Raw genomic sequence first — 72,089 nt, forward strand, 5'->3', positions numbered from 1 at the left:
CAAACATTCCATGTTTAAACTAACATTTATAAACACGATTTATAAACACGCTAACAACTTGCGAAAACAAAGATAGCCAGCAATATGGTAAAGAATGCTAGCATTATTCTAAATAATCCTATCAATTGTTTAAACATGCTACTATTAAAAAGCTAGCAAATTGTGAACAAACAAACATGCTAACATCTTGGTAAAACATGTTACTTCCTAAAACATGCTAGAAACATGACAATCTTAGCGAAGCACTAAAAAAAAGCTTGAACATGCTAGAACATGCAACATGCTAAACATAGCAATTGTCTATTACAGTTAACATACTAGCATACGCCTAACGTTAGCTGTTTAAATATCGAGTTAAATGGAGCCATGGCATGGTATTTCAACCTATAAACTCTTGTGTAACAGTTGTGAGTTTTTCCACAAAGTGAATGAGATTCCCTCGTGATCTCTACAGCAGGAAGGCTTGATGCCAGGCAACAGTTTGTACACAGGTCGGGAATAATCCGAGCCCAAGAAATCAGACACATGCACACGTGTGGATGACGAGGGCACTGTGAAAAAAAAATAATCTGAAAGCAGTGCGGAGATTATCTCTAATCCACAGACTCATATATTTTCTCTCATATGCATTTTAAAACACACGAGTGTATATTGTATAAATCGTCTTTAGCGTGGCATGTGACATATAATGTCATTTAATCTCAGGGTAGTGCTCTATATTGGGTCTGTTGATGTGGTTTTTCTTCGGTTAGATGTGTTTTTGCTGTCGCACACACTCACTCACTGTCTGTCTGTCTGTCCGGGATGGATATCGCGTTTATTTTTAGATCCAGTGGGTTTGGCCTACAAGAGTTTAGTAGCTATCCATCATGTGCTGTGAGGAGGGTCGGTCTAAAGATGAAGACGTCCTTCCTGTCCCACATTAAACAGTTGCTCTGAACGAAACACACACACATACTGCTATAATTTATAGTAAAAGCTGTAATGTTTTTGAAGTAGAACGTCCAATTAATTTATTGTGGTAATAGTTGCTACAGTAAGCTATATTAATAAACAAATGACCCAATATTTTAGTTTTGTACAACTACAGGCTATCCCTACTGAAAAAAAACCCCAGCTTAAACCAGCCTAGGCTGGTTGGCTGGTTTTAGCTGGTCGACCAGGCTGGTTTTAGAGGGGTTTTGGCCATTTTCAGGCTGGATTCCAGCCATTTCCAGCCTGGTCAGGCTGGGAGATGACCAGCTAAAACCAGCTTGACCAGCCTAGCCAGACTGGGAGCCCAGCCAAAACCAGCTATGTCCAGCTTAAACCAGGCTGGTCAAGCTGGTTTTAGCTGGATTTAGCTGGTCATTTTCCACCCTGACCAGCTAAGACCAGGCTGGAAATGGCTGAAAACCAGCCTGGAAATGGCCAAAACCCCTCTAAAACCAGCCTGGTCAACCAGCTAAAACCAGCCAACCAGCCTAGGCTGGTTTAAGCTGGATTTTTCAACTGGTATATTATACGCTATGATACACTACAGTTTACATGTAGGCTACTACAGTTTTTATTAAAGTTTATCAGTTCACTATAGTTAATACAGTATATGCATTCATTAATAATGAGGTTTATAAATGTTAAAATATAGAGTTGAACACACATTACAGTATGTTTCAAAGGCAATGTATTTACGACCCACATAGCAAAATTTCTCTGGCTTACACAATCAGTTTTTGCTTGGTTCACATGCCGCAGTGAATTTCGGAATATGACTGGACCAAGTCTGGCTTCCAGACAAGTGCCAAACATGTAGCCTACCATATCTGGGCCCAGTCTCAGCCAAGTTAATAACCCAGCACTGGGCCAGACATGTGTGTGTTACGACTGCTATTAAACTGATAAAGCCATAAAGCATTTCGCTTTAGGCACACTATACTTTTTTTTCTCTAACCGATTTTTTTTCCCTCAAAAATAATTTAAATGTGGGTCAAGACAGGTCAAACTTACGTGGTCCACATATACATTTTTAACATCTGGGCCAACTACTACATTTGACGTCTGGCCCAAGTCTTGTGTGAATGTGAATAAATTTAGATGTGTAATATTTTGATAAAACTACATGGTCTACATAAAGTATATCATTGAATTATAATTACATCTGAATTACTCAGTTCTCATTTTTCTATTGCATTATATTCATTATAATTGATGCATTTTGTTAAAATGTAATATTTTAAAATAGAAAGTTTTTTTTAATTATTTATTTATTTTTCATTAATATTAAATATTTTCTGTAACAAATGCATTGAGCACAAATGCATTGAGCACATCTTAAAAGTTACCAACCCAAAACCTTTTTTATTAAATAATATGAAATAATAATTCATTTTCTTTATTCTCTATTTTCACCTATTGATACTCATTCCGAGGCTCCTAGGGATTGTGCAGCACCATTGATGCGATCCAAGACCTGTGAAAATATGATGCCAAGGTATCCATAATCCTGGACCAGGCCGTGTCCAGAGCAGATGCTGTTGTGGTCATTGAGGAGCGGAGAGCATGAGACTGATTCCTGAAAGACCACCGTGACAGACGAGTCTCCGCATTGATCTCGTGGGCCAGTCTGAACACCCGCCGGTGCCCTACTCACACCAGCAGCTCTCCTAGATGGATGTTCCGCGTTCTCCAGCCTCTGGTGCCTAGACTGCGGCTCTGCACAAGAAGTTTGGCCAGAAGAGAAATGGCCGTGCCCAAATGAGCCTAGTTACTCTTAAGGTCTTTTAATCCTTTACTTCTACTTTACGTCAAGTGGTGAAGTTTGTTCCCCCACTTTCGCCACTGGCTTGCTTGGTTTGGGACTTGTGGAGCTGCGCATCAATGGATTTGCTCGTCATCATTTGGACTTTCAGCAGTGAAAATGCAACCACACTGAACTAAATACACTGAACTTCAAATCTGAAAACTGAAGCAGTTTCAGTTTACTAGAACTTCTATGGTAAGCTGCTTTAACACAATCTACATTGTAAAAGTACTATAGAAATAAAGATTAATTGAATTGAATTAAATAACTATATTTTAAATATTTGTTCACTGTTAATTAATATTTTAATTAATAATAAATGCTGCACAAGAAATGGTTCACTACTTAAAATGTTACCAACCCAAAACCTTTTGATTAAATATCTTAATATCTTCCCAATGAAAATTAAAACATCAATCGTAAAATGAGAGCTTTATTGATATCAGATGAAATACTGATTCCAAATTCCTCACACAAACTTTTTTCTTTAAACCCCCCCCCAAAAAAAAACAAAACAAAAACCATTGGAATAGGAAAAGCGGTCCCACAGAATGATAAATACACAGATTGAGTGCTAAAACAACACATGATGACTGATCATAAATGTACACTCAATAAAATAAGACAATATACATTAACATCAACACCACCTAAACCAATGAAGTCACAATACAACTGAACCAAACGAAACACAACGACGTGACTAAATCAGAACCTCGAGCTCAGTTTGGTCAGCCTATAGTTGATGAAAGAGTCTTTGGTTGTTCAAGGCTTTTTATTTACGAGCCTCTCTTGGATGACCTCATTCAGCGGCCACATTTACTAGCTGTCGATCCCGAAAAAAAAGAGTCTGGTTTACCACTTGATTTGTGGTTTGATGGCGGGAACATCACAGGCTGTAAAACGCCTCAGTTCCCTTTTCTTGGGCTGAAGACTTTGCTCTGGCTAATGTACGCGACCTGTGCCCTATAAATGGCATATAAATGCCTCATTAACTCCATAATCACATTCAAAAGGAGGCAGATCACAATCTGGAGAGGAAATGTGCACACAAACCTCTATCAAACGCTACTACTTCCGCTATACGAGGTCACAAGTAAGACCACTGTGGTTGCTACGGTTTACCATAGGCGTAACATCCCTAAACAAACGTCGAAATGAACAGATCAATAAATAGACGTATAAATAAACAACATGCAAGTGACAGAGAAATAAAGAAAAGAGGGAAAACAAAATGGACGACGCTTACGTTTCAGGGCCAGATTTACTAACAGCTTGCGCCAGCACAAACATTGTCAAAACAACTATAGTGTGAAGACACGCAGTGATGGAAAGGCGCGAGTTATTTTTGCAGCTTATTGCGTTTCTCTTTCAGAGTTTGTTATATATTTATGTATAAGCAGCTTGTGTAATGAAATGTGTTGTTGCCTATTTACTAACGCAAACATATTCATATCATGATGATCAGGTCCTGGATACAAGACAAATTTAACAAACCAAGACATATTATTGGTTTGTAATTACCATGAATTGTGTCCTAAAGTGTCACCCATTATTTGGTTACTTTTGACAGTGGAAACGTAAATAAATGCGTACCGTACTGTACTGAACCGCTCAGTGTAAAAGAGCCAGAACAAGTTGCTGCTGCAGTTCATTTAACGGCCACCGGTGATGACACTAACGATATTAACAATATTTCTGAATTCTACGTATAGCCCTTTAAATTAATCATGCAACATGATTTACTAAGGTTTGTGGTACACAGTTTGCTAGTGTTTGCGCCATTATTTGAGGATGAAAACAAGCATGTCAACCTATTTTGCGCTTTTTGTGATCGCAGGATGAGGAATGCCGTAAACATAAGATGTGTGGTAACATGTTGACGTCAGGGTGTTTACACTTATCGGGTTTGGTTTGATGAAGAAAGCTGGTGGGATTGCTCTAATAGAGCAGTTCTTTTTTTTTGACTGATTTTTTAAGCATACTTTTTTTATCATAGTCACAATGTTGCCCATTACAGTTCAATATATGTGTCGTAAATGCCTCATCGCAAATCTTCATTTGTGTGTGACGGAGATATTTCTGGCACTGTTTTGGCTCACATTTCATCAACCATCACATGTATGAATATTAAATTAGCTCTGCTGAAAAATATATTTCATAAAAAGAAATATTTTTTGTGTTGCTACAGCTACAGATTTAGTCTTAATGGCTGAGATTGTGAGCGCTAACGGCTGATTTATACTACATTCATGCTTATGTTCCGGAGCAACCTTTGCACGGTCGCATAGCCCTTGCCATGCTTGACGCCAATGTGCATCTCTCAAACATGTAACTACACGTCACAATGATGCATAGTGCAAGCTCTGTGATTGGTCGGCTTGGTAGCTGTGATGAGTGTGGATGGTGCTGAGAGCCACAAACCCAATGGAGCGAGTGTTTACAAGTGTGGAGTCCCGTGAAGGAGCTGCAGATGGAAACTTTTGTTTTGTGTTTACCTCACGGTTAAAATTGTTGCACGCCCGCTGGCTCCCGCCTCTGAATGAGCTACTTCTACAGTAAGGTAGTATTCAGAATAAAACAAAACACCAGCGAAGAAACTCAACACAGAGGAACATACAAATCTACTGCCAGATAGCGTTTCGGAAGTGTTATTGCAGAGTAACGCAAACAGCATGCAGAAATATAAATGCACAGCTACATGGGTCATGGGTCACGCCGAAAACTCGATGCAAAAATATAAACCAGCCTTAATGCCGAGTTCAGACTGCAGGATTTTCAAAGTAGTCACATCACAAACGTTTTCATACTACATGACTATCTGGGGTAGCATTCCTCCGCTGCTGTGTTTATACTGCAAGATTGAGAATAGGACTTTACAATGACTTTACAATAGGAAGAATCGCAGGCAACTTTGTCTCTGTCCGCAAACTACGTCTCACAAACACACGTGAGAAGTCACTTTGGAAACAATGCAAGGTCACATGGTACACGGGTCCTCAACAACCGGGCAACGAACCAGTACCGGTCCGTGGATGAATTGGTACCGAGCGGAACAAGAAATCACTACCTATTTCTGGTATATTTATTATCTAAATCTAGACGATCTTTTATTTTGAAAAGTATTTTATTTAGAAAAATAACCGCATTCTCTCAGTTACATCTCAGTCACTTGAGCACCCAAATGTAACTCACAAGCAGCAAAATGAGTAAGAAACAGACATATTTGGCAAGTTTCTTTGCTAAGAGTAAAAGGCCCAGTAAAGAACCCACGAACTGCCAAGGAATGGATCCGCAACCCATTTGTCAACAAGAAGATCAACGTCATTGCAAATGACGGCAGCATTGTAGGATATGCTGTTCGCATATCCCGTCTTTTCTAGTTCACGCAAGTTCGTTTTTTCCAGTGGAGGTAACATGATCGCGCCTTCCAGTCGCACTCAGTTGAATGAATGCCACAAACACAGCGAGTCAGGTGACAAGAACTGACTGATCAGCTTCAGCTTGTATGGAATATACACATTTCGGCAGACCAATTACCCCATCTTCCCGCTGGCCTGGATGCTGCTCTCTCATTGGATGTTATTTTCAGTCAGAACACATTTCACACGGCATGATTTTGAATCGCCAACAGGTCCAGATATTTAGCATGCCAGATATCTCACGGGTGTCGGCGACTCTTCGGCGATTCTCTCAGATCACGTCTTTGATAGTTCACACTGTGCGACTGTTACTCACACGAACAAGCACTGATTTGCCTGTGAGTTCAGGCATTTGTCGGCGATTCCTCAAAACCTGTCAGTGAGTCAAAATCGGGCCTAAAATCATGTAGTCTGAACTCGGCATAAGTGAACCAAAATAAAATCTATTATTTTTGCATCTTTGGTCCAGACCAAACACACCAAGATAACCAAACTACAAGTGTGAACACTTCGAAATTGTTCTTGATAGATTGCATTTGTCATTTAAAAAAAAATAGCTCTTTAAATCTTGCACTTTTATGGGATTGCGCAGCACGCTATTTCGCCCTGTGTAGTAAATCTGGCCCTCATTTAAAACACAGATGAGTTCAAAGGTGCCGTGCTTAAACGGGTTCATCATTCACCCTTCTTTTACCATTGGATCCAGCCATTAGTTAAACCTGAGTGTGGGACAAAACTGTGACCTTGGCCAACCCAACAAAGGAAAGCAAACATCGATTTGTGTCAGTTTGCGCTCCCTTAAATCAATTAGGAAAAATCTTGCACCATACAAACACTTGGTGTCTAGCCGGCACACATTCGCTCAGTCACGCACGTGTATTCATACATATACACGGGAATAGAGGGGGTTTGCGATTCTGCTGCTGCTGCTGCTATGAACCTTGCATCCTCAAGGTTTCGAGGTGCGTGTCAGGTAGATCGATTTCCAGGGAGGAAGTTACAGCCAGATAATGAAACTAATTATTCATCTTCTTTCCAGCATTATGGGCCACGGGGAGCTCAGGCTCTTCAGTCCCAGCCGTTGTCCTTGATCATGTGGGCCAGCTCGATGATGAATTTGCCCTCCTTGTACTTCTGACTGCTTTCGAAGGCATGCTCCTAATGGAAAGAAGAAGAGGGAGGGAGACAAACGGTCAGGAGAATGTCAAGCCAAAAATAATGGACATCTGTCGGGCAGCTTTTCTGGGTGTGTCAATCAAATACAACACTGTTAAAGGTCCCGTGAGTTGCTTTGAAATGTAAATTTTTTATTCAATGTTTGACATAATTCATTCATTCATTTTCTTTTCAGCTTAGTCACTTTATTTATCAGGGGTCACCACGGCGGAATAACCTGCCAACTTATCCAGCATGTTTTACGTAGCGGATGCCCTTCCATCTGTTTCCAATTGGGAAACATCCATACACTCTCATTCACACTCAAACACTACGAACAATTTAGCTAACCCAATTCACCTATAGCGCATGTGTTTGGACTTGTGGGGGAAACCGGAGCACCCGCAGGAAACCAATGCCAACACAGAGAGACCATGCAAACTCCACACATAAATGCCAACTGACCCAGGTGAGGCTCGAACCAGAGACCTTCTTGCTGTTAGGCAACATCGCTACCCACTTGCCACCACGCTGCCCTGTTTGACATAATCTCAACTGAAAAATTAAGAGACGGCGGGACATAGAGTAGCTCCTCCCCTTTTAAAAACAGCCAATAGCGTTTGGTTTTTATCACAGCTTTGCCAGTGGGAGTGGTTGAGCTCAAACACATCAAATCAAAAGCAAATGAGAAGCATCTTGAAGGGGGCGGGGCATGTCAGATACTAGAGAGCATTTGATTGGTCAAGATTTGATGACAAACGGAAGTATTGGGTGACGTCAAAAAATTGTTGATCCATTTAGGTGGAAGTGACAAACTGTTTTCTAAGTAACAAAGCCTATTTTCTAAGCGCAAATTTTGTCACTGTTTTGACCTCACTATACATGGGACAATTAAATAGCAGTCCCTGCTGAAAAATCCAGCTTAAACCAGCCTAGGCTGGTTGGCTGGTTTTAGCTGGTTGACAAGCCTGGTTTTAGAGGGGTTTTGGCCATTTACAGGCTGGTTTCCAGCCATTTCCAGCCTGGTCTTAGCTGGTCAGGCTGGAAAATGACCTGCTAAAACCAGCTAAAACCAGCTTGACCACCCTGGTTTAAGCTGGATATAGCTGGTTTTGGCTGGGCTCCCAGCTTGGCTAGGCTGGTCAAGCTGGTTTTAGCTGGTCATCTCCCAGCCTGACCAGCTAAGACAAGGCTGGAAATAGCTGGAAACCAGCCTGGAAATGGCCAAAACTCCTCTAAAACCAGCCTGGTCGACCAGCTAAAACCAGCCAACCAGCCTAGGCTGGTTTAAGCTGGACTTTTCAGTAGGGGTATTAAAAGAAACATTTGTAACGTAATGTGTGTGTTTATATAGCACATTTATTGTGTATGGCCATACACCCAAAGCACTTCACAACCATGCAAGGGATCTTTCCACACCACCACCAGTGTGCAGCATCCACTTAGATGAGGCGATGGCAGCCACAGGACAATACGCTTATTTCAGGCAGCCACCATTTTAAAGAACCAAAGCGAGGCTGCGGTGGGAAGAAACCCGGAGGTATAGGAGCACTGTAAACATTGCACTAACATGCTGTGGACTACAAACCTCCAGCTGTTGCAGATATATCAAAATGCAGAAATGGTGTAAACATCACTTTAATATCATTTAGTAAGTTTAATTTAAACAATTAAAAGCAAATTAGCATAAAAAAACATCACAATCTCTTTAAGAGTAATATGCTCAAGTGCCCTGCTAGGCTTCAGTTCATAGCTTTCCTGCTTTAGCCTATGTAACCCGATGAGTGATAAAACACTGCAGTCCTCTGCAGCACACCCTCATGTTGTATGTAATAGTGCTGTCCCGGTACTGAAGTTTTAAAAACGTCCATTTCCCGCTAACATTTACCGTTCAAAAACAGCGCTGATTTATTATAGTGTTCACCAGTGCTCATCAGTTTACCGCTCTTCACCAAGTGCAAACACAGATACATGGAGACTGTAGTGCGAAGCAGCCGTGAAGATCAGTCGAGTCATCAAGCAGATCGCTAATCTGTGTTTGTTTTCTTTGTTTGTTCGTTACTACACCTGTACACGTAAAGTGCTACACCTGTAAAGTCCAGCATCTTCACATTGGCACACTGTCTTGACTAGTGTGGTTGAATGACATTTGTCCTGGGAGCACTGTACAAATATGGCGGCGCTATTGACGCATGCTCAGACTCCGTATGCAATATAGTGTATATATCTATGCATAGGTAACATGTTTTAGCTGTTGTTATTTGACAGTGTGCTAACATGAAGAAGCATACTAGTTTTACTATGCGTTTACATTTATTTCTATATATTTTCTCACTAAAAACTACTGCTTAATATTTCTGTGGAATCCAATAATTTGATCTAATTTCCTTTGGTGAACAGAACATTTAAATTAACAACTTTTACAATTTAGTTTTTGTAAGTTATATAAAATTGTACATTATTTACGGTCAAATGACACCACGACATGCTAAATAAAAATTAAATAAAAAATTGTAGCCAAATAAACTACCAGACATTAAACAGAGAGGGAACTTGTTTACATTTCCTGAAGTGTGTCCGGCTGATTAGCCATCTGCTAGACTGTGAAGACTACAAAATTCAAAGCCAAACGACTGTAATAATACTGTTGTGTCTTGCAAAGCACAAGGCACTCAGGAGGCTGTCAGCAGTAGATTAGTGACGTGGGAAGCAGGTCACGAGAGTGTAGAAAAGCCACTTAAAGTATCTCTCTTGATGAGCTGTGTCCGGGTCTTATCCCTCATATACGAGATATACAGTAGAGGAGTAATCTGGACTGGCGGGGAGAAAGCTGTAAAATGAGAGTGTCTGTCTGTTGTGAGTGAGTCTGCACTATAAAAAGTATTTTCAGTATTTTGTGATTCATGTTTTTAATTTTGTTATTTTTCCCCTTTTATTTATACTTTTGCATTGCATTATGGGATCTTGATCTTTGCAACACCTTTTAACCTTGAAAAGTAAAAAAAATACTTTTATTGACATTTTTAATAGTTTAAACTAATGACTGTAAAAAATATGGACGACGCGACAGCCCCTTTTCCCATTGAACGCCTTGAGGGCAAAACGCCTGCTTGACGGGCACAAACTGTCGCAAAAGACTGCTGAAATTGGAGCCTTGACATGCGCAGAAGGATTGTCTGATGGAGCCAGAGGAGGAGCCGCGAAAATCGAGTCGAGCTTCCAACCAAACGCTTTATGTAAAATCAACCACGCCCCCCGAAATTCTCAGCATGCGTTTGCTGTCATATCAACACAAATGGATGTAATAACGTTAACAAAGATGAGGGTTTTATATATTCAATCGCGCCAGCTCCGGGCCGCAGCGCATAACCTACTCGCAGCGACGCAGGCTGATTCCGGCTCGCATGCGGCAGCGCCGGCTCGCTCGGCCGCCGCATCTGGCTCGATTGACTCGGGCTGGAATCGGGCAGTGAGTCCAGGCATCCGGAGTAGGTCCAGCAGAGGTAGTCAGTCTGAGCTCTGAGGGGTAAGTCTCCGGCAGGTGAGAATCTAGCCAGAACTGGCCCGAGTGTATTTTGCTATCGGGGTGGTTAGGCGTGTATCAGCAAACTAATAAAGCCCGAAAAAAGCCCTGAACTTAGCGAATAAACAGTGTTCCACCAGGATCATGTATGTCAGAAACTATAGTTTACTGTTGAACTCATTTTGTCAAGGTGAAATAACACAGAAATCGAATAATAACACTTCAGTCTCCTGCCGAAGCTCAGACGCGTTGCTTTGAGAAACTGTCAATCACAGCTGTCAATCACGATGACACGCCCAGCATTAAATTACTGCTAAAAACAAACTTTTTACAAAAATGAAGATCTGCACCTATTTCAGAACAATAACCAGTGCCTTAATCGACCAGAGCTATCTTTCATCTTTCTTTTTATTGCAAGTGTAATAATTTTTTTTATTTGGGCTCAAGTCTCCTTCATTAACACGGGGAGGTGGGCTTTATGACTTGTACTGCAGCCAGCCCGCAGGGGGCGATCTAACAGCCGAGACCTTCACTCAAACACAGGCTTGCGGCACACTTGGTTTAAACTGATCTATTGTCTGTGAAAAGTCAGTAAAAGTCACTTTCTTAATCTGTAGAGTTGAATTTTCAACAACAAAAGTCGACAGAGCTCCCACAATTAACAACCATAAATAAACGGAAAACACAAAACACCTCCATATTTCTGGTGTGATTGAGAACTTACATATTTCCAGCCCAGAGTGGTTTTACAGTTCTCACAGTAGATGTCGGCCACAGCGTGCAGACCCGTCAGCAGGACCCGCTCCTCTGCTGGACCACAGCCCACATTCACCCTGATTGATGACGAGAGAAATCAATTACAAAAACAAAAAAAACAAAAACAGTAGCCATTTTTGTTGGTAGCATGGTTTGCACGTCGCTAGCAAATGACAAATGTTTTTTACAGGATTTAAGGCCATGCTAACATGAAATATCATGCTGCTAGCATGTTCTTATCGTGGTACTTTGCACACTGTGAGCATAAATTAGCATGTTAGTAACATGGTTTAATGTTTCTAACATGTTTAACATGTTGTTAGCATGTTTTAACACAGAGTTGCTAACATAAATCTGCATGTTACTAGCATTTTTTTATACAACTACCATAGTTTGCAGATTCAGATGTTTAAAAAACATGTTAGCATGTTGTTGACTTTAATAAACATAGCCTATATCTACCATGTTTAACATTTTGCTAACTCTTTTTATTGTATGTGTAGCATATTTGTTTATTTTATTTTTGTATGTATTTGACGGTATTAATTGACAGGTTGCTACATATGGTATAACATATGGTAACAATGCTTCAGCATGAGTAGCTAACAAATCAGCATGTTACTAGCATTGTTATACATGATCTAACATAGTTTGGAATCAGAATCAGATACAAAAACATGTTAGCAGGTTAGCAAATATCTACCCTGTTGCTATTAAAAATTTACTATTTTTGTATGTGTAGCATATTAGTTTATCATATTTAAGCATGTGTTTTCTGGTATTAATTAACATGTTGCTAATGTTTTTTGGCACATAGCTAACATGTTGCTAGAATAAATTTGAATGCTGCTAGCATGTTTAAAAAGTAGCTAGCATGTTTTTAATATGGTACTTTCAACACTGTGAGCATGGATTAGAATGTTAGTAATATGTTTTACTGTTTCTAAAAACGTTTAGCATGTTGTTAGCATGTTTTAACACATGGTAACAATGCTTCAGCATTAGTAGCTAACATAAATCAGGATGTTACTAGCATTGTTATACATGATCTAACATAATTTGGATTCAAAATCAGATTAAAAAACATGTTAGCAGGTTAGCATATATCTACCCTGTTGCTATCAAAAATGAACTCTTTTTATTGTATGTGTAGCATATTAGTTTACCATATTTATGCATGTGTGTTCTAGTATTAATTAACGTGTTGCGAATGTTTTTTGGCACATAGCTAGCATGTTGCTGGAATGAATTTGAATGTTGCTAGCATTTTTAAAATGTACCTAGCATGCTTTTAATAATGGTACTTTGCAGACTCCTAGGAAGGATTAGCATGTTAGTAACGTGTTTTACTGTTTCTAAAACGTTTAGCATGTTGTTAACATGTTTTAACACATGCTTCAGCTAGAATTGCTAACATCAACCAGCATGTTAATTACATTATTATACATGATTAGCATAGTTTGGATTCAGAGTCATATTTGTAAAAACATTTGATTGAATATTAAACATATAGCCTATCTACCTATTTATCGTTTAACATTTTGCTAACTCTTTTAATTGCATGTGTAGCATATTTGTTTATCATATTTGCCCATTGTTTTCTGGTATTAATTAACATGTTGCTAATGTTTTTTGGCATATAGCTAACATCTTGCTGGAATGAATTTGAATGTTGCTAGCATGTTTTAAATGTAGCAAGCATGTTTTTATCATGGTACTTTGCAGACTGTGAGCATGTTTTACCATTTTGAACACATTTAACATGTTGTTAGCGTTGTTATGTTGTTTTTAGCACATGGTAACATGCTTCAGCTTAAGTTGCTAACATAAATCAGTGTGCTATTAGCATTTTTATACATGACTAACATAGTTTGCAGATTCAGATAAAAAAAACATGTTAGCATGTTGCTGATTTGAATTAACACATTTACCATGTTTAACATGTGTAGCATATTTGTTTATCACATTTTGTATGAGTTTACTAGTATTATGTTACTGTTTTACGAGTATTATGAACAGGCTGCTAATGTTTTTGGGCACATGGTTTACATGTGGCTAGTTTGAATTTGAAAACTGCCAGCATGTTTAAAATGTAGCTTGTGTTATCTTAAACCTGTTATCAGCATGTTTTAACACTACACCAAGAAGAATTAGCATGTTGCTACCATTTTTAGCACATAGCTAAAATTTCTTTGCTGTTGCTATCACTTTATTGAGTGAAAGTCTATAGAATATGAAAACTGTACATCTGAAAAGTTTGGAAAGATGTAATGTGGCATATTTCTCAAGCCAACATAATTACTAACCATTCTGAAATGTTTAAGATTTATGGCTTGTTGTTTTGCTGCTTTGTATGCAACAAAAAGTGGTAAAGTGACAAGCCATAAATCTGAAACAATTCGCACAAGGACACACTACAGTACTTACACTGAGTTGAAGAGGTAGGCCCTGCCTTGACTCCCTTGAAAAGACTGCAAAGGAAATAAAGCAAAATGAAAGATTACGAATGAAATCTGTCAATCTGTCTTTGTCACTACATGCATGCGAAAACACTAAAAACTAACACACAGAAAATAAATGAATAAAAGCAATAAACTTCTTTATGTTTAGGTTTGTAGATATAAATGAAGACATGAAGTTTAGTGCAAATACCACTAAAGTGAACATTTCTGATTTGGTGCATGGGGAAAAAAATGTCTAGTTTAAAGAAAAACTTTAAAGATATATATACTATCATAAATAAACATTATTTTCCTTAAGTGTGTTCTTGTGCAGGTACCTTGGTCTGTAATGAATAAATAAATATGAAACTAAAACCACCAGTTATTGGTGACAAGTTGAATAATTCAAATGATTCGCCTGATTACATTTAAAAAAATAAATAACGTGTATCATTATGCAATTGGTTTGAGGCACCTGGGACAATGAATGTTACCTCCAGAACGTGCCCCCTAAACATGGATAAATCAGTTACCCATCAATACCATTTGAGTCCTTATTAATTGTGAAATTACCACTGCCAGTACATAATCATCCAATTATTTCACATCTCCAAACAATTTAGAAAAAGACATTCCAGATTTTTCAATCTGACCCTTTCTTAACTCCTTCATCTTCTATCTAGGCCAATCCAAAACTGTTAATAGGTAGAACACCAGTGTTATGGAAGCAATGGATAGATGATATTAACATTTTGGAAGATCTTTATGAAGATGACAAATTAATATCTTTTGAAAGACTTAAGCAAAAATCTAATCTGCATAATAATCAGTTCTGGAGGTATCTGCAGTTGGAGTAAATTTCAAAGCCATATTAAAATTTCATTTTACAAAGGCCTGTCTGAAAAAAAGATTTTAGATATTTTTTTAAAAACAATAAACACCGGAGGAGGTTTAAAATATTATTTATAAGGTATTTGCATATGATGATATTAATCAAATCACGCAAACAGAGCATTTTTTGGGTGAGTGAAAGCAGAAACGACCTTCTTTTCTGTCATCAAACAAGGACATTTATGTTTTTATATGACGTGATAAAATTTAAAAATGAAATGATAAATGTAGAGCTTTATTAGTAAACAGCTAATAAAGTAAATAGTGGCATACTCTTGAGTGCTAAAACACTTCACTTTCCATTACTTAAGATAAACGAATAATATGCAACATCCTTAAATAAAGGGGAATTACCTATTAAGTGTCATATAGCCTATGGGGAAAATTTTGAGTTTCAGGTCTCTCCGGAGCATTTGGGCTAAATGTATGACGACGTCTACCTTATGAGGATGTTATAAAATATATTTCATACCGAGTTATTAATGGAGAATTTTTGTGGTTATATATTATGGATGGTGCACTCACTGCGCTGGGTCCCTCTGTTATTGGCGAGACCACTCGATGCACGATGCCAACAGTCAGTCGGTGAGTAAACAAATATAATGAACGGAAATACTTAGGTATTATTTTACTTAATGTAATGCTGTATAGTAATGGGTCATTTGTTTGTTTCGGTTGTCTTCATTTTAATGGTTTGGTGATAATGCGATAGTGTGCTTATCTGCCTGATTCCCGCTGAAGTGGGCGGGTTGTGTGACGTTTGATTCGGGAGACGTTCTGGAAATGCCACATGATTTCGGCCTCACTACTCAACCTCCCGGGCAATTGGCCTGGCCCGTCCTGATAAAAGCCCTGGCTCACACTGGCCCGACAGTTGAAATGTGGCTGTTTTATCACAAACGTCTTTGGCTCCCCTTCAAATTCTCCTAAGGTAAAAATATTGATAACTTGGTCCTCAATATTATACTGGCCATGAAGCTTCTAAATACTATGCACAACTCAGTCGAACGAGTCAAAATATTAGTTCTGCTGTCAAGATAATATGAGATAAAGATTTGGGTTGCACATTTGAAGATGAGAACTGGGAGAAGAAGAAAAAAAAAATTGCTGGGAATTTAAAATAATGTCTTGAGATCTTACAACACGTCTAATACAGTGTAAAGCACAGGTGTCAAATTCAGTTCCAGGAGGGCCGCAGCTCTGCAGTTTAGCTTTGACCCTAATTAAACACACCTGATCAAACTAATTGAGTCCTGCAAGTTTGGTTGAAACCTACAGGTAACTGTGTTTAATTAGGGTTAAAACTAAACTGTGCAGAGTTGTGGCCCTCCAGGAACTGGATTTTACACCTGTGGTATAAAGTTTTACATCAATTTTACTGGACTCCTAAGAGACTGTTCAGAGCAGGTTTCAAAAACAATCCAGAATGCTGGCGATGCCAAGAAGAAGCAGGTGACCTATTTCATGTTTTATGGCAATGCCCAGAAGTCCAACATTTTTGGAGAGAGGTGCATGGATACCTTGTACAAATATTGCAGACCCAGTATGACTTTTGCCAAAGCTTATACATACTTGGTGACCCCTGTCCCTTAAGCCACATGAATAAAGCTGAATCACAGTGGATAAAGAGCTGTATCATGCTAGGCAGACGGGTCATTGTTAAAAACTGGAAATCTTCCAGTAGACCTCCGATCTTCGAGTGGATCTCAGAGTTAGGACGAGTTGCAGCTTTTGAAAAACACTTCCACAGCAGTGGTTCTCAAAGTGGGGAACGGAATTCCTCGAGGAGTCGCGGGACAATGAAGGGGGTTGTTTTAAAAAAATCTATTTATTTTTATTAAACCATATAAGAATGACCATATTTCATCTGTAACTTTCTGAAGAGAAAAAAATAGTCGTTTATAGTTACTATATATACTATATAGTAGCTTATAGTTACTAGTTCTATTGGATTGTGACCCCAGTGGTAATTACATTATATTAAAAAAACAGCAATAGTGTCAGATGCAGCAGATTGATTTTATAACACCAGGTTAAACTTTCTGGCCCATTTACAGCAATGACATTAAATGAAGAATATACCCGGGTGTATTGGTGTGTGTGTGCCATTGCATGCAAGGTTTCAGTATTTATAACCACCTCATAGAATATTGGGGGTCGCGAGTCACTGGCATTGTCATTTTAGGGGTTGCATGCTGAAAAGTTTGGGAACCCCTGTTCTACAGTTTACATGGAAAAATTGACATTTATTTTGATAAATTTGGAACATTTCTTAATTTCTGCTACCCACAATGTTAACAAACATGTAACTAGACAAAATAATAATTAAGGCTAAGATATTAGCACCCCCCTGCTTTTTTCTTTTATGTATTTTTGGCTTGGTTTACTTACTGATTTTATATGATGTTATTTCTTTATTGTATTTCTTTATTTTGTTTTGTTCTGCTTTACATTAATGCTCTCTAGTTGATATTTATGTGCATTATTTGAAACAAGAAAAATCAATAAAAAGTTCAAATCATAAAAAATGTTAAATAAATAAATAATGTGCAATTCACAGGTGCAAATATGTCTAATAAAGCAAACATATAACAGAAATCTGGATGTTCCTGTCTGGAATTACATGTTATGAAAAGATAAACGTAAAAGTTGACTCAAAATGTTTTTCATAGCATTAAAATATGCATGCACGCACAGACATATTATAATATATATAACTCTTTTGCCTGTAGAATCTCTTAAATACATTTCAAGAGTTCACACTTAGCTGATGATTGATAATAAGGCTAGTTTGGCATGCTGTCCCGGGAGAGAGCCCTGAGCTTATAAGATCCTCGAGCCCTGGGCTCCCTCCCGTTGCAAGGCGAGAGGGAGGTTTTTTTTTTTAAGAGTGCTTGTTTTTGAACTGTGGGAGGAAACCGCAGGACTCGGGGAAAACCTACGTGACCACGGGGAGAGGGGGGGTTCTTCGAGACGAAGATATTGAGATGAGAAAAGTCTGGTTATGTATAGTGAGTTAAGGATCGTCTGATAGGATAATCGGTTATTAGCTAAAGTCGGAACAGCTGTGAACAATCATAAGCACGTGATACTCTCGAAATTTGTTTATAAATAAACTTTACTTATTTTTATCATTTTGGACTTCTTGCATAAATAACTGAATCTATGTTTGATTTTTCAACTCTAATAAATGCCAAATTGGCTGAAGTGTGTTTTACTTCACGGCTGGTATTGCGGCTGCACAATCAGCAAATCTTTCGGAAAAATGTAATTCCCTTTGCTTTACAACCTTGGTGGATCAGATTTCCCTGTACTGATGTGAAACAGGGGCAGGGTCATGATTACAGCCGTCTGAAGCTGTTTGGCCATATGGATGTGGTTCAAAACATCATTAGGGTGCTTTGATTTTGTATGTGCTGGACATAATCGCATGAACAAAGGTTTTCTTTCTCTATCTCGAGCCTAATAACCTACAAAACCTGATTGAAACACCTGGGTAAGCTAAGCACTTGTAACATAATACATTACACACCTGAACGTAATCATAAACCTATTGAAAGTATGAAGTATTTTCAGTGAAAAAGTGGATAAAATGATTAATTCTAATCCATAAATTAAATTGGACAGTCTCAGCAGATAAATCATTCATTACTATTAAATTGAAGTGGAGAAGAAATGCTTATTTTTTTTGCAGTTTTAATAGTACTACTTTTAACTCCATGCATGACACACATATAATCTATTTGTCTGTGATCATTTTTGCAATTCCTGCTCACTAGGATAAATGAAAATGACTATATGATGGCGATAACTATATTGTTTTTAAAACCTTGCCCTTTTAAACACAAACTTATTTTAATTGTTAGTGCCTCAAAATGAGTAGACATGAAAAAAGGCCACAATGGATAAACAGTTAAATACTGCGGAGTAAAAAGCAATCCAAAGTAACCAATAATTTAAAACATTTAAATTATTCAATTTTTGTGCTCTATGAATAGGAGTAAAATAATATCATATTTATAACATAACTCATATCTAAAGCTATCCAAATGCTGAATCACATTTTCTTTCCCAAGTTTTTATACAATGTACACAAACCCAGTTAGTTGACTCTGTTGTTTCTGATCCTTCTCATCCATTACATTGTTTTTTCCAGATTCTTCCACCAGGCTGTTGTTTATTTCAGCACACCACAGACAAGGACAATACCAACAAACGTTCAGTAATTATTTCCAACTGTGATTCATGGTTTAAATTAGGACAAACAGTTCTGTCAGGAGCTTGTGTTTAGAGGTCTGCACAAGACTGATTTTTTAGAGGTTTGTCCGCACCCGTCCACTCCCACTGTATAATAAGTCTTTGTTCACCCACTGCCCGCTTAGAATAACTTTCTACCCAACTCGACCGTTCCTGATAGATTTAGATCTGGTTTCCGAAATCTCAGGTTTAAATCGGGTACTACCAAAAGAGAGAGATAACAAATACAACTGTAGGTTGTGCAAGTATTGTAGGCTAAATGTGTCATGAATCTGGTTTGATCATTGTGAACTCCTTCCCCTCTGTGTCCTGCTATCAGCTGTTAGCTCTTGTAATTAGCGCGACCACTGATCACCAGTCACCTGTTTTCTCTTTACCCTTATTGGCATTCCTATATCTTTCTCCATTTCACTCGCTCTGTTGTCAGTTTATTGTTGCTCCATGCGTTACTTTAAGTGTGTTTAGCCCTCCACTAACCTGCATCTTTCTGCATCTGTCTTGCCGTGATCTTCATTGTATGTGCAAGTTGGCTGAACCCTGTTAAAGTGTGCTCTCATCCATAACTGTGCTCTGACCATCAGCACCTGGAGGTCAGACGTTCTCCGCATCGCAGTGTTAGGCTCTCGGAACCAGCCTGCCCTCTCCTCTCTCTCTCTCGGCCAAGTAGGTTGCCTTTTGAGTTTCCCTTTTGAAGATTCAGCTCTGTGTGCCTTGTTAAATGACAGACTGCCTTGTTTTGACTTTTTTCATTGATAAAGTTTAACCGCACTATTTTTGCTTTGCATTCTGTTCCGTGACAAACTGTCAATTTTGTTTGCCCCTTTGTGATGAGACATGAATGGCGCCTTAAACCTGAAGTTCCAGTCTTGTGACTGCACTCTCAGAAGAGGTATGCGAGCTGTCACTGGGGTGGTACCTTTTCAAATGGTACACATTTGTACTTGAAGGGTCCAAATTACTATTACAGTACCTACAAATTTTAAAAGGAACACTTTTGTACTTTTTAGGTACTAATATGTTCCCTTGAGGTATTAATATGGACCTTTTAGGCACAAATTTGTACCTTTTGAAAAGGTACCACTCCAGTGACAGCTCGCGTGTCTTTATTTCTGAGAGTGTGCTTAAGGATAAAACTTTGAGGTATTATTACAATCACATAAAGGGTATTTTTTTCCATTTGCGTCTATGACACATGAAAAAGACTTCCATACATCATTGCCTGATGTGGATTTCCTAACAGTTAACTGATGGTTTTCTAATGCAAGCTAACCGTCCTTCAAAGACAGAACATCTTCAGTTTGCTCTGCCATGGTAAAGCCTGCTCTAAGGACCGTTATGCAGAAGATGCGCACACAGACTGTACGACAATAAGCATGTGCAGAAAGCACTGGTCATGCGTTCAGCATGTGTAACAGTCGTGAGCACTGGCTGTATCGGTGCTCAATAAGAATGAGGAAATCACAGATATGCTGTTCAGAAATAACGTCAGGACTCGGGAGAGATATATTGTTAGACCGCCTGCTCCTATTCGCAAGAAATCTGGTCAGGTCTCGCGGTATAACCATGGGAATACAGACCTCCACATGTGTTTTAAGGCTGATATTTATTATTGTGTGCTGTAGTGTGGTTTAGGTGTTGTGTGGGTGTGGTTCTTGTATTGTGTTTATGTGAGTCTTACCTAAGACACATTTCTATCACTGGTTAATGGAGAATAAAGTTTTTGAAATTGAAATTCAATTATTTAATGGGGTCGTAAAGTGACAACCCAAAATTTATCGGGTATTTTGATATAAGAGGACTATAAAAATCATCCTGTAAGTTTCAGAGCTCAAAACTGTTTTTGTTAAAGATATCATGGCAAAACAACATGTTCTGGAATGTTCAACTCTATGATGAATGAGTGGATAAGCTCCGCCTCCACAGAAGATCCATGCCCACTTCTAGCTCACTGCCAGTTTAACCTTGTTAATATGTAAAATAGTCAGCCAATCAGAGCAGTGGGCGTTTACTTCTGAATCTACAATTAGCCACGCCTATTCAAAGAGCGTTCTGATGAGGGGTCAAAAAAAGACAGAAAATAGTCAGTCAGTTCTAAATTATAATGATTTTATATTAAAATCTTAATCCCATCATACTGTAAGTGACCTCAGAGAACTATATAAAATAAAAAACAGATTTAGTTCATGACCCCTTAAAAGTATTAAGTAAATAAACTAAGTGCATAACTATAAAAATGAAGTTAAGTCAGCTTAATAGTTCCAAGTTACAACAGATTTATTTACTGTTTTTAAGTAAAGCAACTAATCGCTTTTCACACTGTACCTGATTTAGAGCTTAGATCAAAAACACAAGCCTCCTATTTTACAAAACTCTATTAGCCTACTTTGAAGCTGCTACAATTACAATGTCGCTCCCTTTATTTGATTCAAAGGGAGTCAAACTAATGTAAATGTAATTATCATTTGACCCTCGGTTCTGCCTGCAAAGCTCTCCATCCCAAACACAAGTGAGGCTTTATTTAGCATGCGAACGACTAACGAATAAATCAAAAACAAATCTGGACAATCTGTAAACACACAATCGCTCCACAAAAACTCGGAAACAATCAGCAGACTTGTGTTGCATTATGGGTATGTCATCTAGAGACGTGATTATTGTGACTCTTGGCTCACACAAAAAGCCCAAACGATGACCTGCTTCCTGTGATCCTTGATTGTGTGACATACATCGAGCAGTGGAGTGACTTACTGACCCACTTTCTGCCTGCCGATAACAGACAAAAACTCATACACACCACACACGCATTGTGAATTACAGGTGCTATTAATAATCCTTGACACATATTTCACACATAATGACACACACCTCACAAATAGGCACCATATGGGGTTTAAAACTGTGCCAGGGGAGGTGTGTGTGTGTGTGTGTGTGTGTGTGTGTGTGTGTGTGTGTGTGTGTGTGTGTGTGTGTGTGTGTGTGTGATTCAGCGACAGCAGGATTATACAGTAGGTTGGACTAATAAATATGGACTTAAACTATTCATCCGAGGATGGGTCAATTTAAAAAAAAGGAAAAAGTACTTCATTACATTTAATAATGCCACACAGTTTCTACATTTCAGCTCAGTAAGACTTTTTAAATATTATAATTGGAAGGAAATATTATTTATACTATTATATTTAAAAATATATTAAAAGGGACATTTTTTGGCATTATAACTCTTATTTATCGTTTTACGCAGATATTATTGGGCAGGTGTTTACATTTGTACTCAGCATTAAAAATACTCTCACCGGCCACTTTATTAGGTACACCTTACTAGCCTTCAGAACTGCCTTAATCCTTTGTGGCATAGATTCAACAGGGTACAGGAAATACTCCTCAGAGATTTTAGTCCATATTGACATGATAGCATCACGCAGTTGCTGCAGATTTGTCGGCTGCACATCCATGATTTCAAATCTCCTTTTCTTTCAGGAGAACTCCCCTGCTGTAGTAGATAATGAACAGATAGTGATTGCTCTTAAGAGATAACTACTTACTAGGAGCATGTCTGTGGTGCAGATTTGGATTATTCAATTAACTTAAGTTGCCTGTTTTTGGATGATGGGAGGAAACTGGGGAACCCCGGGGCTGGCTTGGTATAGGACTAGAACGAGTGACGTTCTTGCTGTGAGGCAAAAGTGCTAAACACTGGGCCACCGTGCCACCCATCTAGGAAAAGAGGAGGAGTAGGGGTGGAAGGGGGGACTCTTCAAAACGAAGATGGCTGTCATATGGTACAGGGTATTTACAGTGGCTTAGGAATCGTCTGATTAGTAAATCATATATATGTTTCTTTATTTAACCAGATAATTTGAATAATGCGTGGCCGGCTGCAAGCAATCATAAGCATGTGATCCTCTCGAAATTAGTTAATAAATAAACTTCACTCTGAAAGCCTGCACCACTCTGATTGTTCACACTTAAGCCTCATTCACACTACGAGCGACTCGCAGTGGCAAAGCGACCATTCCCACATAGCGAAATTTCTCTGGCCCAGCTCTGGCCCACACAATCAGGTTTTGCTTGGCCCACATGCCGCAGTGAATTACGGTACATGACTGGACCAAATTTGGCTTCCAGAAGAGGGCCAAACACAGACCATATCTGGGCCAAGTCTCAGCCAAGTTAATAACTCATAACTGGGCCTGAACTGGGCCAGATAGGTTGGTGTGTCACGATTGCAATGAAATTGATAAACCCATGGAGTGATGCGCTTTAGGCACACTATGGGCACGCTTTTTCTCAAAGTGACATGATTGGTAGAATTTTTTTTCTTTACTCAAAAATGATTTTAGTGTATTTTAAATGTGGGTCGAGACTGGCCAAACTCACATGGCCCACTTATCAAATTTTTAAATCTGGGCCAAATACTACATTTTTCATCTGGCCCAAATCTTGTGTGCCGCCTTAAAAACGGTGCCACCTCTGCCAAACCCAGGCCATGTTTGGCCCACATGCTGTTTGCCAGTGCCGGATGAATGCCTGCTGTGCCAGCTTTTTGCCAAATCTGGGCCAGAATTCTTTGCTACTAGGGTTCATTTTAACGAAGAGTGAGCGACTTCCACCTCCACCTATTGGCTCGTTTCCACTGACTGGTACAGTACGGTACGGTTTGGGTCGGTACGCGTCACCTTTATCAGACTTGCGTTTCCACTACCAAGGGTACTCTTTTGGTGGGCGTGGTGTGTGATAGGGAGTTTCAGTCGCATCATTTTCACTCGAGGAAATGTCAACAATAAAGCCTTAATGGTGGCTTACATATCATATGAGAAGCACTTCTCACAAAACAGAGTTATACACATAAATACTTCCGTATAAATGTTTATTACTAACTTTTCTATGAACAAGATTTGATTAAAACTGCAGATCAATGATCTACTGCAACATTTGCGATTATATAAAATAAAAATAAATAAATGAACATATATGAACACATACAGACCCTTACAGTCTCCGATATGTTACCAACTACAGAAGAACCACAAACAGCAGACATTTAGTCCTTATTTAGGTTAAAAAAACAACAGCAAATATAGCCCACAGTCAGAGCAAACCTCTTATTTGTGTCTGTAATCTTCAGCAGCACATGTAGCCTCTGTTAGAGAGCAATTCCATCTTTCTAAGTTCATAATAGTCCAAAAGGTGAAGATAATAGTTAAACAAGACAGTGTGTTCACGTTTGCTGAAAAAAAAATGTGCTCCTATTTTTCAGCATCTCGTTTTTGTCTGCGCTTCACTCTCGGTTTGTCCTTTTCTTTCTGAATGTGTAATTCTCGCTTCTTACACGATCAGGTTTCAAAAGCACGTCAATTATCAAGCGCATGTTATTATCATGAGCTCAAGAAGTTTGTTATTTCAGATATAGACGCACGGCAAGCGCAAGGAAAAAAAACGCTTGCGCTTCAGACTGGCTCGTAAAAAACTACGGGGGCACAGGGTAAATCTGCAAATTTTTTTGGCTTTGTGGCTGTTCATCAAGACAACGACAAGGTTTGTTTGAGCCCGAGTCGACCATGGCTCGTTATTTTACATATATTTAATTCCGCTGTAATCTCTCGCTGTGTATTTCAAACATGGCGGCTCTTTTGTTTTGATTCTGGCTTGTTGCGTAAGCAAATGACGCATCTCTGTAAACAAATAGTGTTCAGCTGCGTGTCTAGCTCCTCCTTTTGGTACCCTTTCTCGTGTTTGGTACCCTTTCGAAAGGGTGCCGAGAAAGTGTAACGGTATGGTTCGGTACGGCTTTTGACAGTGGAAACGGCCATACGCGAGCGACAGCGACCGTTGGTGACCAGGTAGGCATATTGAGCAATGCAACAAAGTTGAGAATCCTTCAACTTTATGCAAATGAAGAGCGACTTTCTTGAGTAACAGCCAATAGGAGTACCAGTAGAGCTCACGTGATTCTCTCTCAGCTTGCTCAGAGGCCAGTTGTATTCTGTAGACCTGCACAGACTTGCGTTTGCAGCGGGTCGGCGACAGGCAGCTGCAAAGTCAGGGCTAGTGTGAGTAAGGCATTAATCAAAAAACTATTTACCCTCTGTTTGATTTCCGGTATCTCTTCTTAGTGGCATTCTTGCAGTTTACACGCAAGACAGATTTACTACTGATCACAGAGCCATGCTTCCCTGGCAAGATATTGATGGTAATTGCAACTTTAGCTAAATTTCAATCTTGATTTAATTTCCGATTTCTTGTTCAGTTCTTAGTTCACTTTAAATCACTGACTGACCTTTGAGATGAGCTCGTCGTGGTTGGCCAGGTGCGCCCGGCAGTGAATGCAGCTGTATGTGCGATGGCAGTGGGGCAGATAGGCCTGAAAGGTTTTGGAGCGGGTCATGGCGACAGTGGCGGGAGAGACGGTGCGGGGGCGCAGCAGGAAGCGCCGATCAGCCCAGGATGACTCGCAGGAGAAACAGTGGAGCACACAGGTGAGGGCCGTGGTGAAGCTTCAGAAGAGAAGAGAGCACACCTATGGAGGACACAACACAAACACGTGCAATGTAAATAATGCTCAGCTTCTTGCACAGACTAAACGTTTCACTTCATAAGACCTGCCAGGAGCCACAGGAATTAATTTTGTTTTATCTTTATTTATTCTTTTTGACTCCTAAAATGGTGGTAGGTATTGAGTTCAATTTTATGAATCACTAAAGACCATGATTGTAGTAATATATTTTGGTTCAACAGTAGTATAGATCAACTTGACTGTGTGTATACAGTATATACACTTACCAGCCACATTATTAGATACACCTTACTAGTACCGGGTAAGACCCCTTTTGCTTTCAGAACTTAATTCTGCTTAATTCTTTGTGGCATAGATTTAATACTGGAAATATTCCTCAGAGACTTTGGTCCATATTGACATGATAGCATCACGCAGTTGCTGCAAATTTGTCAGCTGCACATCCATGATGCAAATCTCCCGTTCCACCACCAAGGTGCTCAAATGGATTGAGTTCTGGTGACTGAGGAGGCCATTTAAGTACAGTGAACTCATTGTCATGTTTAAGGAATCCTGCTGCAAGTAGCCATCAGATGATGGGTACACTGTGGTCATAAAAAGATGGAAATTGTGGAAACTCAGATCAAATGCGATCCATTGATTTTTCTCATGCTGGACGATTCATCACTCTCCTTATCCATCAACCAAAGAAAGATTCTGTCAGTTGTTCTGACTGCTGCAAAAAACAATCCTGAAACCATTACTTGTCCCATCTGCTCCAACTGATCTATCCTGGAGGCTCTATCTACAGGACATTATTAGTTTGGAATACACCACAGCCAAAATAAATGGTGCCAGTAAATAAACATTTTGGTTAAATATGAGAGAGACTGTATCATTTATGATTCAATACTGATTTTGTACTTATTATTACAACATTACTGTTTTTTATTTTGTTTGAAACTTTTTGTTAGGTGGATCTTGGGCTTTGTTCAAAATCAAAATGTTTAATAAAAAAGAATTAAAAAAAGATGGATATATTCAGCAACAAAACTCCGGTAAGCTTAGGCGTTGACACGATGCTCAATTGGTACTAATGGGCCAAAAGTGTGCTAAGAAAATATCCCCCACACCATTACACCACCACCAGCAGCCTGAACCATTGATGCAACGCAGGATGGACCCATGATTTCATGTTGTTGACGCCAAATTCTGACCCTACCGTTCGAATGTTGATGCAGAAATCAAGAGTCATCAGACAAGGCAACGTTTTTCCTGGTCTTCTATTGTCTTATTATGGTGACCCTGTGTGAATTGTAGCCTCAGTTTCCTGTTCTTAGCTGACAGGAGTGGCACCTGGTGTGGTCTCTGCCGCTGTAGCCCATCCGTCTCAAGGTTGGATGTGTTGTTCATTCAGAGATTCTCTTCTGAAGACCTTAGTTGTAACGAGTGATTATGTGAGTTACTGTTGCCTTTACATTAGCTGGAACCAGTCTGGCCATTCTCCTCTGACCTCTGGCATCAACAAGGCATTTGCACCCACAGAACTGCTGCTCAATGGATATTCTCTCTTTTTCAGAACATTCTCTGTAATCTCTTGAGATGGTTATGCATGAAAATCCCAATAGATCAGCGGTTTCTGAAATACTCAACCATTGCATGCCATGTCTACATGCCTAAATACAGTTGCTGCCATGTGATTGGCTAATCAGAAAATTGCGTTAACAAGCAGTTGGACAGGTGTACCTAATAAAGTGTGTATAGTTAAGTGTGTACCTAAGAGTGTATAGTTGAAGTTAAAATTATTCGCCCTCCTGTGAATTTGTTTTCTTCAAATATTTCCCAAATTTTGCTTGACAGTGCAAGGAATTTTTCACAGTATTTCCTGTAATATTTTTTTTTTCTGGAGAAAGTCTTATTTGTTTTATTTCAGCTAGAATAAAATGAGATTTTAATCCTTTAAAAAACACCTTAAGGTTAATATTATTTGTCCCTTTAAGCAATTTTTTTTCGATAGTCTACAGAACAAACCATCATTATAGAACCGCTTGCCTAATTACCCTAACCTGCCTAATTGACCTAATTAACCTAGTTAAGCCTTTAAATGTCATGTTAAGCTAAATATAAGCGCCTTGTAAAATATCTGGTAAGTCATAAAAGCGTATAGTTATGGCTAAGTTTTTATGTTTTAAACCATAAAGTATTAGTACATGGCTACCTTATAAGAAAATTACAAGAGTTCAAATAAAATGATCCAAAAGTCTAGTGGTACCTTAAATAAAAACTGGTCATCCTGTGCAACTATGCAAATTAGGGATGGGAAGATTAACCGATATGTATCGATACGTGGTCATGCGCGTGCACGATGCGAGTGCATCGGTTGAGCAGCAGAGGATGAATGAAATTTTGGAAGCAAATCGAGATGCATCGGTTTTTGCGAGATGCATCGATTTTTCCGAGATACAGCTTATATTTTTAATATAGAATGTATTTTTTATTTATTAACAAGTGTTGTCAACCTGTTTTTGGCGCATAATTTAATCGACCTACATAAAGTAAGCCTTAGCAACGGATTTGCGGATGTGCACACACTACAACTCAGTGTATCAGGTGTGCGGATGAAGCTAGTGGAGCGCCCTCAGAAAGCGCGAGAAGCAAAACACATTTTATTCCCCACTGAGTTTTAAATCTAAAGTATGGCAAGCAACATTATGGATTTAAGGATGGACGACATGACAGGACAGATGCAATTTGCAAAATGTGCCGCGCATCTGTAAAATACGCGGGCAGTACGACTAATCTGATATCTCACTTGAAGCGGCGCCACGGTGTTGTTGTGAAAGCATCTTCCAGTGTTTCTGCATCCCCGGCTTTCGCACTGCTTCAACCAGCTCCAAAAGTGGTGAGAAAAGCATTGAAAGTTTTTTTTCCCATGCGCAACAGTTCTGCTCGCTCTACGCCAATAACGAATGCTATTGCATTGTTTATCTGCAAAGATATTCAGCCTAGTGTCACGGAGAACGAAGGTTTTAAACACCTCCTCCTGTTAATTTTTATTTAATTATAATAATAATAATATTAATAATAATAATGATAAAAATAATGGGTGTCACGGTGGCACAGTGGGTATTTTGACCACCTCACAGCAAGAAGATTGCTGGTTTGTTATATTTTTATTAGCCTGTTGTTTACAGTGACAGTGATGTTTCAAAGCAGCATAACACTGCTAGTTCACCACCTTAAGTTTTGAATAATCAGTGGCAAAATATATCTTTGTAAAACTTGTTTTCATAGTTGAAAAGTTAAATCACAATTCTTGTTGTGCAATGCTAAATTTATTTATGTTGAAAGAGTGCAAATATATATATTTTTTAATATATATTGCACTTATACATTCTGTTTATCTTGAAAATACTTAAATAATATGTGCTATATGTTCTAAAATGGCCCTCTTTCACATCATCTCATAAACTTGATCTAATTAGTTAGTGCTGAAATATCGCATTGTATCGTGATATGGGTGTGAATCGTATCGTGTTGCATCGCAATATGTCACAAATGTATCGCTAATATATCGGATCGTATTCTTTGTATCGAGATGCGTATCGGATCGGCATTATAGCTTAGATGCCCAACCCTAATGCAAATAAATCCAGGAAGATGAAAATTAAGAACAAACATGAAATATTCAAGAACCTTCAACAGTGTATTCATACACTTTCTGCTGTCATAAACGATGCAGATTGATGCGAAGTGAGTATATGTACGTCACAGACAGTGAACACAGCAGACGTCATTCACAGGAACACGGCGCAAACGCAGGCAAATATGCATGAATCAGGGCGCCTGTGAGCTGTCGTCTGTCAGCTAACTGTGATTGTGTGGTGCCGCGCTCATCCTGGCCTCGGGTTAGAAGGGCCTGCGCTCTATGAGAGGCGGCTTTTTAATGCAGAAAGCTGGAGACCTGCCAACGATGCGAGCTCAAGCACACAGAGACAGCCAGACAGCTGAGCGCGTGTGATTTCAATACTCGTCTCTGTTTAACAGATTCAACCCTTTAGAAATGCGGTTCAACAAAACACTTCCATAGATTATCAGGGTAAATGTTAACTGATGTGATCAAAGTTTATTGCTTTACATAACAAACTGTACACTTGCTGTTCAGGAAAACAAGAGCAAATATTTAAGTCATTCACTCATTTTCGTTCCAGCTTAGTCCCTTTATTTATTAGGGGTCGGCACAGTGGTTATTCAATTTTATTAAAATTTTGATCATAGCTATAATGAAATTTCTTTATTCAGAGTTATTTATAGTGTTGGACTATCAGACAAATCAAAGATCCAAGTGCTAAAAAAAGGCCTCTTTGTCAAAAATCATTTAAATGTCATTACATTTTTTAAAGCATGGCTTTAGCTGACATCATTAAAGTCACACTCCACATCTTTTTGCGAGTAGACTCATTTTACAAGTCCCCTAGAGTTAAACTGTTGGGTTTTACTATTTTTCAAAATCCATTCAAACGATCTCCAGGTCAGAAATGAGCACTTTTAGCTTAGCTTAGCATAAATCATTGAATCGGATTAGACCATTAGTATCTCACTTAAAAATAAAAAATAAAAAGTTTTAATAATTTTCCTATTTAAAGCCTGACTCCTCTGTTATTAGATTGTGTACTAAGACCAATGAAAAAAGAAAAGTAATAGTAATAGTCCAGGAAATTTGCTGCTGTACCATGGCTGCAGCAGGGGCAATGGGGGCTATTTTCAGGTGCTGCATAATATTGTTGTGCCTTCTTTCGTTAGTTAGTCAACATTAATATAAGATTGGGCCAAATGAACACAATACCCCCTTTCTCGCTTTAAAGTCTGTCCACACCAAGGATGATAAATGTACGAATAAGAAAAATATAATTGTACATTTGTACATTTTTCGTAGAGTTTTTGGAAAGGTCTGTGTATGGAAGACATCTTTGTTAATTCCTGCTAGGGCTGGGCGATTAATCGAAATTGACATTCAAAACCTATAATCAATCAAATTTTTCCAGGTCGATTTTTTTAAAATTGCTTTCTCTACCGTGTGTGAAGTCACGTGACCCTGCTCTGTTAAGCCTTTTTTAAAGGGTAATCTATATGATTTCATTTACACAGGAATGCCAACTCACCCAGCCGAGGCTCAAACCAGCGACCTTCTTGCTTTGAGGCGACAGCACTACCTACTACGCTACCGCGCTGCCACATTTAAATGATTTACATTCAAATATTTGTTCACAGAAGATGCAAAAAATGCACTGTTTATTATTTACAGCATATGCAAAAGTTATAATATTTAGAAAATATACTGCTTTTTTTTCTACTTTTAATATGAAAAAACATTGAAAATAATGAATTTGGTTTCTAAAAGTTATTTATTATTTCTTTGTTTTGTTTTAATTTCAGTTTTGAATTTTTTTCAATTAATTTTCTCTTTTTTTTACGTTGATTTTCAATAAATAATCATAGATAGTAGATAGTGTGTGTTTCCTTCAATTGTTTTGAAATCAAGTAATGCACCCTTCATTCAGAAATCTCTCACTTGTAATACAGTATGTGAGCATATTTACAGTACAAAAACTTGTCAGTGATTTATAAGGGCAAAAACATCAAATAAAAAAAATTTAACGATCGTTTTTTAATCATAATCGAGTAAAAAATTTTAATCAATCAAGATTTAGATTTTAAGCCCATCTGTAATTCCTGCTCACATGGAGTTACAAAAAAAATGACTGAGATAACGCAGTCTTATGTGTGCCAGGCCAGTAGGAGGCGACCTCAATTTGTGAAGAAACACCATGTGTCTGCACACATATGGTTCTGTAGTTCACTTTTGTTGTTTTGCTTAACTTGCACATTTCTATTCACCTTATTCTCAGCTGTCGAGTGGGCGCTGCCATTTGAATCTTTTTGTCTCGCGACTTCCGGTCACATTCACTTCCATTCATTTTTTGACGTTAACAACTGCTCGTTACGCTGCTTGATGTTGCAATTTAATATTTTCTTATTATATTATGCTACTTGGTCTGTGTAGTCATGCAAACATTTGTTTGTTGAGCAAGTAGTTTGGCCATTTTCTGCCGTTTATTATTTCTAGTCATTTCTCCCATAGGCGACTGAATCGGAAGTTCTAAGACAATCGCGAAAACAGGCGCACTTCCGCATTTTAGAATAAGGTCAATAGACTGAACATGTGCATGATGCCGTTCGTTTCCCCAATACATCTTTTGTTATTTATGTGGCAACAATAATGATATTAATTTTAAAAACATGCACTTTGAAAACTGTTCGTAAATGTTTGTTTCGTTTCTAAATTCATTTTTTTTTATTAAGTTTTTAGTTGAAACCAGACCTAAATAAAAAGTCAATAAAAATAAATACTTTAATTAAATAGAAATAAAGAGTTTTTAAAAATAGCTCGAAACACTTCCAGAACATTATTTTTAGCTGATTAAAAGTTAATTGGAATCATTTAAAGTGGCAGATGATAAATTGTGTTTTGTGGATGTAATAGACAACAGCGTCACCCGCTTGTAAGGATGCTAACATAGTGATCTATTGTTTTTAGTGTAAACGTTTTGGTGGTCTGTTGTACACTTTTGAATTTGACAGCCTCTGGTCACTATTGGCTTTTGACATATGAAAAAGTGCAGGGTGAACATTCTTCTAAACATCTCATTTTTAGTCAGACAATTTGAAGAGACACAAGGACTTAATTATGACCAAAGTGAACACTAATTTGATGTGCTTTTTTTTAATGCAATTGCAAACTGACTTATTTTGTGTCCTCTTTTGCGTCATTGTGGCATGCTGGCAGCTCTGGATGAGATTTAAGGCAGAACCAATTACTAAAAGAATCCACAGGCATCTCATTTAATTACCCAGTAGCACAGACAGCTATTTGCCAGATCAAAAAAAAAAAAGCGGCTTGTGAGTGACATCATCTGATATTTGAATTCCAACCACATCTCTGCAAACCGACGTAATTATCACATAAACAAAAGCATTTGTTGGTCGTTTGTGACTCAGCAAAGTCAGAAAAAAACCCTGCTAAGGTCATAAAGCACGTGTGTATCAATTCAAACGGTAACACTTTACAATAAGGACCCATGTGGTAAGATAAGTTAACATGAACTAATGACAAACAAAAACTTGTACAGCATTTATTAATCTTAGTTGATGTTAACCCTTGCGTGCTGTTGGGGATGTTTTCCCTCCACTCTGGGTTGATTTGAGCCTTAATTTGGCCACAACCTGCCCTGTGTTTCAGCAAATGGAGTGATTTTTGGTGGCAAATCTAATTTTGACATATTTTGGGAAAATACTTTGATTTTCAAAAATTCAACAACACTTTATGGGCAAATTTGCTATCTTTTTGTTATGTTTAGGGCTGTTTTTGCCCCATTGCCTTTCATTATAATGACATTTTTTGATTGCAAAGTCTTGACACCAAATACTCATGCATTCTTGATTGTTGATGGTTTTCCCTGCTGGGAGGAGGTCAAAATGTTACTTTTTATGGTTGATCATTAATCAAAGTGCACAAAAAGCTTAGTTTCTGTCTTCCATTTGGAGTTTAAACAAAAGTCCTGACAAAAGTCTTATCACTATCCAAGTTTATGAACAACAAATACTAACTTGACTTCTAGTTGATAACTTGGCAACAGAAGTGGCTTAGATGAAAGACAAAGGCCTCTAGATTACGCTTGTTTACCAAAATAAAAAAAATGATCATGCCTTAATTTTTAATTATTTAATTATGACAGTAAGGTCTAACTTTGCTTAGACAAAAGTCTAGTCACTTAACAGAAATGATGTACAGTATAGAATATAAAGTCATGCTGCAGTGAAAAATGAATATTGTGTATGACTCCCATGAGCTTGGAGGACTGCATAAATACCTCTCTGCAATGACTCAAATAACTTAATAATAAAGTCATCTGGAATGGCTAAGAAAGCGTTCTTGCAGGACCGCCAGAGTTCATCAAGAGTCTTTGGATTCATCTTCAACGCCTCCCCTCCTTCATCTTACCCCAGACATCTTCACTAATGTTCATATCTGGTGACTGGGCTGGCCAATCCTGGAGCACCTTTGCTTTCAGGAACTTTGATGAGGTGGCTGAAGTATGAGAAGGAGCGCTATCCTGCTGAGGAATTTGCCCTCTCTTGTGGTTAGTAATAGGGTTGTACCGTTAATTAATCCCATACTTTACCAGCTGAAGTATCACGATACCAGGTAGTATTGCGATATTGTAATTCATAACTTAAATTATAAAGAAAATTGTCAGAAACACTATTTTATGTTAAAATAAGTCAACTTGAATTTAATTAATAATTCCCTTAAGGCCAAAAAGTATTATTTGCATATCACTTCACCTAAAATTGAAAAAAAAAATTTAAAATAAAGATAAAAATTATACAGAATTAAATTTGATACAAAAGAGCATTTTTCCAACAAAATTAGGCAATATAAAGTGGTAAAAAATTGTTTCAATCTTTCTTGAGTGATATTGTGTGTCTTATCTAATGTTTTTTTCCAGTTTAGATGTGCGTTCGAACTAAAGCGTTTCAAACATGCAATAGGGTACCATAAAACGGTAAAGTGCGAATTCTACACAGTTTTGCAACCTCAAAGGGCTCCACAGACTATTAAAATAAAATGATTTATTGTTGCAAAAACGTGCGAGTATTTTAGTGACTTTTCCACATGCAACAGTATTGTAGACAAAACCATTAATGGAACCATGGAATAAAATACCGCCAGTATTTTAGTCATAGTATCACAAAACTACCATAGTATCGGTAAACCAAGCAAATTTGCAATGTAATGGGCAGCACAAATGTCTTGATACCTCAGGCTGTTGATGCTGCCATCCTCTCTGCACGCCCCCATACTGAATGTAACCCCAAACCATGATTTTCCTTCACCAAACTTGACTGAGTTCTGTGAGAATATTGGGTCCGTGTGGGTTCCAATAGGTCTTCTGCGGTATTTGTGATGATTGGGATGCAGTTCAACACACACAAAACTGACCTTCTGCCACTTTTCAACTAGAAGTCAAGTTATTATTTGTTGGTCGATGACAAGACTTTTGTCAGGTAGTGTAGTGTGTGTGTGTGTGTGTGTGAGAGAGAGAGAGAGAGAGAGAGACCTTTGCGCACTTATGATACATCTGAGAAAATCTAAATAAGCAGCTCAGCTCTCAGAACACAGTAAAGATAGTGTGTTTCTGCACGCGTACACACACACACACACAAACACACAAACACACATGTTTGTTTTTGTGAAAAGTGGGGACATTACATAGGTTTCCATTCATTTTATACTGTCCAAACTGTATATTGTATTGCCGTCACCCCACCCCACCCCTAAACCCAACCATCACAGGAGACTGTGTGCAGCTTTACTCTCTGATTAAACTCATTCAGTGTGATTTATAAGCATTTTGAGAAATGAGGACGTCACCAATGTCCTCATATTTCACCTCCTTTTTGTAATACCTGTGTCACACCCATGTCATTATACAGATTTGTGTCCTGATATGTCACAAAAACACGTACACACACACACACACACACACACACACACACACACACACACACACACACACACACACACTATAACCTGTTGTTATACTCGATAGAACTCCATATAAAGCCAGAAACATTTTTGCACAGGCCTATCTAAAGGGTTAATGCTGCCAACTGATGATCAACAGTAAAAACGACACATTTGGCCTCTTCCCAACAGGGAAAACCAACAACAATCAAGAATGCATGATTATATGCTGTCATGGCTTTGCAATCAAAAAATGAAATTATAATGGAAGTCAATGGGGCAAAAACAGCCACTAGCATAACGAAAGGGTAGTCAATTTGAACAATACACAAGGGTTAACCAACGCATAAACTAATCCCACATGGCCTGCATGAGAAACACCACAGGGCCTCAGCAAATTAAATTTAGACGACTCATGAAAGGCTGCGAGTAAGGTTTCCTAGGAAGCGATTTGCGATTCTGTGATTATATTTGCTTTGGCACAGATGCGATCAAACAGGCCTTATGAAAATACAGCCAGCGAGGATTCTAGACAGCAGACGCGAGGCTTGAAATCAGACTCTCCTCAGCATAATTAAGCACCATTGTGTTCGCGCTGCCATTAGGAACTCTGTATAATTCTGCCAAATTATACAGCAGCATCATTTTCGACATCATTTCCTCATGCGATTTCTAACGCCATTACGTTGGGTTGACAAAAGACGGATGCGGTGTGGGTATAAGGCTAATTGGAGGTAAAACAATTATAGGGGAATTAATGGAAGACGCGGTGGCTTGACTTCATTCAGACCTGAACAGATGAAGACAAACGGCCGTCGCCAATATAATTACTGAGGTCATAATCACTGAAATGGTGCCCACTTTGTCTCTGTCTGCTTTTGTCTGTTTACCATTTCACATTAGTCTGGAGCGGACACCAAACACACATATAATGAAGACATCTCATTCATCAAGTGTCCAAACACGGCTGATAATCTCTCTCCTGAACACACAATGGATAACTTTACTAAGACTTTTGTGATAAACCAAGACTGTGCATTTCATTCATTTTCCTTTGGCTTAGTCCCTTATTAATCAGGGGTTGCCACAGCTGAATGAACCACCAACTATTCTGGCATATGTTTTATTCAAATTATGTTTAGAACTTCCCGTAGATTGAAAATGTGTCAGTGCAGTTTTCAGAGTTGAGTTGTTTTAGGCAGAAGATGCCCCTCCAGCCTCAACCCAGTACTGGGAAACACCCATACACACATTTACACACACACACACTTATACACTAAGGCCAATTTTGTTTACTCAATTCCAAGATTGTGCAATTGTAGTCAAATATTGGGGACGGAGACGCATTGGCTATGTTGGAAGAGTTTTTTTCCAGCAAACTTTTAGATATTTGTATCATGGTTTACAAGGCACGGTTATTTTTAATTATATTATATATTATATAATTATGCATACATACATATACAGTACACATATATACACACAAAAATCCCGTAATGAATTAGAAAAAAAGTTTATTCAAGGATTACAAAGCAAAAACAATACTTGTTTTACACGTTTAACCCTTTATTGGGTAAGGAACCATATATAACTCCATTAAGATTGACAACTGACATTGATTATATATATATTTTAAGTCATAGAAGTTCAGATCCTAACATACTAACATCAGAGTATTTCAATGAGTGCACTTTAAAGGGTTAATTTATTTATTCATACTTTGTCATTCATTCATTTTCTTTTCAGCTTAGTCCGTTTATTAATCAGGGGTCGGCACAGCAGAATGAACCGCCAACTTATTCAGCATATGTTTTACGCAGCGGATGCCCTTTCAGCCGCAACCCAGTACTGGGAAACACCCATACACTCTCACATTTACACACACTCATACACTATGGCCAATTTAGTTTATTCAATTCACCTATGGCGCATGTCTCTAAACCCACACCAGCACGAACATGCAAACTCCACACAGAAATGCCAACTGGCCCAGCCTGGACTCAAACCAGGGACTTTCTTGCTGTGAGGTAACAGTGCTAACCACTGAGCCACTGTGCCGCCATTATTAAATTATATTATTATAAATACATTCATTTATTGATTTTCTTTTCGGCTTAGTCCCTTTATTTATCTGGGGTCACCAAAGCGGAATGAACCGCTAACTTATCCCGCATATGTTTTACACAGCGGATGCCCTTCCTGCTGCAACCCATCTCTGGGAAACATCCATACACACTCATACACTACGGACAATTTAGCCTACCCAATTCAACTTTACCGCAGGTCTTTGGACTGTGAGGGAAACCAGATCACCCGGAGGAAACCCACGCGAACGTGGAGAAAACATGCAAACTTCACACAGAAATGCCAACTGACCCAGCCGAGGCTCGAACCAGCAACCTTTTTGCCATGAGGCGACAGCACTACCTACTGTGCCAACTTGTCGCCTGTTATAAATACATATACAACATTAAAAAAAGTCAAGCAAATAAATGACTTATTTTACATTTTAACCCTTCATAGGGTAAGAAACCATATATAACTCCATTGACAACTGACATTGATTATATATAATTCTTATAAAAAACTCTAGTAACACCAGTTTTTTTTTCTGTTGAGTATTTCAATGAGTGCCCTTTAAAAAAGCTTTAAAAAATGTCTTTATATTGCTGATAAAAAAGTCTTTAAACATTTATATATTCACAATTTGAAACAATATACTAATATATACACACAGTGCTTGGCATAATTGAGTACAGCCCATTTTGAAAATGAATATTCCAGTTATTAAAGGCATTTTGTGGCATTTAAACAAAACATTTATTAAACAGACAAATTTATTTTAAAAATATTTTAGTCACAAAACATATTTAGTAGTTGAGATATAATACAACAAATATTCAAGCAAAATATTGCAAAAAAAAACAAAAATAAAAAATAGCCTACAAAATTTCAACTATTTTTTTTTCTTATCTTGATTTTTCCTCCTTTTTTAAATTTGTATTTAATATTTTTCTATAACATAAATTTGGGTCTGATAGATAACTCTTATTCTATAACATAAACATAAGTCTTATAGATGTGTACAAATGAACTGTTAGCCACTTTTCTGCCAATACACACAATAGTTACATTTCCTCACTAGTTCAGGTTGATCAGATTGATTACACATCAACATTATCTTCCTCCCAAAGTAGTACTGCACTAACAAAAATCAGATAAATCCCTGTTTTCAATAAAAGCGCCAGTTATGCAACAGCAACACATGGTGCAGCAGGTACATCAGTGCAAAATCTGCTTTTAATAAATGGCTTTGTTTGCTTTGCTCATTTAAATGCAGATCTCAGGCAGTAAGAGGGCATCTAAACAGACCACGAAGACCCCTGGACAGGTGGCGAATCCCCCCCACCCCCCTTCCCCCCCCCCAATCCCTCACATAATACACAGCCGGCAGCTCCCATAATAGCACCTTTTTTGCTGTCCTTTGAAATCTGTCAGCACAAATTAAAAAGCTCCTGCTGCGTCCGCACATATGCTGTGATATTTAGCCAGTCGATTATACATCTGATGGATTAACTCTTTATTTTACATTGTCCCTGTTAAAGTAATTACAATAACAAATCTGAATTGCTTAGTTTTTTGCCAAATATCAAGTAATATTAAGTAAAGATCATGTTCAATGAATACATTTTGTAAATTTCCTACAGTGAACATATCAAACTTAAATATTGATTAGTACTATGCATAGCTAAGAACTTAATTTTGACAACTTTAAAGGTGATTTTCTCAATATGTTGTTTTTTTTAACCCTCTACGATTACAGATATTCAAATAGTTGCATTTCAGCTAAATATTGTCCAATCCTAACCAACCATACGTCATCTGAAAGCTTATTTAATTAGCTGATGTATAAATCTCAATTTTAAAAATTTGACAATTAACATGCAAAACTGAACATCCAAACTGCATTTGAGAGCCAAATAGTGAGTAAATACAATTAAAAATACAAGTAAAAATCTGAAATGACTTATAATTCATAACATATCATCTTTCTAGAGCCATCATTTGTTCATTCATGCCCAAGAACAACAGCACTTCTTCAGTCAGATGATGTATAAATCTAAATTTAAAAAAAATTGACACTTGAGACTTAAGGTTTTGTGTTCCAGGGTCACATATGTGATTATTAACATGCAGTGTGCAAAGAGCCAAATAGAATAGATGTAGAATCCCAAATTTAAGCAAACAATTTAAATGACTTCTAAACTATGGAGCCAGGTCAGTCTAAAAAAATAATACATTTACAAATTTATACATCCACAACACAATTCATATTAAAAAACATGATTCGTACCTACACAAAAACAATTTGTTAATTCAAAACATGATTAATAAATACACAAATCCAAGTAGAAAGTTTAAAATGAGACTCAAAAATACACAAATCTAATTTGTGAATTCAAAACACGATTCAAAAATACATAAATCCAATCTATAAATTCAAAACACATGTAAAAAATACACAAATCCAATTCGTAAATTCAAAACATAATTTGAAAATACACTAATTCTATTTGTGAATTCAAAACAGGATTTAAATATACATAAATCCAATCCAAAAATTAAAAACATGATTTAAATATACACAAATTCAATCCATAAATTCGAAACACGACTCAAAAATACACAAATCCTATTCGTAATTTAAAAACGCGACTAAAAAAAAACAAAAAAATCCAATTTGCAAATTCAAAACACTATTTGAAAATACACAAAAACCAAAATGTGTATTCAAAACACAATTTAAATATACACAAATCCAATCCAAAAATTAAAAACATGATTTAAATATACACAAATCCAATCATAAATTCAAAACAAGATTAAAAAATACACAAATTCAATCCATAAATTTAAAACACGACTCAAAAATACACGAATCCAATTCGTAATTTAAAAACGCGACTCAAAAAAACCCCCAAAAAATCCAATTTGTAAATTCACAACACTATTTAAAAATAAACAAATCCAATTCATTTGCATTCGTATATTTACTTGTGAATTTACAAATTGTGTGTTGTATCTCTGAATTGTGTTTTGAAATTATATATTGGAATGTGTGTTGTGCTCTGCATGTATATATTTTATTTTGTAAATATATTATTTTTGAGACTGAACTGGCTGCATACTATACTTGCATTTCATAACTTATCATTTATCTAGAGCCACTTTTTGTGCATTCATGCCCAAGTCTAACAACACCGGCACAAACCTCTCATGCTCCTATAATGACAAGAACCTACAGAAATACCCATGAATGTGCAATGCTCTTGGGAGTGTTGGAATAAAGTGAGGGTCAGATGGAGAAACAGAAGCACGGATCCAGGTCAGACGAGTGTGTGTTTGTTTCAATGAAGCATCTTCTATGTAGGCCATAGTGAATGCCACCAGACTGACGGTGCAGATGGCAGCACCAGCTCAGCACCTCTGGCAATCGCATCCTTGAAAACACCCACGGCTAAACCAATTCAGAAAAGCCAGCTTTAAAATGTCAACACGCCTGAGTGTCACTCACTTACGTGACAGTACACAATACACAGCATGTCACTTGTGACACATTTGAAGTGGTCTAACCTTTTAAGGGCACTTGTTTATGTATGGACGGTTCCCAGCAAGCATGTTTTGTTTTTAAAAGATATCTAATAGACATCTAAACATAGTCGTCTTAGCTAAAACAAGCCTAAATTTGGACTGTCAGTGAAAATCTAATAGACATCTAAGAATAGGTCAAAACTAGACTAGTCGTCAAATAAACAGAAATGAATGACACATATAAAGTCTGTCTAATTGACGACTAGTCTAGTTTTGGGCTATTCATTCATTCTCTTTTCGGCTTAGTCCTTTCATTAATCAGGGGTCACCACAGCGGAATGAACCGCCAACTTATCCAGCATACGTTTTACACAGTGGATGCCCTTCCAGCTGCAGCTCATCACTGGAAAATACCCGTACACTTCTATTCACACACATACACTACAGACAATTTAGGTTACCCAATCCAGTTTTGGGCTATTCTTAGATGACAATTAGATTTTTATTGACAGCCCAAGTTTAGCGTTGTTTTAGCCAAGCTGTCTACACTTAGATGTCTATTAGACGTCTAATAAACACAAAATTGATTTCTGTGTTTCATGCAATGCATAAATGCCTACTAGACAACATTAATAACCATGCACTTAACAATAACATCATGCAAAAGTTGTTGTAGAGCTGCAAGCAATGTTAACAATACTGTAATATTGGTTTATTTTCAGTTTAAACACTTTCTTATGCTGCTTTATTATGTAATACTGTATATATTTGCACATTACAATAAAATAGATTGGACTTATTTTGGATAAGCTTTGTTAAATGAATATAAAAGATCTTGGATAGACAGAAGCTGGATTAATGGTGAATGACACATTCATTGACATGTCTTGAAGTGTCAACATTTGCTCTTAGTACGGTATTAGAGTCCATACTACGTGCATATTAATTAATTCATTAACATAATTATTCACATTTCGATTATGCTGTGATGCAGTAGAGTACATAAATAGATCCCATAACTTATATCATAGGAACTGAGACTATATCCAAACTCAAACCATAAGTTTACAGAAATCATAGGTACATTTTTCATCAGCTGTCATAGTCTGCATGATAGTAAATAACCCACATTACATTTCCAAAACGCGAACTTCTTTTTAAAGATGTCACTAAACGTATTTAACGTGTAGTTATTACCTTTGAATGGAAAAAGACGCGCAGGTTGATGTCTCCTCTTCTTCAAAACCGCGACTTTACGCAAAACAAAAGGTGATCATTCTTCACAACACAAAGTTTCCAGGTATCTTCCACGCACACCGAGAGCAGCAGCGCTCCGTAAATACTGCACGGTCGCGCATCGGGCCTCACAATACAAGCTCCCAGTTTGATTGACAACAAGGCCAGCCAATCGTTAGGACGAAACGGCCTAGCAACAATACGCCGATTGGCCAACCTAAAAAGTGGACGGACCAATGAGCGAGCGCAAGGAATATGCAGGCGAAAAACCAAAACATTCGTTATCTTTGTAATGTGTCTGTAGTTAGCGAGTAGTAAACACTAAAGCACAAGTATGTAACAGGTAAATCATAATAGTTTATCAAATATTAAGATTTTAGACACTATTTTTACACGTGACAATAACAAAGATGCACCAGCCTCATCATAATAATTAAATAGCGCCTCTCTGCGTCGTGAATTTGCTTGATATTTTGTGTAAACTTGATAATTTATTACGTTTCTAAAGCAAATGATAAAGCAATGTATGTTCCTCATTTTACTGTACTCTTATATTAGCATTTTATTAGATGAATGAATTCAGGCAAAGATTATTTTGGTTGTTTTTATATATAAGACTATAGACATTGCTTTAGTGAACGGAGTTGTTAATATGTAACTTGTTAACTTAGTTGTGGAGATGTCTGTTTCCCCTCGCACTTCAGAGACCGACGGATTCCTGCTTGAAGAGGTATTACAAAATCCTTCCTGATGATTGAAAAGTCTCTAATGGATGCAGAAAATAATATGCAAGCACACGCCATTGGTCTAAATCAGGGGTTCTTAAACTTTTCAGCCTGCGACCCCCAAAATGACAAAGTGATTCGCGACCCCCAATATCCTCTGAGGTGGTTATAAATACAGAAACCTTGCATGCAATGGCGCACACACGCCAATACACCCGGGTATATTCTTCGTTGAATTTTTAAACGTATGTCAGTGCTATAAATGGGCCAGAAAGTTTAACCTGGTGTTATAAAATCAATCTGCTTCATCTGACACTATTGCTGTGTCTTTTATATAATGTAATTACCACTGGGGTCGCAATCCAATAGAGCTAGTTACTATAAGCTACTATAGTAATTTTGTAGTATATAGTAACTATAAACGACTATTTTATTTCCTCTTCAGTAGGTTATGGATAAAATATGATAATGCTTATATAGTTCAATAAAAATGTAAATATTTTTGGAAATCACCAGGTGACCCCTCTTCATTGTCCCGTAACCCCTCAAGGGGTCCCGACCCCCACTTTGAGAACCACTGGTCTAAAAAATGGCGTTTTCTCAAAAGATCCTTAAAAACAGCACATTAAACACAGAAAGGTTAAAGATTCTAAAGACAATAATGCCAAAAAGGATAAAAATAATCATCCACATGCATTATAACACACCATGTACAAGCATTTTCATAATTACCTCTTTGCCATATCTTGCATTAAGAGTTTATTTATATTCTTGACATGCTTTTAAGAATATTCTCCTTTATATAAGAGTTTTTGTGGGAATTTAATATAAAAAAACTAAAGCTAAGCGACAACGTCTTTACTCATAAGCCCAGGGTTTGTCATTTTTTTGAATAGAAAATGTGAATCAATGCACAATTCAATATACCAAAAAAAGAGAATATGTGACGATGTTCGCTATTTGTTTAGTTTTTTTTCCTCACTGCAGGGATTTATTGACAGTAAACTTTCTGTAATTGAATTGCCTGTATTTACAACCACTATTGTTTGAATGTCGTGTTAAAAAAAAAGGACTTGAACTGAAAAGGCGATGAAGCATGGTGTCAACAGATTGATTCCTAATATAAAGCAAAAAAAAGTAATCCTCTGAATGTCACATCAGTGTTTTAAAGTGCATGGTTTGTGTTTTTTTGTTATTGTGGGGTAGAACTAGTCGTGTTGGCACGCAGAATGCCTCTCAACACCCTGAAGTTAGCCAGTGGCTGGTTCTCCTTTGGAGGATAGCAGGGACCACGATCTGTCACGTAGGCATAAGGGAAGCGAAGCACCCAGAGTCCATCAGAGGGCAGCACCACTTCAGGTTGCTCTGGATGGAAGATGGGACAGGGAGGGAGACCTGGCTGGACCTATAAGAGAAGACACACACAGAACAGTAAGTTTAATGAAGAAAATGTTACTCAAATTGGTGGAAATTATTGTACATGTTGTTACTTCAGATTTATAGGGATAGATCAGACAAAAATTTAATTCTGCAATCATTTACTAACCTTTGACTTCTTTTCTTTTTTTCTGTTGTACACAAATTATGAGACTTTAAAGAATGTTTAAAAAACCTGTAACCCCTGACATGCATAGTAAGAAAAACAAATAATATGGAGGTTAATGTCTACAGGTTTCCATCATTCTTCAAAATATCTACTTTTATCTACTTTTATGTTCAACAGAACAAAAAAAAAATCAAACGGGTTTGCAACAAGTCAAAAGTGATTAAATGACGCAGAATTTTCATTTTGGGGTGAACTATGCCTTTAAAGTGTTTAGACTTGGTAGGTTTGATTTGATTAAAATAAATTAATTTAGCCTAGTTCATTTGAATAATAGTTCAAATCTGCCATCTGAACAGCTCCAAACAAAAAGACAGAAACAGCTGAAAGATGGATAAACTTTCCCACATCAGCTCAATACAGGCAGTCGGAACAGTGTCTACTTGAACCAGATCTTTGTTTATGTGTGCAACAGAGAAATTCCTTGCACATTTTGTAAGATTTTCAGAAGTTCTTAAAGGGATAGTTCACACAAAACTCATCGTTTACTCAGCTTTGTTTCAAGCTTGTTTAAGTTTCTTTTTTTTTGTTGAACACAAAAGTAGTTTTGAAAAATGTTGAAAAATTCTTCAAAATATATTTTGTGTTTAAAAAAAAAAAACATTTATAAAGGTTTAACTACTTGAGGATGATTAAATAGTAAATATTCGTTTTAATGGTGAACTATCCCTTTAAGGCAGGGATGCCCAAACTTCTTCTCATGAAGGGCCAAAAACCAAACTTGATTGAGGCTAGTGGGCCGAAGTTAAATATAGATGGGGTGATTCATCAGGGGCAATGTCCTCATTTATTTAATAATGTTTAAAAATGATTAGAAAAAAATTGCTTTATGTGAACTAATACCGTATTTTTTACATTGTATAATGCACTTATTACAGTAAAAACAAAACAATCTAATTTATAACAGAATTACGCTAGTTTTTGCCTTGCTCACCATTGTCTTCTGCGTAGTGCTCTATCCATCAAGTGAGTTATTGACATTTAATTTAAACATTTAATTTTAGTGTGCTTTTTTGTAGGTCAGCAATTAAATAAACGAAAAAGGTTATGTCAAATTAGAAATGACGGTCTCTGTCTATCTATCACACTCTCCTCTCAAATGGGATGATGGACCAAATCAAAGGTTACAATGGGCCAACTTTGGGTATCTCTGCTTTAAGGAAGAGTTTTTTTTAAAGTTTTTTTCTGTTCAGATGCAAAATAATTGCATTAAAAATAGCAACAATAATAGTTAATATTTATAATAACAACAGTTAATATTTATAATAATAACAGTTAATATTTATAATAATAACAGTTATTATTTATAATAACAACAGTTAACAGTTATAATAATAATAATAATAATAGTTAATATTTATAACATTAATAGTTAATATAATAACTGTTAATATTTATAATAATAACAGTTAATATGTATAATAATAAGTTAATAATTATAATAATAATAGTTGATATTTAAAATAATAACATTTAATAGTTATAATAATAATAATAGTTACTAGTTATATTAATAATAATAATAATAATAGTTAATAATTATAATTATAACAACAGTTAATATTTATAACAATAATAACTGTTAATAGTTAATAAAAAGTTAATATGTATAATAATAATAGTTAATATTATAATAATACTTAATATTTATAATAATAAGAGTTAATAGTTATAATAATAGTTAATAATTATAATAATAATAGTTCATATTTCTAATAATAATATTATTAATAATAAAACTAAATATTTATAATAATAGTTATTATTTATAATAATAATAATAATTAGTTAATAGTTATAATAATAATAATAATAATAGTTAAACAAAAAGTATCAAGTGAACCAAACTTCAACTGTGAACACGACCTTAGAGAGATAGTTCAGCCAAATGAAAATTTACTCAATTACTCTTCCTCAAGTGGTTATCAACCTATTTGAATTACTTTTTCAGTTAATCAATTCTATCTTCAAAAGATGATATTTTGAAGAATGTTAAAAACCTGTAACCATTGAGCTCCATTTATTTGTTTATCCTACTAAGAAAGTCAGTGGTTACAGGTTTTCAGCATTATTCTAAATATCTTCTTCTGTGTTCAACAGAAGAAAAACAACTCAAAGGTTTTACACAAGGGAGAGTAAATAATGACAGAAATTTCATTTTTATCCATTTAAAGAACATACTAATAAACATTTCATACCTGTGGGTTTAAGACAATCTCAAGAGGAGCATCAGGGACAACAACAAAAAGTCGAGCCAGCTGAGCGTAATGTGGCTTGATGCCTCGTCCCTGAGCAGGAGAGGGAATATACAGAGGCATATCCGAATTCAAGCATCTGGTTGCAGGCTCCTTTGGTCCACCTTGTCCAAGCACTTTAACCACTTTATCAGGGCCAGAACTGAGGAAGCGGCGCCCTCTGCTGTCCTCATACTCAAAACCAACAAAAGCACGAGCTACATCATCCCGTCTGCGCCCTCGACCGATTCCTCCAGCGCTGCCTCGCTTTCCAGCTGATGCTTTATTTGGTGCCGGCCAGGACGCCGGGCCTCCGTCCAGAGGTTCAAGGGATCCCACGTCTTCCTCAGATCGGCTTCGAATCACTACATCCCACGGCAAGAGGAAAGCAGAGCCTGGGAGGAATCCAGGTTGCTCTAAACCAGTGAGGCTGTTGTAGGATTTGGCCGGACCAAGCTTTACAAGAGACCAGCTAGAGAATTTGGGTAACAATCCTTTCGGGCATCCAGAATGCAGCATCCCGGGAAGATACTCCACAGTGGAGGGCTGTCGGTCCACCAAGCTTGGTCTCTTCTCCTGTCCTTCTGCTCCGTCAGCGTATGTTCCAAGGCTGTCCGTTGACTGGCCCAAGCTGAGAGCGAGACTTAGACTCGTGCTTTCCCCAGGGGTGTGAGTGCTGGTCTCTTTCTCCTTCAGGCGATCAGCTTCCCCTGACGGAGGAACCTCTCCTGGTCTGGGCACCTCGTCGCTGGCAGGAGCCGGGTCAGGCGTGCTAGCTTGAAACACTGGGAAGTTTATCCTTTCCAGTTTAGCACAGCATTTCTCCTCAAGCATCTGCGAACAGATAACAGAATGATGAGGAATACATTTAAGAATTTTAGTCATTTATTTAGCACGTGTGTTCATCCAAAGCAACTTACAAATGAGGATAAAAGAAGCACTTCATGTTAGTGATGGCTGCTTTTGAAGCACTGCTTCAGGAAGCTTCGAAACTATGAATCTTTTGTTTCAAGTCAGGGGTTTGGAAAGAGAATTAAATAAGCAAGGTCACGAGATTTCGCTAAAAACGGCTTTGTTATGACATGAATCATGGTAGCACAGTGGGTAGGAATGTCGCCTCAAAGCAAGAAGGTTGCTGGTTCAAGCCTCGGATGGGTCACTTGGCATTTTTGTGTGGAGTTTGCATGTTCTCCACGTGTGGGCTTTCTCCAGATTCTCTGATTTCCCCCAATCCAAAGACATGCGCTATAGGTGAATTGAATAAGCTAAATTGTCCGTAGTGTATGTGTGTGAATGAGTGTTATTGGGTGTTTCCCAGTGATGGGTTGCAGCTGGAAGGGTATCTGCTATGTAAAACATATGCTGGATAAGTTGGCAGTTCATTCCGCTGTGGCAACCCCTGATTAATAAAGCATCTAAGCCAAAAAGAAAATCCCCCTAATGGTCAATCACTGAAGAGATTGTATTGGTTTTTACCTGGTTTAACTAGTCTGTCGACATTTTAGTGATGTCATTTGAAAAGGAATAATATTAGGGTGCTTTCACATCTGTAGTTTGCTTCATTTGGTCCGGACCAAGGGTAATAAATGATACATTGTTGCATCTTCAGCCGTCTTTGGGTCGTTTTCACACCACACTGCTGTCTTTGGTCCGAACCAGTTGAACCGAACCAAAATGCAGTCATCTGAAAAAATCCACATCTCTCATTGGCCAGATGTTGTTGAACATATTTCCTAAACTGCTTATTGATTGGTCAGAATTCACGTGCGGAAAAATGCCAGTGAACTCCCGCAGGTAAACAAAACCTTTTACTCTGGAGGGACGACTGCGCTGACTGATTATATCCCCTGCTTTAGACAAACTATACATTACGAAAATGAAGCATTGCCACAGCTGGAAAACAGTGTTTAATGCATCACTCGTCACTTCAGGAGGAGACGTGAATTAATTTAGCTAAACTGCGACATGGTCATCTTGCGGAAATATTACCAATGATCCATCAGGTAATGTTTTCCCTTCTCTCTCTCTGTTGGTAAAGCGCTGTCAACAAATATTTTTCCTCCATATCCCATAATGCACAGCGCATCGGCCTACAGCAGCTGAATTAGTCCGAAACGCGCAGTACTTTTTGCGGTTGGATCTGTTTTAGTACGGATCATATTCTCACCACAAACGAACCGCTTCAGGGTTCGTTTGAATGCGTACTGAGACCACCTCTTCAAGCAGGTCTCGGTATGCTTATTTGGTCCGCTCTAGTGCGATTCAATTGAACTAAACAAGGCAGGTGTGAAAGCACCCTTAATTAACAGTCTCGTGTCCTGTTTAGCATAACCTACCGTGGAACAAACAGGATATAATCCTTAAAAACGTATTAAAGAATCTCGATACTGATGGCCCGTATCCACTAAGTGGTACGGTACACTTCAGTGCGCTTTTATGGCTTTTTCCACTGTCAAAAGGTACTTAAAATTAAACCGTATTATAGCACTTTTTTGTTACCCTTTGCAAAGGGTACCTAGCAAGACTAAAGGGCACCAAAAGGCGGAGCAAGACACGCAGCTGAATGCTATTGGTTTACAGAGAAACGTCACTCGCGCATACACAAGCAGGAGAATGAAAACAAAGAAACCCCCATTTTTAAAAACACAGCCGAGACATTACGTCATAATACTATATGCATATGAGCCATGATTGATCCGAGCTCAAACAAACTGTCGTTGTCTTGATGTACAGCCACAAAGCCAAGAAGAACAAAATCTGCCGTGTCCTGTTTTTGTTTTACAAGGCTGTCCAAAAGTACAAGCGATTTTGCTTTCTCCAGAGAGCTCCTGTGCACTCTCTGAGCGTCTATTTGAAATAAGGAACTTCTTGAGTTGATGATAATAACGTGTGCGTGATTATTAAAGTGCTACTGATGTCCAATCCTTTCATAAACAGACATACGCGAGAGTGAAGCGCGAGAAAGCAAAATAGAAGCCCGACAAAACAAAGGAGCAAATTGTTCTCTTGGTACCCTTTGGATAGTGGAAACGCAAGCCTGATAAAGGTGACCCGTACCGTACCAGTCAATGAAAATGGGCCATAAATATTTAATGATATAATGATAAGCTGAGTACAATTATAGGTTCTACATTCAACTTGAAGTTCATAATAGGTTTTGAAGAAAGCATTTCTAATGCATGTGTGCCTGTGTTTTGATTGCATTTATATGGCTTCAACCACCAGGGGCCTGTATCACAAAGCCTGATTAAACTGACATGATTATATATTATATATTTAGTAAATGTATTTGCCATGAATATAGCCAATGCTGCTGATATTGCATTAAAACCTAAATAAATAAATAAATAACAAGCCTGATTAGCCAGTTAAGTTTCAGTTTAGTTTGCACCGACCCAAGTTTAACCCCCAGAGCAGGTTATCCTTGCAGTATAAGATATCATGTTAACAAAGAGCGATTAAAGCTGAGCTAGCTTCCCTAATGGTACCGAAAACCCAAGATTGGTGCAAATTAAACAAAGTTAAATGGCTAATCCAGCTTCTTTGTCCAGGCCCAAGGTTTCCAAGATTTCGAACAGTTTGAAGCAATGAATCATTTTGTGAAGCAATTAATTCTTTGAAAAGCTTAGGCTGTTTCTCAATATGCATTCTTCAGGGATCTTGTGCCCTCATGTTCTTATGTAAAGTCATCATCAACTGCCAAAGTTCAGTTCCAAACCTCAATACCACAAAAACAGAGGATGCGTGAAAGTTCCCGGATGTGTTCTTGATATCAAGGACACATTGATGCAGACTTGACCGCAAAACTTGCTCGAGAAGTCCCAGAAGTCATTACGGCTGAATAAAGGAGGTGGGAAGCGCAGCATTTTATACAGGGTTATTATTAAAGTTCAGAGATATCACTTATTCATCTCAGGAGTTTCCCTAAATGAGATGGTGAAAGTAAACATCACCATGGAAATCTTAATAGAGGAATAAACACATTAAGGTGTTTATTTGCTGAAATTCATATTAAAATTTGTTTTATTTGTATAGTGCAATGGATATTTATAAGGTCTTTGTGTATAGTATATATATTGAAATAGGGAAAAGCAATAAATCGTTGTATAAACGCTGTAATGTTTAAATAATTTTCCATTAAAACACGTGAAGGTCAAGTGAACATCAAGAAATACGCAGCATCTCATTTCTCAAAGGACACGTACTCTGTTCTCGTGGTCTTCTGAGTTCGTTCTTCCGAGGACATTTGGCAAGACCGCTCTCCACAAGAACGCAAGTCTGTTCTCTGAGTTCTTGGAATTGAGAAACAGCCTTAGTTTCTCCCATCACTACTTTATATCATCAGAGATCAGAAAAATATAGATGACATCACAAGCCTAAGTCAGCTTCGCAATTATTATCATTATTAAATAAAAACATTTTAATAGATCCAAATCCTGTGTAGTGAATATTTATGGTATAAAAAAACAAACTATATTTACTGACTTGATAGAAGTCATAATTGGCAGTCTGGATGTCAAAGGGATCTTCTCTCGGAGACTGCTTCCTACCACAGTTACAGGAGCTTGTAGAGCGACCCCTGCTGTTGTGGTATAGAATAGGTGGGTTGTGCTCCATTTCTGGCTTCTCACCTGAAATATAAGGAACAACAGAGGTAGATGAGGTACAGAATAGTGTATTCTGATTGTTTGTTTTGTATTCTGATCGATTCTGTTTGTTTATTAACAAAAGAATAACTCTGACTCCACAAACAATTTAGCAGTTAAACAGAACACAGACAAAAAAAAAAAGAGATCCCAGGAAACAGATGACCAAATACGATTTATAAACTGAAGTCAATTTCGAAAAGGCAGGCTGGAAAAAAATATTTATCGGAGTTACTAAATTTAAGGTAACTGGTTGTAAACAATTTATATTTTTATTCTCTATTTACATCAATTTAAACAAACAAATTAAAATAATTTAGTAATGGTCAACTTATAACTGTTTACAAACAAAATTGTAAATTCAATGAGACATCTTTATCCTAATCTGCTAAATGCAAAGCGGTGTAAAGTAACAAATTACAAATACTCAAATTACTGTAATGGAGTAGTTTTTCCTCAGAAATTGTAATTTAGTAAGTACTTTTAAAAATGTGTACTTTAATTTTTACTCCATACTTTCCTTCAACCTGCAGTCACTACTTTATTAATTCCTGTCTATGGGGATTAGAAAAATCAATCCTGCTATTCCTGTCCAATGAAATCACACATAGAAAGTAAATGGCATCAAACTGGATGTCACTGATGACGGATGTTTACTGTATGATGACCTTAAATGGCCTTAAACAATTACTAAAGGCTCTACAGAATGTTACGTTTACACATACACCCACAAATTACATGTAAACGCTGCAATCTTTCCCATCCTCACTACTAAGTCTTGAGTACTTTTAAAAGGGCTACCTTTTACTCATACTTTGAATAACATTTACACAGATACTTTTACTTGCACATTTTTGGGGAAGAAATGGTACTTTTACTTGAGTATGATTTTCAGTACTCTTTCCACCACTGCAAATACACAAATGCAGATGTAACCCATGACGTGTAACTTTACCAGGCTTTGGCAGCAGGTGAAACTTATGTACGCAGTGCTGATCCGTAAGGCTGCGCTCCTCACAGAGCTGATGCCCGTTACTCCAGAACTTGTAGCAATCCTCATGAAGCTGTAAAGCGTAGCGTTGAAAAGCAACCCCCCTGGCATGCTGGCTGTACACCCTCAACGCCTGCGCCAGCTGATTCTTGTGCACCGTGGTGGTGTAATTATGGGGCAGGTTTGACTGGTAGGCGCTGTGAGCCAAGGGCAAGGCTTTCTGACAGCGGTTCTCAGAGAACTTGGCATCCGCATCCAGGAAGCCCTCCAGCACTTTGAGCTGCCCCTGCACCTTGAGGGAAATCTCGGCTGCGTCTTCCTCAACACTCTCTATCATGACCTGATAAAGCTTGTATGCAGCGTGCACCCATTTGGTGTAGGTAGGCAGCTCAAAGTGTGAGGGCTGCGGATTGCGGCCTACACTATCATCAAACCCTTTCTTGGTCAACACCAGTTCAACATGCTGCCAGAGAAACTCCTTTAGGGTGCAGTCCACCAACTGTCCCCCTGAGGAAAGACTGCTTTCCACATTGAAAGATGGCTGTCTGTTGGAGTGCCTCATCTGTTGGTAACGCCTCTGCCCGGGCACAGGTGTGCCACCTTCATTCTCTCGAAAAGCACAATTGGAGCGTAAGTGACCCAACAGAGTGCCAATGGGGTCCTCATCTGGTCCTCCCACTACATATACAAAAGCCTGATTGGCAGGCACTGTAAAGAGACAATTACTGCTCTGGTTTGTCAACACACGACTTTTTCTGAATATCCTGTATATCTGATCCTCCAAAGCATGCTGCATTCGCCGTCTAGGAGAGTGTTTTTTGGGTTTTTCCACCCCAGTGCCATCAGTCCCATTCCCACCCATGCAAGAGCCAACTCTGAGCGCTCCGTTCATCTGGAAGACAAACAGGAGGCGCGGAGGACACGGGCGACAATTTAACTTCCACTCCTTTGATATTGGCGAATCTTTAATGGCCGCACGCAGCAGAGGAAGCGCTTTCTGACGCAACGCGTCCAAAGCGCGAAACATTCTATCATAGCTAACGTCAAACGAGCACGTCGGGTGAACGAGCAGCAGAATGTGACATAGTGAAAACAGATACAGAAGCTGCAAACAGTGCTCTTTTTCTGCCGCTTTCCAAAACTCGTGGGCTTCTGCGTGACCTAGACCTACCGTCAAAGACTCGCACGCACGAATAAGATGGCGGTTGTCAAAAACAGACGTTAATACGAGATACAGCACGCGGTTTTCTTGATTATAATACGCCTGTATTGCAGCTCCTCCGCCCGGACTGTCAGTGTCGTCGCTCCCGAAGAGAGAGAAGATGTGTTTATTTGCCAAGGTGTTGATGAGAGAGTCTTTAGCTGATCCGGGTTGCATTGCGCTTTTCCCAAATATGCCCAAAACGCAGACACCCTCATCCTTGTCGGCGGCGTCTTCTATTATTTCTGACTGTAACAGCGCTTTGATGTTCATAGGCACCGCCATGTTTGCGGGACAGAAACAAAGGGGCGGCGCTTATAGTGAACGCACATATTTGAGTCCGGGTGGATACATCATCTGCACAGTAATATGTCTCACATATGTTTCTCTATATATGAAGTCAATCCAGGGTCTTATATACTTGCAACATAATATATAGTTTTGTCATAATATTATAAATATAAATCAGCATTAATTAAATGTATTATTTTTTAAATATCTAAAGTTTTTGTTTCCTTTTGCGTAACGTAATTCTCCCAAATACTAGAGTATTTTAGTACATATAGTTTATAATCCATACTATAGTATATTGTTCATGTTGTAGTATTTAGAACGCTTTATTAATCACCGTTACAGCATACTGTAGTACTATACTGAACTAATAAATACTGTAGTATACTTTTTCAGCTTTTACTACAGTAAAACTATTGTATGGTAGTATAAACCCAACAGTTATAGAACAGTAGAGTATTGTAATTACCACAGCAAGTACCACACCAGATTAATTCAAGTATTTTTTTTATAGTATGGCTACTAAGCATTCACTACAATTTACTATAGTATTTTTTTCACTATAGTGGTTCTTTGATTTAAACAATTACTTTCAGGCTACAGATAACAAAATATGGTTAGATGTTAAATTATTCTGTATTCTCTCTACTGTTTCAGTTGATGTGTTGTATTTATCTAACTTCACTTACATGGCTTTGTAATGGCAGTGGACAGTGCTCGATATTCTGAATCCCCCAAAAGGACATCCATTCATCTTTTTTTTTTTTTTTACACAATCACTTGACTTTAGAAGACAGTAATTAACCCATTAGAGTCATGTGGATTACTTTTATTTTGTATTTGCTTTTCTGAGCTTTAAAACTTGGGCATCATGTACTGTCATAACGAAATTTGAAAAAGCTGACATATTCATTGATGGAGATGCAGCTTATATATCTTATATATAAGCTTATGTATCTTGGATGGGTTGAGGGTATGTTGGCACACACACACAAACACACACAATCCAGCCAACTCAAATTAGAAAAAGAAGATAGTAAAAAAAGCTAATAGAAACAACAGGTAGTCAATTAATGTAAAATGTAACAATAAATAAATAAATATAATCTAATATATTAGTATAAAGCAAAACATGTGCCAGAAATAAAACATTGTCCATTTAAAGAATTTGATGCTTTGTTCCCATTAAGGACTTAGAGAAACTTGTTCATGCTTTTATCAGCAGCAGGGTGGATTACTGTAACATCCTCCTTACGGGCCTTTCCAAAAAGGCAGACAGACAGTTGCAGCTCATCAAGAATGCTGCTGCCAGGATTCTGAATCAGAGCACATCACACCTGTCCTCAGGTCTCTAGACTGGCTCCCAGTTACATTCAGAATAGACTTTAAAGTATCATTACTTGTCTATAAATCACTAAATGGCCTAGAACCTCAATCCATTACAGATATGCTCACTGAATACAAACCACACAGATCAGTCACATCATTAGGATCAAGTAAATTAGAAACTCAGTGAGTTCAGTCAAAGCAGGGGAGGGAAAAAAAACAAACAAAAAAAAAACACTACACCCCTCACTGCTGGAATCAGCTTCCAGAAACGATCAGATGTGCTCCAACATTAGGCACATTCAAATCAAGACTGAAAACACATCTGTTAAGCTGTGCCTTTACTGAATGAGCACTGACTGTGCTACGTCCGACAGATCACACTATTGTTTTTACTTTTTTTAAATTCTTTTATAACCCGTTTTAGCACATTTTAATCTGTTTTTAATCATTTTATTCCATATTACACATTTATTCTGGTTTATGTAAAGCACTTTGAATTACCATGGTGTATGAAACTTACTATATAAATAAACTTGCCTTGCCTAAATCCACTCATTTGTAACCCAAAAAGATGCACACACAATATGTATAGGTCCAATATTTATTAAACGTTTTCCATTACTGCAATACTTTTGCATACAAATAATTGTGGCTTTAGAGAGATATTGCATAAGACCCTTAAAATAAAACATCAAGACATAAAGCACCAACAGTACTGGGTTTTTGGATCTTGTCTCAACACAAAGCATCATGTACTATATTGTACAGTGGGTTCGGTTCACAAATCCAGGATCATTTTAGGTAACAGTGACAATAAACTGCATAATTATACAGAGAACCATGCATATGCTCATGCTTTTGTACATTCAGTATTTATACAGTGCATTTTCTTTACGCTTGTAAGCACGGCTTAAAAATTCAGATTAAAAAAAAGAAAAAAGTAGCACATTTCACATGCAATAAGACAAAAACAGCAGCAGCAAGTAACAAAATACCGTCCTGTCACTAAAAAAAAAAATACTATAGCAACATGACAGTATGAGAACCAATGGAAGCTATTAGCAGGTCACAGTAAACATGTAAAAACACTCAAAAACAAGACAATACTAACCATGCGAGCACAATGTGCAGTAACAATATAGTTCATTTTTTCTTTAGGCACACTTGAATGGTGACAGTCCTTTTGTCAGAGAATTCTGTAAAGTTGAACACAAATAGAAATAAGATCAATTTGTGATTTATACTGTGATAAAATGAAGCTCTGAGTGTAACATGTGCACAATTCACACCTGCTATTAAGATGCGTTTTTTTTTTAAATACATTCATAAGTTGACAACACTAAAAATAGCTAGAAAGAAGATTTATTTATTGCTATATCAGCAATTTATGGCTATTTTATAGCAAGACAAATATTCATAAAAAAACATTACATGATAAGAACAACTTGGAAAACTTCATATTTCAATAAGAAATAATACAGAAACAAATTTTCATAAAATTCACAAAAACTGTATATTAAAAAGTTAAACATGATTTTTCAATTCAATATTTGTTATCATTCATTCATTTTCCTTTGGCTTAGTCCCTTTATTCATCAGGGGTCACCACAGCGGAATGCCAACTTATCCAGCATGTTTTACACAGCTGATAACCTTCCAGTACTGTGAAACACCCAACAGCCATTTTAGTTTACTCAAATCACCTATAGCGCATGTCTTTGGACTGTGGGGAAAACTGGAGCACCCAGAAGAAACCCACGCCAACACGGGAAGAACATGCAAACTCCACACAGAAATGCCAACTGGTCCAGCAGGGACTTGAACCAGTGACCTTCGTGCTGAGAGGCGACGGTGCTAACCACTGAGCCATCATGCCACCCCTTCAATATTTTATTAAATGACTTAAAATGGAGGGTTAAAAACCATCCATCAATGTGTATTCATTATAAAAATGGTCTAATAGTTTAGAAAGAGGATAAAATTTGTATTTGTGTCCTTTAGATCACTTCCAGAGGCATCTAAAACGGATTGCTTTCATGTTGTAAATTATGGTAATTTTTGTGTGAAAGCGCGCACATTCATAGTGTTGTACCAAATCACACGGATTACAAAATCATAATATTAGTAGCATCCACAATGTTTTCTCTGCTAGCTATAAAAAAGGAGAAGGAACACTAGGCATGTAACAATCCAAAAATCAATATTTGATATGATTCACAATACTTATTTCAAGACACGAGACATCAATATCATCAAATAATGAACAAATCAAAAAATTAATACAAATAAAATTCATTTATTTAAAAATGTAAACAAACTAGGGAGGGGGGGGGGGTGTCGCACACTGGTCGGGCATATGACAACTGGAAGAGTTGCACATTCTAAATGCATAATTTATTAATTTTGTTTATCAAAAATAGCAGAGTTCGTAAAGCTACTCAATGAAAAGAATCTGCACTGTTAAGTATGCTTTAGTTTTATTGTATCTGTTGTTTAGGGAACTTGTTACATGTAGCAATATTATTTATTTAGCTAAGATTTGCTAGCCTGGGTGATGACAGAATTAAACACCCTGTGTAATTTATATTTCAGTTTAAACTGAGTATATGGTCACACTTAACATTATATGCTAGTAAATACATTATCTAATGAAACCTTAATGCATTTACTAGCATATAATGTTATTTAATTTGAAACTATGCAGATGGTGCTTTATGGCTTTGGCAGGTCTTTGAGCTGAAGCTGGGTGCAGCAGAAAGCCACCGAACTGCAGCGCCGATGTGCATACCACAGAAATCTAGGTTTACAATTCTAGAATGCATAGTGCACTGTGGTGCATCTGGTGTGCAACAACACCCAAAAGACGGTGTTATTCTTAGCTTTGATTTTTACATTGTTTATTTTTTGTAGCACAAACTGAGATTTCTTTGCATCAGATAAAAAAAAACTAATAAATCACTTATTAACTGAAAAAGTTAATTACACCTAAATATTGGGAAAACAAAAGAGTTATGTCTGGGGAGTCAAACAAGAAGAGTAGATACTGGACTCTTTAAACCAGTCACCATAAACGAACAAATAGTAGAGCAGGTTTCAAATTTTAAGTATTTATGCACAATTATTGACAATAAACTGAATTTTAATAGTAATGTAGAGGCGGTTTATAAGAAAGCAAGTCAGCGCCTCTATCTCCTCCGCAAATTGAGAAGTTTTAATGTTAGTACACAGACTTTAAACTTGGCATATAGATCACTGATAGAGAGTGTTCTCACATATAATATTGTTTCATGGTTTGGTAACAACACTTAAACAGAAGAAGAAATTAGCGCAAATTATCAATCAGGCAAATAAGATAACTGGTCACAAACAGCATTCATTGCAGATTTTATTTGACTCCTTTATGGAAAAAAAGAGCAGTTGTGATTTTTAAAGATAATACACATCCCCATCACTCAGCATTTGAATTGCTACCATCAGGACGCAGGTTTAGAATTCCTAAAGTACAAAGAAATGCTTATAAAAAGTCATTTATCCCAATGGCAGTTGTAGTTCTAAATCGGATTAATGTTTGTAGTGAATGAGGTGGTCGCCAAGAATGATTTGCAGTATTGTGCACGGGGCAAATTTGGTTTTTAAACTTTTAACTTATGTTTTTGTCTTGATGAGTGTTATTGTGTCGTTGTTGTATGTTTGTAATTGTTGTCCTAAATCCAGTGTTGAGGACAAATTTCCTTTCTGTGTCAAGCAGAACGGACAAAAAAGTTTAAACTAACTAAACTAAACTCTGCAAGTCTCATACAAACTTGTGGAAAGCTAATATCAGTCAACTTTGCACTTTTTAGTACTTGTCATGTTTATTGTCATTAATTTAATAATATGATTGACCTGGTGAAAACTGAACTGAAGTCAGCCATGAAGAAGAGTAGATGAAAGGTTGACAAATGAAGGGAAGAGTCTCAGCAAAAGCGGTCATAGGAAACACATTTAAATGCATGTTAACACCAGTTAAAAATGGTTATGCATCTTGGCTGAACATTTACAATCAGATCACTGAAAGCGCCATTGCCTGGTGTAAACAGAGCCCTAATAACAAGTGAAAATTAAATCCTAAAATTCCAGTATTTATTTTATGGTATAATGCAGGGGTTCTGGAGGGCCGGTGTCCCTGCAAGGTTTAGCTCCATTTTGCCCCAACACACCTGCCTGGATGTTTCAAGTATACCTGGTAAGACCTTGATTAGCGTATTTAGGCGTGTTTGATAAGGGTTGGAGCTAAAATCTGCAGGACATCGTCCCTCCAGGAACAAGTTTGGTGACTCTTGATATAAGGTTACATACCAGGTACTTGTTTCCCAACCCTTTGGTCATGCTTGGATCCAGGCTTGAATCAGTCACATTGTTCTCTTTGTTACACCGTGGTGTGCCACCAGGACTTCTGAGAGATCATAACAGGACAATTATTAATCTTCACACACAGGCTTTAGGCATGTCTGGTAAATTCCAGCAAAATTAAATAAAGGAAATCTTACCTGGTTAAGTTCACTTTTCTTAGTGGTACCCGAAGACTCATGCCGTTTTTGGTTGGTGTCCTCAGGCTTGACCTAAGCTTTAAGGGAAGGTCAGAATTGGAGCGTCGCAATTTAACTTTCTGCAAATCTGCAAGTGTGACCAACGGTGATCGTCTTTTCTCTGGAGACATCTGCAAATGAAAAACAAACATCATAAACATCTACCCAGTGCAGGATTCAGTGGACAACTTAAAAACAATCTTTCCCTCACCAGAGTTTTTTGGCTTACAGTCACTTTTCGTAGTTGTACAGCTTGAAGATCTCGAAGAGTCACTGCAACGGGGCCATTTTGCTTCTCCTATTAGAAGACGTGTGCAATTGTTAAATAATAATAATAATAAAAAAAAAAAACCTCCATAACTTGTATGTGTAACCCCGCCGGTCCTACGCCACCCAACCCGCTCCGAGCTGAGATCGAACTGGCAACCTTCCTTTAGCCTCTAACAAGGAGGCTAAAGACCATGGCCTCTAGCAACGGTCGCTAGAGCACCTAGAGATCAGAGGAGTGAGGTTTACCTGCACAGCACCTACTAGCTGGTCTCCGTTACACTCACCCCCATAAAACCTCACTCCCATCCGGGTCACGGCACCAATGTAACCCCGTCGGTCCTACGCCACCCAACCCGCTCCGAGCTGGGATTGAGCCGGTGACCTTCTGCATGGGAGTCGGTTGCTCTACCAAGGAGGCTAAAGACCATGGCCTCTAGCGTTTGTCGTTAGAGCACCTTTAGAGGTCAGAGGAGTGAGGTTTTACTTGCACAGCACTTACTAGCTGGCCTCCGTTACATATGTTAACCAAAAAATCTGTCTGTTAATGCAAAGGTTTGTAAAGTTTGGTTAGCTGCTTCAACTGCTACAAAAAAAAAAAATTCAAAGAACTGTCATCAGCACTGATCAACCATGCTAAACTGGACACTTTGACGGTGTGAAAAAATCCTAATATGCGACATCAAGGAAATCTTGGACACTCAACCGATACTAAGATTGTCAAAATGTAATGTAATGTTTAATATAGAAATAAAACCTAGTGTTGAAACGGCTATTTTTGGTGTACCAGAACACAAAATATCATTGACAAACAAGGTAAAAAAATAAAAAAATTTCGCCTTCGCTACTTTATTAGCGAGGAGAAGATTATTACTTGGGTGGAAATCATTAGTCCCACCTAAAGCTTCAATGTGGATGCGTGATCTAGTTTATATTTGAAATTAAATATTTAATAAAGGAATCAGATTTTATGAGACATGGCAACCTATGATAACATTTTTAAAAAACAAAGACTTTCCCCTTTAACTGATTTAAACTGAACTGGTCTACAGATGAAAAATAGCCATTTTATAAAAAAAATCCTTTCTAATTAGGTTGTAAATGACAGTAGAAACAGCCAATTACCTTCAGAGAGTTAGCTTGTGCAGTTTTCTTGGAAAACGAGGCCACTTTTGGAGGAAGGGTGACTAAAATTTGTGGAGGAGGAAGAGGAGGTGGTGGTGGAGGAGGAGGAGGAGGAGGTGGAGGGGAGACAAGTGGACGAACACCATCAGGCATTTCCCACTGACCATCTGAAGTCTTGGCTTCTTGAGACAGCTAAAGAGTAACACTGTATGAATATTACGAGCACTGGAGTTTTGTTTATTAAATGACAAAATAAAAAAGCAAAGTACAGCAAAGGTTTTTAACCACAAGGATACATAACGTTTATGCATATTTATTTTAGTGTGCATATGCGTTTGTGGTACTAACCTTCAAGGTTGAATGCAATAGAGCCAATTCCCTCTGAAGCTCATCTACTTTTTGGTGAAGGGACTCCACTCTTTCTGCATAGCCTCTCCAGAAGAGGAAGACATTAAAGAATCCTCTACAAGTCTAAACAAAAAAAGGTCAGTAATCAGAAAGCTTCTTTTATTTTAGGCATGAATCAATGGAAAAAAAAACTTACTTGGTAAATTGTCCTCCTGCATTTTTGCACAACACTTCTGAATGCAGACAACAGAGCTGTAATACTTAGTGGTGAAGACCGTTTAGTGGTTTGAATGCTCATTTCCCCCATACCGACCACCTTTGTTTTGCTGTCTGGACTGGGAGAAAGATCACAAAAAATAAAAGTTGGTCTAGAATAACACATTTAGCTTACACAAACCCCATTTACAGGCCTGTCACAATCATGAATTTTGTGCTAACAATAAATTTAGTCTAATAATTGCAATTACCTTAGTTCATTTAAATAGAAAATCATTATATATATATATATATATATATATATATATATATATATATATATATATATATATATACACACACATTTTTTTACACTGTGATATATAGGTGTTAATATATAAACAACTTCACCTCAATATATTCAAAGTACCATGGTAAACAATATAGGAAGCATGTCACAAATTGTCACTGAACGAATGTGCGAATATAAAACCAAATTTATCTCATTTTTTTAAATGCATACTGTCTGCTTTGTATTTTATTGTGTGTAAAATGTTTTGGCATGGCATTTTGCACCGGGAAATATACTTGCACTTAAATTTGGCTGATCTGAAACAAACAATAACCATGCATCTCCTAAATAAAATGATGAACTGAATGTTCAATTTTTGATCAACTTTATCATTACTTTTTCTAAACAAGGGCATAAATAGGGTTTATTTGCCATTGCATAATCAGTGTACAACATTTAACAAGGCAACTGACAGCATGCATGCTAAAAGTTTCAGTTTTTCTCCCCAAGTACGTTAAATAGAAAATATTTTTAACACGTTCAGCAAACAGTATGTTACGAGTTTACAATATCAAATTACATCTAAACAATACATTGACCATCAATTATAACCCATACTCTTTGTACAATAAAACACTGTAAATCCACACTGTGTTTTGCAGAAACTCACTCAGGGGCCGTTGGTGCCATCTTACTCTTTAAGGCCCAGCGTCGACTGCTGCCATTTCTCTTTCTTCGCCGCTGATAGGCACAGCCGAGGCCCTTAAAACAAATTACACACCGTTTAACGCTTCATCTTTTATAAACATCGATTTAGGTAATTAACAATGACAACATACCCTGTATCCACCCATATGCCGACAGCTGTATGCCTGATTTTGAATATAGTTCCTTATTGCTTTCCTCCAATTGGAGTAGGGCTATCGTAAAAAAGGGCGGTGCGTACAATTTGATTGGTTCAATGTCGGTTTAACGATTTCGGATTGGTTGGGAAAGATGGAAAAGGTCTGTCAGAATACTTTTGTCCAATCACTGCGGTAGTTGAATTTTACCATAGCAGCAGCGTAAATAATCAACTACATGCTGCTGTGCTGCTGTTTGAGCGTAAATATTAGCAACAAATTAGTCTAATTGGTTTAATAACGGTTTTAATTTGAATATGTAAGAACAGAAACTACGTTTAATTATTTAGTTTTCTTATCCAAAGAGTGGCTTTTGTCGCTTTTAGTAAACAATCAGCCATTATTTTGTGCCCAGGCTTTAACTAATGGCTGGAAAGGTTCTCTGTGAGGCAACAAGTCTGTTCAACCTTCTCAATCAATATACTAATTTTCCAAGACTTGCAGAAAGCAACTACCTTTGTCTGATTGGTAGGAAATAATAAGTTACTCTGTTATTTACTAACTACTGCATATCGCATGTTTGACACTGATTGCATGACATATTAAATTAATATTAATGATAATCAAGATAATAATTGTATCTTTATTTATTTTGTGTAATTTATATTTTAATTTACTTTATGTTATTAGTTACATTTGTATTTTTTTGGATGTCATGTTTAAATTGTATATTTGCTGTTGTTTAAAAAATAAATAAATAATTGTAGAATTATCTCCTCAGATGCCCGCGTTGAAGAATCATATAATTTTAGCCACATCATCACTGCCAGAAATGCAAAATGGGTATGTTTCATTTTCATTACAAAGTTTATGCTTTATAGAAATTTCACAATTTGTGATTAAATTTAATTTACAAAAGTGACCTTAAAAGCATATAATATAAGCATATTAAATGCAAGTAAAGTGGCTACTTTATTGTTTGAAATACCTGTAAAAATACGCTGTAAATATACAGTTGAAGTCAGAATCATTAGCCCCCATTTTATTAATTAATTTATTTTTAAATATTTCCCAAATTATGTTCAACAGAGCAAGGAAATTTTCACAGTATGTCTGATAATATTTTTTCCCCTGGAGAAAGTCTTATTTGTTTTATTTCGGCTAGAATGAAAGCAGTTTATAATTTTTAAAAGCCGATTTAAGGACAAAATTATTAGCCCCTTTAAGCTATTTTTTTTCTCGCAAAGATAAAATAAATCAGTTAGTAGATATGAGTTATTAAAACCTATATGTTTAGAAATGTCTTGAAAAAAATCTTCTCTCCGTTTAATAGAAATCTGAAAAAAAATTAAACAGGTGGGCTAATAATTCAGGGGGGCTGATAATTCTGACTTCAACTGTATGTGTTTATTGCTGATTCAATGTAGCAGATGTAGTTATGTAGAAATGAAAAGAAAAAAACATATCCTGACCTGTTCTTTAAAAATAAAAAGTGATCACACTGCACTTTTTTTAAATTCTATTTATAATTATTAAAAAGGGCACCACAGTGGCGCAGTATAGCACAATCGCCTCACTGCAAGAAGGTAGCTGGTTAGAACCTCGGATGGGTCAGTTGACACTTCTGTATGCAGTTTGTATGTTCTCCCCTTGTTCGCGTGGGTTTCCTCTGGGTGCTCCAGTTTCCCCCACAGTCCAAAAACAGGTGGTATAAGTGAAGCTAAAATTGTCCGTGGTGTATGAGTGTGAATGAGTGTGTATGGATGTTTCCCAGGATGTTGCAGCTGGAAGGGCATCCGCTCCGTGAAACATATGCTGGATAAGTTGGCGGTTCATACCACTGTGGCGACCCCGGATTAATAAAGGGACTAAGCCAATAAGAAAATGAATGAATGTATAAATAATTATTAAAATCATCTTTATGACAAACCTAGTGGTTTAAAGAATAGTGACAAAGTTTAAAGATGTAAATTACAATAATTAAGTATTTGATTTTAATCCTTATGCCTGATACGAATATTTACATATTTTTACACTGAATTATTTAGTTTTCACTCTGGAGAATTAAATCAAACAGGACATATACAAGTGTAGAAGGGGAAAACATTATTTTTGTGGTGCTTGAAACTATCTTCTTGTCTCTGACTCCAAAACATTGTGTGTTTTTTTTGTATGTTAATTCCAAAGGACTTTGAAGGAAAGTTTATTATGCCAGTGGATGTTGAGGTTGAAAGTATGAGATACATCATTGTTTATGACAACGGCACACAATCTCTGTCAGACTCAGGTAAGTTGCTATGTTTTCTAACATGTTATGAATTAAAATGCTAGTACACCTCTAAAAACCCCCTAACTGTATATTTTCCTTATACTGTAGGTCCAGCCATAGACTGTGCAGACAGCTTAGAAAAAGCCAGCCAATTTCCCATTCAGATTCTTACTGGGGGCTACGAGAAGTTTTCCGCACTTTATCCTTTCCTAAGAACGGAAAAGATTCTTTATAATATCAGGGTATTATTTTTAATAAATCATAAATGGGTTGGTTTTGTTGTTCGTAAAACATATTTAATGTTCAATATACTTATATCCATAGGAATTAGAAAGCTTGAATCTGTATCCTGTGGAAATCTTACCAGGCCAGCTTTACATGGGAGATTACAAGCAGGCCACAAACCTCAAAGTCCTGAAAGATCTGAAGTTGAATGCAATTGTAAACGTCTCTAATGATTGCAGTCTAATGTGAGTCAAGCCATCATGCATTCATGTACATTCAGTTTTAGCACTCCTTGGAAAAACCTCTTGAAATTAACCTATGAACTAATGTTTGCACAATAGATTTAAAAAGGCAAACTGCACTGTCCTGCATATCCGAGTTGCAGACTCTGCAGAGGCAGATTTGGTTACTTCGTTTGAGAGGATATGTGTTTTTATTAGTAAGTACTTGGATTATTTATGGTTCAGTGGTTACATAATTCAGAGGCCTTAAACATGATTGTGTGTGTGTTTTAAACATTTCAGATTCACATCTCAATAATGCCTCTTCAGTTTTGGTATTCTCTACTCTTGGGAAAAGCAGATGCTGTGCTGTTGCAATGGCATATCTTATGTCTCACTTGAAATACACAATAAAGGTAATATTTTGTGGTCAAAAGCATGTATTCAATGAAAGTATCTTATTTAACTCCGTGACTGTCACTTAGGTTTACTTTACTATATTGCAATTAAATGCTAATCTAATCACGACAAACTATATATTGTTTGAAAGATCCCCTTTTTCTGAATGCTTAATTTACTGTTGATTTTTTTATTATTTAGAAAGATTTGGAAATCAAAATGCATTTATTGTCACCTTTTAACCTGTGTGACCATTTGCAGTAATAATATATAATATAATAACATTATAATTATATATAACAATTATATATGATAATCATATATAATAATAATATTATTATAGGCGATGCAGTGGTGCAGTAGGTAGTGCTGTTGCCTCACAGCAAGAAGGTCACTGGGTCACTGGTTCGATCCTCAGCTCAGTTGGCGTTTCTGTGTGGAGTTTGCATGTTCTCCCTGCGATCGCGTGGGTTTCCTCCGGGTGCTCCGGTTTCCCCCATAGTCCAAAGACATGCGGTACAGGTGAATTGGGTAGGCTAAAGGGTCCATAGTATATGAGTGTGTGTGTGAATGTGTGTGTGGATGTTTCCCAGAGATGGGTTACGGCTGGAAGGGCATCTGCTGCGTAAAAACTTGCTGGATAAGTTGGCGGTTCATTCCGCTTTGGCGACCCCGGATTAATAAAGGGACTAAGCCGACAAGAAAATGAATAAGTGAATGAATAAATTAATAATATTATATTTGCATAATATTATAGTCTAAACATAAAGCAATCATGACCAAATATGAATAATTTAAATTATTAAAATGTCTAGTTTCCAAATCTGGTATTGATAGAATAGATCAGGGGTGGCCAACCATGTTCCTGGAGAGCCACCTTCCTGCAGATTTCAGTTGCTACCCATATCAAACACACCTGAACCAATTAATTAGGACCTGAACACCACATGATAATTACAGGCAGGTGTGTTTGATATGGGTTGCAACTGAAATCTGCAGGATGGTGGCTCTCCAGGAACATGGTTGGCCACCCCTGGAATAGATGTTACTAAAAAACAGTTTTTCATTAATTTCTGACAAGGATATTCATTAGAGTTTACTCTTTACTTTGCTACAGCAATTTAAAAAAAAACTTGCACATAACCTTTTTTCTCCACTTTAGCTATAATCCGACAAGTGTCTTCTTTAAAATGAGACCAAGCTTAAATCTATGCACCATGATTGGCAATGATTTAAATTAAACATATTTTTATGTCTTTGTTCAAAAAGTGGGGGTGACAGTTACGAGGTTAAATAGAAATATGGGTTAAATAATTTGACATCTTTGTGAAATTGCAACATATTTGTATTTTAATATATATAAAACAAAATACATGAAAGAGTAAGTGATCATATAAAATGGATAACACCAAGTGGTTTGAAAAATAGTGGCAAAGAATAAAGATTAAAAATGATGATTATTTGTATTTTCTATCATTTTCTTGTCATTTAATTTAGCACTGGCTAAAGCAGTTCTTGATATTTGTCACTTCTGAATATTTTAGGAAGCATGGAATCATATTCAGCAGTGCAAAGCCAACATGAGGCCAAATCGCGGATTTGTGCAACAACTTTCTGACTGGGAACTTCAGACTCTTGGGAAAAGGGTGACAGATACTTCAGAGCCCAACTACTGAAAATATGTACATTCAAATCCACTAATTTTTAATGGTCAGTGATGATGGAAAATCAGATCTTCATATGAAAATTAATCATTTTAAGTCATATTAATAAATAAACCTCATCCTCATACTGTTTTTACATTACTATGATGGTTGGGTTTAGGGTTGGGCTGGGGGTAAACGTTAATAAAATACAATAAATGGAAAATTTAATTAATAAATAAAATAAATAATTCTTGTTAACTTCCAGCCGCATTCGATCTAGCAACAACCCTATATCTCTGATAATCATAACAGATGAATTTCATTTGAAAAATTAAAAAACATAACATGGCAGGATTCAAATGGTTAAATGTGGCAAATTTCAAAATGTTTTATTAAATTTCTTTATGCCGTATATATCACTCTGGACCACTCTTAATTTATGCCCAAAATCATTAGCATATTAAGTAAAATCATGGTCCATTAAGAAATTTGGTAAACTTCATTCTGCAAATATATCAAAACGTATAACAAGTAAAATTCAGAAAACAAAAAAGAAACCCATAAAGGTTTAACCACTTAAAGGGATAGTTCACCCAAAATTTAAAATTACACACTGTTTACTCAAGTGCTTACAATCCTTAATCTGTTTCTTTCTGTTGTTGAACACAAAAGAAGATATTTTGAAGAAAACTGAAAACCTGTAATTGATTTCTATAATAATATGGAAGCCAATAGTTACGGGTTTCCAGCTTTCAGCAAAATATCTTCTTTTGTGTTCAAAGTCAAGTATAAAATACACTTTTGTGTGTTTCTTTAGTTGCACCTTTTAATTTGCCATATGTTAACAATGTGTACTTACAGTCTACTTAGCAAAGAAATTAATGGGTCATATAATGTAACTAAACGGGTTATATTTTGGTTAAGCAGTAGGTTTAGGGACAGTGTCTTGTTATACGTTATGAGTTTGAGAAGTATAGCATATAGATGGGAAACGGGATTGTAAATTTAAATTTCTGTCATTTCTTTCATTACATTTTTTCCATTTGTGTCTGTAGATTTCGATCAGTCACTGATCTTCTATATAGATTGTATAGATCAAGGGTGGCCAAACGTTTTTGTATGAAGTGCCAAAAACCAAAAATCATTGAGAGCCGTAAGCTGAAGGTAAATATACCAAACTATATTACATTAAAATTGTATTAAATAATGCAGTATAACTTATTTAAATGATAACTTATTGCAATAAAACATTTATCATGTTTATAACTCGTGGAGTTCAGTGCTGAATAGTCAATCAGAATATGCTCTTGATTGACTCACCAAAGTCTTTGCATTGTCAGGTGACACTATGTACCTTTAAAAAAATCTGATTAATGTACACCTATTAATTAAAACATTTAATTAATGTTCATCAGTTAGCTTTTAACAATAAAACAAACACAAAAAATGCTCATTATTCTCCCTCTCTCAGATGGGATGGTGGGCCAAAAGGTTACCAAGGGCCAACTTTGAACCCTAGTTTGGGCATCTGTGGTATCATTAAATCAGTAGAATACATATTTTAAAAGGCAAAAATATTTTTTTCCTCCTACAACGAGCTATAAATCTCCACTTCAGCAGCACATACACACACCAGACTTTGTCATTTTATTCATATCTTTATTGTAAAGATTTTTACAAAGAGATATGATAACAAAACACATTTTAATTTACATCTTAAATGTGAGAAAACGTTTTATTTTGTGACTGCTAGTATTTTCTGAATAATTAAGTGATAAAAAGAGTGATTAATAAAATCCTGTCATTGTCATTGTCCTCAGCCCAATTGAACCAACAGCTTTAATATTTTGTCATGCTAAAAACTGTTATTTAGTAAAAACAAACTTCAGAAATAACAAGTTTAAGTTGTTATCATTCACATGAATTGATTAAAAACAGGGAGTTATAAATAAATTCTACAAATAAATTCTGTAAATATAATACAAATAAATTTACAAGTGTCCCCATGTTTCTGTCAGTCCAGTCAAATTTGCTTCAACTTTACCATAAAATGTGTGCAATACAAGTGACATTATTTGATGGAGAAGCTGACGGTGATCAAGGATCCGTCCCATCATTAAATTGTATGATTTTATGCTTGTTTTTTTTTATGGGTTTTTTTTTTTTTGAGGATGACAAGCTTAAGTCAGGCCCTGACACATTTTTTAGAAGTGAAATGTACATTTCTAATACAATGTCTTATAAATCTCCACTTCAGCAGCACATACACACACCAGACTTTGTCATTTTATTCATATCTTTATTGTGAAGGTTTTCTTAAAGAGATATTATAACAAAACATTTTATTTTACATCTGAAATGTAAGAAATGTGTTTATTTGGTGGCTGTTGGTATTTTCTGAGTGATAAAAAGAGTGATTAATAGAATCTCTAAAATCAGACACACACTAATTCATCCAATGTGCCCATTTTTGTGCTGGAAGTCTACAAATACATGACATTTAAGAGAACTTTTCAGTCAAAAATGTTTGCATTTCATAATGTAACTATCCATAAACAGTGTGGTGATAACTATTACCTTTTTGTCACTGTTAACTTGCCGTAATAAATACTTTACATATTAACTGACAATTCATTGTTTCTGTGACAATAATATATTGTCTTAAGTTCCAACTGGTAGTTATTAAATTTCACATTCCCTCCTTGGGCGTCTGTAACAAGTCAGTCAGTGGGCTGAACAGCACGGCTTCTGTGACGTATCACTCTTGTTTTTAAAGCGCCAATTGGTTAGTTGACTTGGAGGGGCGTTTCAGAATGCCCGATGCAGGTCTCTGATTGGTTACTCGAGATGCGATGCCGCTTTCACATGACGGACGTCCGTCAAAGATAGCGAGTCGTTACGACAGCTGCAGACAAGAATCAGACCGTTATTCTCTTCACTCTTATCTGTGAAACACTTCTTGTTTTCCTCAAATACACTCTCTGGAAATGTTATTTAATCCTACTGGCCTGACCGAATGTTTACAAGAATGGGAGGATTTGGAAAAAGACTACCAGCAGATTCAGGTAGTGCTCTTTCTTTCTTCAGTGCTAATAAGATGGATAGCTCGACAACTCTGTTCTGACAGACCTCACCTTTCTTTTAATAACTAACAGTTATTCTGTGTACATCATGTTTTTACTCATACACATATAGAAATATCGCCGTTCATAGATGGTGGTTGTATAGTTAGGATTCAGTTTTGAGTTCTAGCAGCTTAGCAGTTTAATCCATACCAACTCACAGTTAAATAACGTAAGTGGTGGCATGAAGAGCGCAGATCTATTCTTTTGTTAGGTAACTTACTTCACTCACATTCTCTCAAATATAACGTGTAATACACATTTTATTATATTAAATGTGCTGGATAAAGAACTTTGTGATAGACACTATATGTCAATAACGTTAATATTGTAATAAAAGCTTCTAAACATCTAATTTAATATATATGTACCAAGGTCATATAATTATCATCTTTAGATTAAAATGGTTTCATACTTGGTTTCATGTAAAAGTTGTACAGGCTAGTTAGTTATAGGTAGGGCCAGACAGAATCTGGTTATTTCTGGGGAGAATTTTGTAAAATATCTGCGAATTTATTTTGAATGACTTTGGGAGTATTTGGGAGAATCGTAACCAAAAACTTGATATATGAAATAAAAAATAATATCTTTTTGACTTTTATTTAATGTTTACAATGCAAATCCAATTAGATCCACTTTTTTTGGTAAACAAAGCAAGTCTTTCATATTATATTGTATTGTATTATTGTATTGTAAATATATCATATAAACATTTTCATATTAATCAATAATATTACTAAAACTAATTTAACAACTAAATAAATATAAATTTACACACATTTGCAGAAGTAAATAAATAGACTCAATGATTGGCTAAATCTGTGGATTTCTGCGCTCACAGATTCCATGTGGGCCTAGATATGGGTTAGACTGCTGTATATTTTTCATACATTTAAAAATGAAAGGTTCTTTAATGGCAACAGTGGTTCCATGAAGACACTTTTACATCGATGGAACTTTTTGATTCCACAAAAGTTCTTTATACAGGACAAAAGTTGTTTTTATAGATTATGTAATTATACTGTAAATAATGTTTTTTTTTTTTTAAAGAAGATTTTGCTAAAAAAAACATTACTTAGGGATCCAGAAATGGTTCTTCTAAGGCATTACTGTTTTTTGTTTTTTTTTTGGTTCTGCCTTGCACCTTTATATTTTACTTTTTAAAATTATGAGTAATTAAAATGATTCATAATAATAAAGTATTGGGAAAGTATTAAGAGTTATTAGCAAATGAGACATTTTATTCTATTTTAATATATTTGGTATAATATTAAGATATAATTAACAAAAAATATATATAAAAAAACTATAAAAATATCTGTGTTTGTGTAATACAAAATTGTAATATATCTACATGTGCTTTACAGGACACGCATCGACATTACAAACATAAGCTGGAGGAAGTTTCGAAATTGC

The 72,089-nt window shown here is 36.9% G+C and overlaps 5 protein-coding genes across 10 annotated transcripts in view; 2 read left to right on the forward strand and 3 right to left on the reverse strand.

Moving 5' to 3' along the window:
- Positions 1-3,194: 3,194 nt before the first annotated feature.
- Positions 3,195-42,242, reverse strand: ypel2a (yippee-like 2a). Its single transcript, XM_001343922.9, has 5 exons — positions 42,096-42,242; positions 25,502-25,741; positions 14,063-14,106; positions 11,604-11,712; positions 3,195-7,359 (listed from the first exon to the last, which is right to left on the reverse strand). Exons 2-5 carry the CDS (start codon positions 25,607-25,609, stop codon positions 7,270-7,272), a joined length of 351 nt encoding a protein of 116 aa, XP_001343958.4. The 5' UTR covers positions 25,610-25,741; positions 42,096-42,242; the 3' UTR covers positions 3,195-7,269.
- An 876-nt stretch (positions 42,243-43,118) lies between these two features.
- On the reverse strand, positions 43,119-53,844 carry smg8 (SMG8 nonsense mediated mRNA decay factor). The gene is made up of 4 exons (XM_690719.11): positions 52,298-53,844; positions 51,182-51,327; positions 46,661-47,530; positions 43,119-44,264 (listed from the first exon to the last, which is right to left on the reverse strand). The coding sequence occupies exons 1-4, from the start codon at positions 53,817-53,819 to the stop codon at positions 44,052-44,054; spliced, it is 2,751 nt and encodes a 916-aa protein (XP_695811.2). The 5' UTR covers positions 53,820-53,844; the 3' UTR covers positions 43,119-44,051.
- A 1,897-nt stretch (positions 53,845-55,741) lies between these two features.
- Positions 55,742-62,833, reverse strand: prr11 (proline rich 11). Of its 2 annotated transcripts, none has more exons than XM_073915062.1 (9): positions 62,789-62,833; positions 62,620-62,711; positions 61,659-61,797; positions 61,463-61,585; positions 61,115-61,306; positions 59,952-60,020; positions 59,684-59,853; positions 59,493-59,589; positions 55,742-56,350 (listed from the first exon to the last, which is right to left on the reverse strand). In XM_073915062.1, exons 1-9 carry the CDS (start codon positions 62,801-62,803, stop codon positions 56,309-56,311), a joined length of 939 nt encoding a protein of 312 aa, XP_073771163.1. In that variant the 5' UTR covers positions 62,804-62,833; the 3' UTR covers positions 55,742-56,308. The 2 variants fall into 2 exon arrangements, with proteins under 2 accessions (XP_073771163.1, XP_695751.4); XM_690659.9 differs by having other exon boundaries at positions 59,934-60,020.
- A 143-nt stretch (positions 62,834-62,976) lies between these two features.
- styxl1 (serine/threonine/tyrosine interacting-like 1) lies at positions 62,977-68,815 on the forward strand. 4 transcript variants are annotated; one of them, XM_073913805.1, is made up of 10 exons: positions 62,977-63,110; positions 63,207-63,319; positions 63,573-63,634; positions 64,979-65,078; positions 65,169-65,302; positions 65,385-65,530; positions 65,627-65,724; positions 65,810-65,922; positions 67,450-67,615; positions 68,607-68,815. In XM_073913805.1, the coding sequence occupies exons 2-9, from the start codon at positions 63,217-63,219 to the stop codon at positions 67,579-67,581; spliced, it is 888 nt and encodes a 295-aa protein (XP_073769906.1). In that variant the 5' UTR covers positions 62,977-63,110; positions 63,207-63,216; the 3' UTR covers positions 67,582-67,615; positions 68,607-68,815.
- A 1,617-nt stretch (positions 68,816-70,432) lies between these two features.
- tmem120aa (transmembrane protein 120Aa) overlaps positions 70,433-72,089 on the forward strand; it is a 10,244-nt gene continuing 8,587 nt past the window's right edge. Inside the window, exons 1-2 of one of the 2 annotated variants that reach the window (XM_068223710.1) lie at positions 70,433-70,616; positions 72,041-72,089. The exon at positions 72,041-72,089 is cut by the window's right edge and continues 70 nt beyond it. In XM_068223710.1, the coding sequence (XP_068079811.1) occupies positions 70,539-70,616; positions 72,041-72,089 (127 nt within the window). In that variant the 5' untranslated portion in view covers positions 70,433-70,538. The remainder of the gene's footprint in view (positions 70,617-72,040) is intronic. The other variant, NM_001082983.1, reaches the window with a different exon arrangement.

This window comes from Danio rerio, chromosome 10 (assembly GCF_049306965.1).
Source record: "Danio rerio strain Tuebingen ecotype United States chromosome 10, GRCz12tu, whole genome shotgun sequence".
NCBI classification, from domain to species: Eukaryota; Metazoa; Chordata; class Actinopteri; order Cypriniformes; family Danionidae; genus Danio; species Danio rerio.

Excerpts from the sequence above, each read along its gene's own strand:
- smg8 (XM_690719.11), bottom strand. The coding sequence starts at position 53,819 with ATGGCGGTGCCTATGAACATCAAAGCGCTGTTACAGTCAGAAATAATA. Across the intron at positions 47,531-51,181 it reads CCAATTATGACTTCTATCAA|ATGCTTGAGGAGAAATGCTG; the intron begins GTCAGTAAATAT and ends ATCTGTTCGCAG. Across the intron at positions 44,265-46,660 it reads AGATTGTCTTAAACCCACAG|GTCCAGCCAGGTCTCCCTCC; the intron begins GTATGAAATGTT and ends CTTCTCTTATAG.
- styxl1 (XM_073913804.1), top strand. The coding sequence starts at position 63,217 with ATGGCTGGAAAGGTTCTCTGTGAGGCAACAAGTCTGTTCAACCTTCTC. Across the intron at positions 65,725-65,809 it reads GAGGATATGTGTTTTTATTA|ATTCACATCTCAATAATGCC; the intron begins GTAAGTACTTGG and ends TAAACATTTCAG. Across the intron at positions 65,923-67,449 it reads ACTTGAAATACACAATAAAG|GAAGCATGGAATCATATTCA; the intron begins GTAATATTTTGT and ends TGAATATTTTAG.
- prr11 (XM_690659.9), bottom strand. Across the intron at positions 61,798-62,619 it reads ATGGCACCAACGGCCCCTGA|TCCAGACAGCAAAACAAAGG; the intron begins GTGAGTTTCTGC and ends TCTTTCTCCCAG. Across the intron at positions 60,021-61,114 it reads CACAAGCTAACTCTCTGAAG|GAGAAGCAAAATGGCCCCGT; the intron begins GTAATTGGCTGT and ends GTCTTCTAATAG.
- ypel2a (XM_001343922.9), bottom strand. The coding sequence starts at position 25,609 with ATGACCCGCTCCAAAACCTTTCAGGCCTATCTGCCCCACTGCCATCGC. Across the intron at positions 11,713-14,062 it reads GCCTACCTCTTCAACTCAGT|GGTGAATGTGGGCTGTGGTC; the intron begins GTAAGTACTGTA and ends GTCATCAATCAG. Across the intron at positions 7,360-11,603 it reads CCACTCTGGGCTGGAAATAT|GAGCATGCCTTCGAAAGCAG; the intron begins GTAAGTTCTCAA and ends TCTTTCCATTAG.